This window comes from Erinaceus europaeus, chromosome 15, assembly GCF_950295315.1.
Source record: "Erinaceus europaeus chromosome 15, mEriEur2.1, whole genome shotgun sequence".
Classification (NCBI taxonomy): Eukaryota; Metazoa; Chordata; class Mammalia; order Eulipotyphla; family Erinaceidae; genus Erinaceus; species Erinaceus europaeus.
Window position 1 is genome coordinate 35,541,427 of NC_080176.1, and position 72,089 is coordinate 35,613,515.

A 72,089-nucleotide genomic window follows, 5' to 3' on the forward strand; every position below is an offset into this window, starting at 1 on the left:
ATGTAGTCACATAATTAAGTCACACTTAATTTCAATACTATATAGAATAAATTGTAAAGATTAACAAGACACAGTGTGTCTTACTCTATTCTTGAATTATGAATATATAGAGAATAAAGTAATAAGAAAAATGTAAAACAAACCATATTAATTCATTTTCTAGAAATTTCATTTGAGGTGTATACTCTAAATAGATACACTCAAAAAATAAAAGGCACTACATTTCTTTCTCTCTCTCTTTTTTTTTTTCTGCCACCAGGGTTATTGCTGTGTCTCAGTGCTAGCACTACAAATCCACTGTTCCTGGCTGCCATATGTTTCCTTTCCTTTCTATTTTATTGAATAGGACCGAGAGAAATTGAGAGTAAAGTGGGAGTTAGAGAGGGAGAGTGAAAGATAGACACCTGCAACCCTACTCCACTGCTAGTTAATGACCTCCAACTTGAGAAAAGAAACTCAGATAAATGGAATATTATCTATTCTTCAATGGGAATGAGCTGTGTTTTACCCCACTGACTGTATCTCACAAACATAATGTAGACTGAAACAGAACAATACGAGTGGGTATATGTATGTAAACATTGTTAAAGAATAATTGAGAATAAAATTACTCTATGTCGTTGAGAGGATACTTTTCAGTTCATCTTTCAGTGGAAAGGATAATTACCCTTACTCTCCTCTAATGTGATAGTTAATAGCAGGGAAATTAAGGGGTTGGTTTCTGAGAGATGATGCTGATGCTTCTTGATGTGGGTGTTTGGTCAGTTGTCGCTTTTAAAAACTAATATGCATACTTTTCTATACAAGTGTGATACCTTAATAACAGCTTTTTAAAAAAGAGGACAATAATGGATAAAATATGGAATGCTTTGCATTTTCTTTTCAAAGTGGCATATACTTAATCTTGCAAAGATGACACTTTTTTTAAACTAAGTTTACTTAGGAATACAAATATAAAACACTAGTAAATCTAATATGGCATTTAAGTAAAAGGATAATGGCTTAGGAAACCAGGAATGAGTCAGTATTCAAAAATCTAAAAATATCTTTGGTAATATCCATAAGTTAAAAGAGATAAACTTTCATGTTCATCTTGAGAAATTTCAGAAGACAAATAAAATTTAATACTCATTTATGATAAAACTTAAATAAATTACATACAAACTACTCAGTCAAGATGAATAAAAAATTTATCTCAATCCAGTAGCTTACATCATACTTAAAAGCAAAACAGTAGAGCAGGTTAATCCAGATTTATGTTGTCAAGGGACATGATTTTAATCATAATATGTTGTACAACTTCCAATAGGAGTCTATGGCATATGTATAACACAATGACAACATGAGACTTTTCTTGTTGACTCAGAGTTTCAGCTGAGTTTCTAAAATAAGAAAGCAAATATAACAATGGTTGAATATGTCCACATAATATAACTCGTGGAAGATGTGAGGCTATACATGTAGGATGGACAACAAAATTGTGAAGTTTTCTGCCAGACTCATCACATCACTCCCCTTGAGGGTATAAGAAGAAGACAAAGAATTAATTGTTGTTGAATAAGCCTGGATTTTTAAAAATTTATTTATTTATTTATTTTAGTTGGACATGTTTTATCATGTGGAAAAGGGAGTTTAGTCTTCAGCCAAGAAGTAGGGTTTCAAGAGGATAACTCAAAAGTTTGGTATAGAACCAATTGGTTAAAAAGAGACAAGAACTGACCCCTGAAAAGTTAATGGGAAACAACTATCAGTACCTCTAAGATAGCAAAACCAGATGAAAAAGTTACTTTGAAAATAACCCCATTTTCTAAGTTAATCAAGACAAAGAATGTATGAGTTCACTCATGGCCAAATTAAATGGAGAAAGAGTATATAATTCTGAGATATATTCTGACCAATGTGGCTCCAGAGAAGAGGTGACTTTTCAGAAATCATTGTGCTGGTTTTAGCAGTGAAAGACCTTTGTAGGTGAGAAATTCTAGCAATACTTATGGTGGGTCCAAAGGAGGGAGTCCTGAAGAACTCACAGGAAGACAGAAAAAAATTAAATCATTTTAATTTAATATTTATTTATTTAATAAATTTTGCCAGCACATTGTCCAGCTCTGGCTTATGGTAAATGGGGGACTGAACCTAGGACTTTGGGGCCTCTGGCATAAGGGTCTCTTAGATAGTAATAGCAGAACCATTATGCTATTTCCCCCACCTGAAAAATTTATCATTTAAAGAGTCAACTGTGGAAAGAAGGCATTTGCTTTAGCTTTCAACCACACAAATTAATTAAGAGTTTTCTGCCTCCTGATTACTCCCTTATCCTACCTTCCTGCCAAACTCCTAGTTCTTGCCTAATTCTGTGGAGGTTTAAAATGGTAGTGTACGAATATATGAGGTGATAAAGCCAGACAAGGCAAAAGAAACCAACAGAAGTTCCCACCCAGCACTTCAAGCTTCCAGCTTATGGAGGTGGGGGGGAAGGGAGGCACTTTTACTCAGACGATAACATGGGAAATATGCACTTGGTACACTGGACTGAACTGATTTTTTTTTATTCAAGTGTCATTGATTTTCAAAGTAAAAGTTTTAGGAATGTGATTTCACACCTCCTCATGATGTGTGCTATCCCATTATACTCACCACCAAAGGACCAATACCCTTTAATAAAGTCTTTGTACCTCCTGTATTTTCATAATTTTCTTCCCTCTTCCTTTTTAGTGACCTCAGTTATGTGTTCAGAATATATGAACTTGCTTTTGTTTGGCTTTGTCTAGTCTCTTGTGTTGTTTCTTTTCTTCTTCTTTTTAAGTTATCTTTATTTATTTATTGCATAGAGACAGCCATAAAATGAGAGGGAAGAGGGTGATAGAGGGCAAGAGAGAGAGATACCTGCAACACTACATCACCACTTGCAAAGCTTTCCCCTTGCTGGTGGGGACCAGGTACTCGAACCTGAGTCCTTGAGCACTGTAACATGTGTGCTCAACAAGATGTGCCACCAGCTGACCACTTGTGTTGTTTCTTTATATACCAAGCACAAATAAAGTAATAAAATATGTTGGATTAAACTGTTATTATCTGAATATGATCAGATAAAGTATGGACATACTTGAGTTTTAAGCTATGAGTGGAAGAAAACAGTCAAAAACAGATTAGGAGGATTATGGTGAAGGAAAAACATTCTTCATGTCCATGCCAAGAGTTCTTGGCTTACGTTAATCTGAAAGGTGTAAGATAACTCAATGTGTTTTTTAATGTACATTTTCCTAATAATGAGTGAATGATGTGCATCTCTTCATATAACTGCTAACCATTTGTATGTCTTCTTTGAAAAATGTGTATTTAAATTCTTAGCCACGTTTTCACTTGGTTTAGTAGACTGGATTGGTTATATTTTCCAATTTAATTGTAGGAGCCCCTTTTATGGAAATTAGTCTTTTGTTAGATTTTACCCTATTTCTTAAGTTGCAATTTAACTCCATTTTTTGTTGCTTGGTATAAGAAAATCTGCAATTTGTTGTAATTTTTATTATTTTTTCTTTTTTCCCCCTCATAATAATTAAATAGTGATTTATATGACTAGAAATTAATAAGCATGTACACAAACACCATTCCCACCACCAAAAGACTGTGTCTCATCCCATCCCCCTCAGCCCCATGATTTGTATTTTTCATGTCATATTCAAGAAATTTCCAAAACTGGTGTCATGAGGTTTACTTCCTAATTTTTCTAGATGTTTTAAAGTGCCAAGTCTTATATTTTTTATTCTAAATATTTATTTACTTATTCTCTTATGATGTACTTGTTTTTTTATTATTGGAGTTATTATTGTTGTTGTTATTGATGTCACTGTTGTTGGATAGGACAGAGAGAAATGGATAGAGGGGAAGACAGAGGGGAAGAGAAAGATAGACACCTGCAGACCTGCTTCACCACTTGTGAAGTGACCCCCTGCAGGAAGGGAGCCAGGGCTCAACTCGGGATCCTTACGTTGGTCCTTGTGCTTTGCCCCACCTGCGCTTAACCCACTGTGCTACCACCCAACTTCTGAAGTCTTACATTTTTTTAAACAAAGTTTTTTATTAGTGATTTAATAATGATCAACTTTGGGATAAGAGGGGTACATTAACACACAATTCCCACCATCAGATTTCTGAATCCCATCTCCTCTATTGAAAAGGTTCCCTATTTTTTTTTTAGAAAACATTTTAAATGTTTTTTATTATCTTTATTTATTTATTGGATGAAGACAGTCATAAGTAGAGAAGGAAAGGGAACAAAGCAAGGAAGAGATACAGAGAGACACCCACAACACTGCTTCACCACGTGCAAAGCATTCCCCTGCAGGTGAGGACTGGGGGCTCTAACCTGGGTCCTTATATATTGTCATATATGCATTCAACCAGGTACACCACCACGTGACCACTAGGTTCCCTATTCTTTTTTAAAATTTTTTATTTATAAAAAGGAAACATTGACAATAGCATAGGAAAATAGGGGTACAACTTCGCACAATTCCCACCTCCTTATACCAACCCCTCTCCTGATAGCTTTCCTACTCTTTAACTCTCTGGGAGTATGGACCCAAGATCATTGTGGGATGCAGAAGGTGGAAGGTCTGGCTTCTGTAATTGCTTCCCTGCTGAACATGGGCACTGACAGGTCGATCCATACTCCCATCCTGTCTCTCTCTTTCCATAGCGGGGAAAGGCTCTAGGAAAGCAGAGCTCCAAGGCATATTGGTGGGATTGTCTGTCCAGGGAAGTCTGGTCGCATCCTGCTAGCATCTGGAAACTGGTGGCTGAAAAGAGACTTAATATACGAAGGCTGGAATAGTGCAGGTGAATCCTAATTATTGTCTGGGGGAGATGATGTCATGACTCAGAAAAGGACCAGAAAGCTGGATCAGGGAAGAGAGCAGCTCCCTAATATGGGAAAGGGGTATAAACATTACTGTAAACCCCAATAATTTGATGTGATCTTTGGCTCATAATTAGCTTAGAGGCCTGTCTGACCTCTGCATCCCTCTAGATCTGAGCTCACATTCAGTGGTCATGAACAGGTACATTCCATGCTACCCCAGTATTGACCCATCTTCCTTCGGAGGATGGAACATTCTTTACCATTGTTGATCCAGGTCCAGGGCAAGGTTCTATGGGGGCCCACAAAGGGGTCTATTTTGTTTTTCCTGACAGAGATGACCAGTAACAATGGAGAGAGGGATTTATTTGAGTTCTAGGCCCATCTTGTCTGTTTGGGAAACTCAGGACTCCCCAATTAGGGTCCCAGCTGATGGAATGGCCTGATAGTGACTAAAAAGTCATGGTTAAAGTATGCCAGTTTCTTGCCCTTATTCAGCTTTTGCAGTCCTTGCTTTGATAACGTTAGCTTTGGAGTGAGAGAACTGTAATAGGAAGTAGGTGAGTTCTATTTCATTATGAACTTGATACTGACTCACTAAAGACTATTGTGTATTTTTGCTTTCAGGTATATATTTTGCCCTAATTTATATATACATGTGAACATATGCTCTGTCTTACAGGTCCTGGCCTATATCTAGCTTTTGGGACTTTGTTAGGAAGTGAACCTCCTGGAATGGAATTAGAGATTACCATGAAAGGAAAGGTCTCAACCAAGTGATGAGGGTGAAAAGTTGGCAATCCGTGCCTGATGTCTCTGTACACAGTCTGAGGTGAAGCATGCTGAGATGATACTTGTTGCATTGATTAGGTTGGAATCAGAGGATGCAATATCATTTGGCCTGACTTGAGAGAAGCATTCAGCGATGTGACCCCCAACCCAGAGGAAAAACATAGGCTTTATAAACAAAGTGAGAGATTCTTGTTGTCTTAGGGTTTAAGAGGACAATAGATAGTTATTGCAATAATCACATTGTTTTGACAATTGGGTTAACTTTGAAGAATCCCTTTGTTAGGATTTGCTGTATCATACACACCATTACCATATTTCATGTCCCTTGACATTGTTTGCATATAGATATGCCACCAGTTCCTTTTGTTCTCCCTGGACTAAGCTTTTAAGAGAGTCAACATATCAAAGACTCAGCCTATGTATTGAAAAGACTCTGTTATTTAAAAAGTTTGAGATATTCAATCAATTCCTCCTCTCATATTAATTAAATAGTGATTTATATGACTACAAATTGATATGAGTGTACATAAACACCATTCCCACCACCAAAAGAGTGTGTCCCATCCCCTCCCCCCAACCCCTACCACTACCCCTTGAAGTTGAACATTCACCCTCACACTCCACCCAGGGTTTTTTCTTTGATGCCCTACTCCAAATTCAGTCAACTCTTGCTTTGAATTTCCCTTTCTGTTCTTCTTTCTCAACTTCTGTTGATGAGTGGGATAATCCATACTCATCTTTATCATTCTGACTTAGCTCACTTAACATAATTTCTTCTAGCTCCATCCAAGATGGGTCAGAGAAGGTGGGGGTCATTGTTCCTAATAGCTTCATAGTACTCCATTCTGTATATATGTCAAAGCTTTCTCAGCCACTCATCTGTTGTTGGGCACCTGGTTGCTTCCAGGTTTTATCTATTCCGAATTGTGCTGCTAAGAACATAGGTGTGCACATATCTTTTTGGTTGGGTGTTATGGAGTCCTTGGGGTATATCCCCAGTAGAGGAATTACTGGGTCATATGGAAGGTCCATGTCTAGCCTTGTGAGAGTTATCCAGAATGCTCTCCAGAGAGACTGGACCAATTTACATTCCCACCAGCAGTGCAGAAGGGTTCCTCTGTCCCCACAGCCTCTCCAGCATTTTTTTTTGATGTATGCCATTCTCACAGTAGTAAGGTGGTATCTCAGTGTTGTCTTTATTTGAATTTCTCTGAAAATCAGCAACCTGGAGAAATATTTCATATGTTTGTTAGTCTTTTGGATCTCCACTGTAGTGAATGCTTTGTTCATATCCTTTGCCCATTTGTGAATGGAGTCATTTGCTTTTTTTGTTGCTAAGTTTGCTGATCTCTTTGTATATTTTGGTGATTAATCTCTTGTCTGATGTATGGCATGTGAATATCTTCTCTGTTGGGTAGTATGCCAGCTCTCCCAGCTTAAAGCTTCTGTCTCTAATCCTGCTTAACTAAGCACCGGCATGCCTGCATGGCATTGGTTTGATCCCACTTAAAGCTGCAGTTTATTTACATAAACCACTGTTAACTAAGCACCACCCTCCCTCCAGGACATTGGTGGTTCAGTGGTAGAATTCTCACCTGCTCTGCCCCCTCTCCTTGTCACACCCTGATTTTCACCAATCTCTTTTTTCACTCCACCCTCTCTATGTCACACCCCGTTTACACACTAGTATAATACAGGTATATAATGGCTAGTATATATACAAGCTGCTTTTCTGAGTAAAAACATTTGGAATTGCTTTCTGACTCTGAGAGTTCCAGAGTGTATCTCCTGCGATGTTAGTGTGGCATAAGTTCCTGATACCTCTCCCATACAGCAGCCTAGATTGACTACAGTTGAGTTCTCTCCAACCCAGAGAGCACTTTCTTGGAAGGAAGCACCCTCAGGCTATCCCGGCATTTGACACCCAGTACAGGGACACATAAGCAGCAGATTTACAAGAAGATGTCCTAGATAAGTATACATCATTTGGGTATCTGCAACCTCATGATAAGGCACTGTGATTTTTTTTCTCTTTTCTTTCTTATTGTTTTTCTGAGACCTCTCCACCATGGACGATCTTTTCCAAATTCTGTGTTCTTTTTCTGTATATAATTTTTATATATCTGGGACATTTTTCTCGGGGCTGCACCTTATATCCTGTTGATCACCATTGCAGCTTTTAAGGGATATATAGGGCAACCTCTCAAAAGGCTAAGGGACTTAGAGGCTTAGGTCCAAGAGATAAAGGAAGTGATCATAGAACTTAACCAGCACCTTAAAAACAAGAAGAAGCCTGTCCTGATCCTGACCCACCCTAAGCCCTCTGCATCTTGCCCTGAGGCCCCCATTTTGTCCAGAACCTCCTGCAGCCTCCACAGCCACTTCTTTGCCCACCCCTGTTTTGGTAGACACATGTCGGGATTCTCCTGTAGTCTCCAAAACCACTTCTTCGGCCATCACTTATACAGAAGCTTCCATATCTGTGACTCCTCTCCCTGCTGCTACACAGTTATCAGAGCAAGTCCACACATTTCTGGTCAATGTCACCCACAATAGACAAAAACCTCAGGCCTGGTATCCGTATTCCACCACAGACCTGAAGGAACTGTGCCAGGCTATTAAGGATGATGGTATTCATGCCCCATGGACAATCTTAAGACAAGCAGAGGTTCCCCAGAGTTGGGAACTCCTCCCAGGACCATGCTTACATGGTGTTGAAGGATTGACTCTGGCATTCCTCACATGTGATTCCCTTGTGTTGCAAGATCCAGAAGGGACTACCGAATGCTTTTGGCCTTCAATAGCTGATATAAGCACCAATTTATTGGGAAGAGACTTGCTGGAATCTTTGGATGTAGTGATATCCTCAGACACCTCTGAAGGACACCACACTCACTCCTGTGAAAATGCTAGACCCACCCAGAACCTCCAATACTAAAACAGGATATTTTTTTCTCTATTCCCTTACACCCACAAGATTGTAAACATTTTGCCTTCTCTGTTCCTTCTATTGATAATGCCAGCCCTGCCAATAGATATGAATGGTTGGTACTGCCCCAGGGCATGGCCAATAGTCCTATTATTTGTCAAGAGGCTGTTAAATATGCCCTTTTCTCATATATTCATAAGGGCCTTAAGGTTTTTCATTATATGGATGATGTGTTAATATGGGGAGAATTAGATTCAAATCTCTCCACCCTACGTGATTTTCTAATCCCTGCCTTAAAGAGAAGTGGACTCAAGTCATCTTTCTTAGGCTAAGAGATTTCCCTAACACGGATTTGTCCTTTAAAACCTTGTGTTACTTTTCCTTCAAATCTCACTCTTGCTTCTTTACAAAGTTTTCTTGGAAATTTGAATTGGCTTAGGCAGTATCTTTATCTGCCTACTAGCTGCCTGCAACTGCTGTTTGATCTGTTAAACGGAAACAAACAGCCCTCCTCAAAGCGTATGTTAACCCCCCGAAGCCTCCTTGGCACTGGAAATAGTTAACCAGGCTCTCCAGGACGTGACCCTCATTTGGTTCTCCCCCTCCTCTCCGGTAAATCTTCTTGTCTTTAACTCCACCCCCACGATAGTGGGAACATTGTGGCAAAAGCATAGCATTCTTGAATGGCTTAATACACCAGTAGGAGGAACTCGAAGACTTCTTACAGAGATTGATGCCTTAGCATTCATGGTTCGCAAAGGAAGAAATAGATCAGTACAGGTCTTAGGAAGAGAACCAGATTCAATCATTCTTCCCTTTTCTCTCACAGATACAGAATGGCTCATACGCCAGCATTCTCATTTTGCCATAAGTTTAATGGGTTTTCCAGGACAATTAGATAATCATTTTCCCTCTAATAATTTGATAGCTTCTTTACCTCTTGCCTCTACTAGTACCTAAACTTTTCTCTCAAGATCACATCCCCTCTGCTCCTACAGTGTTCACTGATGGCAGAAAAAAGGAGCTGCTGCCCTTGTATATTATCCAGACCAGCAATACCCCAAACCTCTCTTTACTGAGCTTCCTGATAATTCCCCTCAGTACAAAGAACTTTATGCTGTTTTCCTCGCATTAAAAAACTTCAGCCTTTTTTCTGAAAGTGTGTATACTGTTAACTTACTTCCATGGCTTGCTCAACCTTATGTGAGAATTGATGACAACCCACTTTCTCCTCTTTTAATTCAAATTGCATCTATGCTCTGTTCTTGAACCCAACCACTGTATGTTCAGCACCTATGTTCCCACAGCCCTCTTCCTGGTCCCCTGTCTGAAGGGAATGCTGCAGCTGACTGCCTTACCTCCATGGGAATTATCCTAGCGTCTGTCTCTAATCCTGCTGACTTTCATTCCCTAACCCATGTTAATCTTAAAGGACTTCAAGCTTGACTTCCTGATATTCCTCTGGCACAGTTGAAATGCATTCTTGCTACATGCTCCTCTTGTGCAGGTCTAATCAAAACACCTGCTATTCAAACTCTTGGGGTTAACCCCTGAGGCTTAAAAGCCAATGCTCTTTGGTAAATTGATTTCACCCACATACCCAACTCTGGCAAACCAAAATATGTGTTCATCTCAATTGATACTTTCTCTAAGTTTATGTGGGCTACAGCTCAGATGGGAGAAAACTCTAAAAAGCTTATAAGCCATATGCTCTCCTGTTTTGCTATAATGGGGGTACCTCTTCAACATAAAACTGACAATGGTATTTACTGTTGAATGTAAAACGTTAATTCCCCAATAAAGAAATAAATTATTAAAAAAAAACAGAAACAGTAATGTGCATAGAAAAAAAACTGACAATGGGACTGCTTTTACCAGCCAACAATTTAAAGATTTTTGTTCCCCCTGGAACATTACTCATACTACAGGCATTCCGTATAATCCACAGGGACAAGACATTGTTGAGAAGGCCCATCAAACTCTTAAGGCTCAACTAAATAAAGAAAAAGGGGAAATGTACCCCCCAAATATCCAGCTGGCAAAAGCCTTAACTACATAAAATCTCTTTAATATTTACAAAAACTCAGACAAACCTCCTATTATTCTTCATTGGCAAACACCACCCACCCTCCCAGCTATTAAAGTCAAATGGAAAGACCCACTTGATAAAATTTGGAAAGGACCTGACCCCCTGTTGACTATGGGGAGGGTTTTTTCCACAAAATTACTCCAAACCTGTTTGGGTTCCTGCCCTCCATGTCCAGCAATACCCACATAATGGCACTGATATCCCTGAGGAACAAGAAACACTGCAAGAGGACTGGCTGCAAGAGGACTGGCTGCAGGACACACCCCAGGATCCATAATACAACATGGCAGAATCTAAAAGATCTGATTCACAGATCTCTTCCTCACCCTCCCCTGAATGTCTTATGCTATGACTGGCCAGTTGTGTTTTGTGAGTGAGTTGAAAAAAAATTTGAGTGAGTTGAGTGACCAAATCTTTTTGTCCAACCCATTGTACTCAGAGTACTCTGAAATTTAATTGACTTTATATAAAATGGCTGGACACAGCCATGGTTTCTGGAGATATCCAGAAATAGTGCAAAAATTGTCTTTTCCTCTTTTTGATTTCTTTTTTAAGTCTTGGTATGAATATGAAAGTTTTAGTCTTACACTGTGTGAGTAAAAATGGTTCAACTATGACAGTAGATCTAAATTCGTGTTTGAAATGATATGTCTTAGTTACAAAAGTTTTTATCCTCCTGTGTGTTATAAACTACATGTTTAATATGTGTGTTTCAAGTTTGGTAAACATTAACTTAACAGTTAAAGTGTAATTTTGAAGCTACATTCTTACCAAGAGAGGTAAAATTAATTCGCTAAAGTAACTGAGTGTTTAAGATAAAAGTCTAAATATTCAATGTGACAACTCATCATCTCCTAAGTTAAAATACAAATTCTCTATACAGGACATTTTTGGTGGGCCCCCAAAAATGTCCTGTAAGCTATCTTGTGGAAATTAATCCACAACAAATCTGGCATCAATCTGACATTGTAAATGTTAAAAAAAATTGTCACTAGCATGTGTTAACTCTCTAGTAACCTGAGTTTGCTAAAAATTCTAATGTAAAAAAATTTAAGAATCAATATATATGTATTTTACTTAAATTTGGTTTGAAAATTTTGCTGTACAGAGACTGCTACATGAGGTCACATAAGATGAATTTTAAACAAATTATAAAGATACCTAAACCAATTATAATAATCGAATTATCAATTATAGTAAACTTCTAATTTGTTACAAATTTTTTTCATAAGTAATTGACTACAGCTATGTTAAGCCTTCGCATGAAGAAGCATCTGTTCATACAGAATCCCCAGAAATCCATCTTGGACCCCTGACCTCTGACATCACCCAAAATTACAGCCATCCCCCCAAAACCCATGATGTGACCTGACACGATCTGGAGAACCTGATTCACGGACTCCAAAGGACAAGACTTTTCTACTGCCTTTCTTTCACCCATTGCTGTCTGCTTCACCTGTCATGTTTTGGCAGTTCCAGATCACTCTCTACAGAGAAGAAAAGTTCCAGTGGCTGTCCTCCTCCATCAAGATAGACATGTGGCATTTTTTCCTGGCCATTGACATTGGACTGATGCTTCTATCAGACTTGCTGGTACACCTGTGGACACTCCCTTTATACTGCTGGACTTCTCGAGGACTGACTGTAGCAGTCCATGGAACTTTCTGCCAGCTGAGTCAGGACTTTGCAATGCCAGATCATCCCTCTAGCCCCTTGGCTTATCAGGCCCCCTCTCCTCCACCCATCAGGCAGCCCTCCTCTCCACCTACCAGACTTCTCTTCAGTCTCACTCTGTCCCTTGCTACTCTTACTTATCCCTCCCTGTCTTGTGCTAGTTCTTTTTGAAGACACTTACACGCTATCATTCTGGTTTCTTCTCAACAGGTTTCTGTTCATCCCTAAACTGCAATTCCCCTGACAGAGATGAAGCCTTTTACAGACATTGACCCAGTTGGGGAATGGTGAGGATGTGGTTGAGCTTGGAAGGGCTTGAGGGGTGTGTCAGTCCTGTTAGTCTCTCTTTCTACTGAGAGGTTGAGCAAGGAGGGATAGTAGAATCCCAAAAGGTATGCCTCTTATCAGTCTCCCTGCCTCACAAAGTGCCCCGCACTCCTGATACTATGGCTATTAGTTTAAAAAAAAAGGGGGGGGGTGTTGGGTAGTATTCCAGCTCCTCTGGATTAATGCTTCTGTCTCTAATCCTGATTAACTAAGCACCAGCATGCCTGCAGGGCATTGATTTGATCCCACTTAAAGCTGCGGTCTATTTACATAAAACACTGTTAACTAAGCACCACCCTCCCTCCAGGGCATTGGTGGTTCAGTGGTAGAATTCTCACCTGCTCCACCCCCTCTCCTTGTCACACCCTGATTTTCACCAATCTCTTTTTTGCTCCACCCTCTCTAGGTCACAACCCCGTTTACACCCTACTTGGCTAGTATATATACAAGTTGCTTTTCTGAGTAAAAACACTTGGAATTGCTTTCCGGCTCCGAGAGTTCCAGAGTGTATCTCCTGTGATGTTAGTGAAGCATGAGTTCCTGATCCCTCTCCCACACAGTAGCCTAGATTGGCTCCAGTTGAGTTCTCTCCAAACCAGAGAGCACTTGCTTGGGAAGAAGCACCCTCTGGCTATCCCAGCACTTCTCCCATTCTGTGAGGGGTTTTCTTGTTTGTGTGATAGTTTTTTTGGCTGTGTAGAAGCTTTTCAATTTGATGTAGTCCCACTGGTTTGTTTCTGCTTTAGTCTTCCTTGCAATTGGGTTTGTTTCATCAGAGGTGCCCTTAAGGTTTAGGTGGGAAAGTGTTACACCAATGTTTTCTTCTAGCTACCTGATAGTTTCCAGTCTAACATCTAAGTCCTTGATCCGTTTGAAGCTGATTTTTGTTTCTGGTGAGATAAGGTTGTTCAATTTCATTCTTCTGCATCTTTCAACCCAGTTTTCCAAGCACCATTAAATGAAGAGAGCTTCTTTCCTCCATTTAATACTTTTGGGGCCCCTTACCAAAGATTATATGTCCATAGGTGTGGGGGTTTAGTTCTGGGCTTTCAATTCTGTTCCACTGGTCTGTATGCCTATTTTTGTTCCAGTACCAGGATGTTTTGATGATGATGGCCTTATAATATAGTTTGAGATCTGGCAGGGTGATTTCTGTTTTTTTTTCCTCAAGAAGGATTTGGCAATTCTAGGTGTTTTCTGGTTTCAAATAAATGATTGTAGTTTTTGTTTTATTCTCTTAAGGGAGCTTGGTGGAACTTTGATGAGTATCATGTTAAATTTGTATATGGCTCTGGGGAGAATATTCATTTTGATGATATTTAGTCTTCCTATCCATGAGCATGGGATGTATTTCCATTTCTTGGTATCAATTTTTATTCCTTGAATAGTGACTCATATTTTTCAGTATATAAGTCTTTCACATTTTTGGTCAGTTTTATTCCTAGGTATTTTATTGATTTTGCTGCAACAGTGAAAGAGAGTGATTTCTGGATGTCTTCTTCTTCAGATTTAGTGTTTGCATAAAGAAATGCCTCTGATTTTTGAACACTGATTTTGTAACCTGACACCTTGCTATATTGCCTAATAACTTCTAGTAGTTTTCTGCTGGGTTCTTTAGGTTTTCTATGTATACTATCATATCATTTGCAAATAGTCAGAGTTTGACTTCTTCCCATCCAATCTGTATTCCTTAGATTTCTTTCTCTTGCCTGATTGCTATGGCAATTGTTTCCAATATTATGTTGAAGAGTAATGGTGATAGTGGCAGCCCAGTCTAGTCCCAATGTGAGGGGGAATGCTTTCAGCTTCTGACCATTGAGTATGATGTTGGCTGTAGGTTTGCTGTATATGGACTCCACTATCTTGAGGAATTTCCCATCTATTCCAATTATTTATAATGTTTTGTCCATGAATGAGTGTTGGATTTTGTCAAAGGCTTTCTCGGCATCTATTGAGATAATCCTGTGGTTTTTGGTTTTGCTTTTATTGATATGGTGAATGACATTGATTGACTTACATATGTTGAACCAGCCTTGCATTCCTGGGTTAAATACCATTTGGTTGTGATGAACAATCTTTTTGATATACTGCTGTATCCGCTTGGCCAGGATCTTGTTTAATATTTGACATCTATGTTCATCAGAGATATTGGTCTATAGCTTTCCTCTTTTGTTATGTCCCTATCTGCTTTTGTTATCAGGGTGATGTTGGCTTCATAGAAGGTGGAAGGGAAGGTTCCTGTTTCTTTGATCTTATGGAAGAGCTTTAGAAGTATGGGTATTAACTGTTTCCTGAAGGTTTTGTAGAATTCGTTTGTGAAGCCATCTGGTACAGGACTTTTGTTGTTGGGGAGATTCTTAATAACAGTTTTGATTTCTTTGTCTATGATTGGTGCAATTAGGTGTTGTAGCTCTACTTGGTTCAGTTTTGAAAGGGCATATGTTTCTAGGAATTCTTCCATTTCTTCCAGATTCTCTAGCTTAGTGGTGTGTAGTTCTTTATAGAAATTTCACATGATTTTCTGGATTTCTGTGGTGTCAGGTGTGATATCTCCTCTATTGTTGGGTAGTATGCCAGCTCCCCCTGGCTTCTGCTTAACCAAGCACCGGTATGCCTATATAGGGATTGGTTTGATCTCATTCAAAGCAGTCTATTTACATAAATCACTTTTACATTTACATAAAGCACCACACTCCCTCCAGGGCATTGGTGGTTTAGTGGTAGAATTCTCACCTGCTCCACGCCCTGTCCTTGTCACACCCTGATCTTCCACCAGTCACTTTTCGCTCCACCCTCTCTACATCACATCCTGTTTACACCTTACTTGGCAAGTATATTAGTTGTAGTTTGGTCTAGCTTGGCTTAGATTGTGCTGCGTCCTGCATGAATAAAGAGATACTGCATACAACCCAGCCATGAGTCCCAGGTCGTCTGTTACCCGCCCTTGAAGCCAGCCTGGTGAAAACAACATATGGCGCCTACAATGTGGGACCGGACCTGCACAACTCCCACATAAGTGAAGACTTTGCTTACCTATGCACTATGATCTTCTCTTCTACTTATGAAGAGGTTTGCCAAAGCCTCTACTGTTTCATCATGAGATAGTTACTCTGTCTCTGGAACATTTTTCTCTGGGCCACACTTTGCTCTGGGCCACACTTTGTTTCCCTGACCGGGAACTTTGGTTTGGGTGGGGCAGATACTGCAATCATTATGTTAATTATTCTCATGCCTGAGGCTTCTACCGTGGTTCTTCTGTTTACCTTTCCACATTTTATTGAGTTTAAACAACCTTAAAATCATACTAGAAAGGACTTCCAATTATAATGGAGTTATCAATTATAGTAAACTTCTAATCTGCTACAAGTTTTGTTTGACAAGTAAGTGAATTTCAGCTGTCAAGTCTTCACATGTAAAAGCATCTACTCAAAATGGAATTCCCAGAAATCCATTTGGACCCCTGTTCTCTGACATCACCCACAAGATGGAATGACTACAACGCACCACCGGAAACCAATGATGTGACCTGGCATGACCTGAAGAACCTGATTCACAGACTCCAAAGGACAAGACTTTCCTACTGCCTTTCTCTCACCCATCGGTGTCTGCTCTTCCTGCTTCTGTTTCGCCCATCATGTTTTGGCAGTTCCAGGTCACTCACTACAGAGAAGAAAAGTTCCAGTGACTGTCCTCCTCCATCAAGATAGACGTGTGGCATTTATTTCCTGGCCATTGACATTGGACTGATGCTTCTATAGAACTTGCTGGACACTCCCTTTATACTGCTGGACTTCTTGAAGAATGACTGTAGCAGTTCACAGAACTTTCCGCCAGCTGACTCGGGATTTTGCAATGCCAGATCACCCACCCCTCTAGCCCCTCGGCTTATCAGGCTCCCACTCCTCCACCCATCAGTCTCACTCTGTCCCTTGCTACTCTTACTTATCCCTCCCTGTCTTGTGCTAGTTCTTTTTGAAGACATTTACATGCTATCATTCTGCTTTCTTCCCAACAGGTTTCTGTTCACCCCTACACTGCTATTCCCCTGTCAGAAATGAAGCCTTTTATAGACATTGACCCAGTTATATATGGCCATTAAGAGGGAGATGTTGGGGAATTGTGAGGATATGGTTGAGCTTGGAAGGGCTTGAGCCTGAGGGGTGTGTCAATCCTGTTAGTCTCTCTCTCTACAAAGAGGTTAAGCAAGGAGGGACAGTAGAACCCCAAAAGGTGTGCCTTTTATCAGTCTCCCTGCCTCACAAAGTGCCCTGCACTCCTGATACTATGGAAAATAGTTAAAAAGAAAGGGGGATATGTTGGGTAGTATGCCAGCTCCCCTTGGCTTCTGCTTAACCAAGCACTGGTATGCCTATATAGGGATTGATTTGATCCCATTCAAAGAGGTCTATTTACATAAATCACTTTTACATTTACATAAAGCATCACACTCCCTCCACGGCATTGGTGGTTTAGTGGTAGAATTCTCACCTGCTCCGCCCCCTCTCCTTGTCAGACCCTGATCTTCCACCAGTCACTTTTCTCTCCACCCTCTCTATGTCACATCCTGTTTCCACCCTACTTGTAGAGTATAAAAACAGCTGCTTTTCTGATTAAAGACACTTGGAAATTGCTTTCCAGCTCCGAGGGTTCTAGAGTGTATCTCCTGCGAAGTTAGTGCGGCATGAGTTCCTGATCCCTCCTCTCCCATGCAGCAGCCTAGATCAGCTCCAGTTGAGTTCTCTCCAACCCAGAGAACACTAGCTAGGGAAGAAGCACCCTCAGGCTATCCCGGCACTCTATCATTTACAATTCTATTTATTTGAGTCTTCTCCCTTTTTTTTTTTTTTAGTGAGTCTGGCTAGGGATTTGTCAATCTTGTTTAATTTTTCAAGTAACTAACATTTGGCTTCATTGATCTTTTATATGTTTCTCTTATTTTTGATGTTGTTTATTTCTGCTCTAATTTTAATGTTTTCTGTCCCTCTGGATGCTTTAGGGTTACATTGTTCCTCTTTCTCTAAGTCCTTAAAGTGTGCAGTAAGGTCATTTATTTGGGATTTTTCTTGTTGTCTAATATGTGACTCTATGGCTACGAGTTTCCCTCTCAGTACTGTTTTAGATGTGTCCCAAATATTTTGATAGCTTGTGTCTTCATTTTAATTTGTTCCCAGGAACATTTGAATTTCTTGCTTGAGTTACTTTCTGAGCCAGTGGTTCTTAAGCAGTATGTTGTTTAGTTTCCAAATTCTGTGTCTTTAAGTAATATTCTGTTTGTTGTTAAATGTTAGCTTTACTCCACTGTGGTCTGAGAAGATACTTGGGATGATTTCAATGCTCTTGAATTTGTTGATGCTGTCTTTGAGGTCTAACATGTGATCTATTCTTGAGTATGTTTTGTGTGGATTTGAAAAGAATGTTTATGTGTATTCCAGTTTTTTGGGGTAAAAAACTCTGAAAATGTCCAGGAGGTCTTGTCTGTCCATCTCTTCATTTAATTCTCTTGTTTCTTTGTTGATTCTCTGCTTTATTGATCTGTCTAAGTCTGAGAGTGGGGTGCTAATGTCTCCCAATATTATTGTATTACCATTGATGCATTTTTGTAGTTCTTTCAGCAGGTGTTTAATGCATTTAGATGGTCCCTTATTGGGTGCATAGGTGTTAATAATTGTTAAATCTTCTTGGTTTATTCATCATCTAATCATTATGTAATGGTCTTGACTATCTTTTATTACTTTATTTAATTTAAAGTCTATTGTGTCAAAGATGAGAATGGCTATTTTACCTTTGTTTTTGGTCCATTAGTCTGTATGATAGTTTTCCATCCTTTCACTTTAATTCTGTGTTTATTTTGTTGGGTCAGGTGGGATTCTTGGAAGCAGCATATGGTTGGGTTGTGTTTTCTGATCCATCCTCCCACTCTGTGCCTTTTAATGGATGAGTTTAAGCCATAGACATTTATTGATATTATGGATTTATTGTATTGTAATGCCATTATTCAACAATCTTTTTTATTTTCTCTCATATATGTTAAGTATTATGGTGATGTTCTTGTTTACAAGAGGTATTTTAGAACCTCTTTCAGAGCAGGTTTGGTAATGGTTGCCTTCTTTAACTGTTGTTTGTCTGAGAAGATTATGATGATTCCATCCAGTTTGAATGAAAGTCTAGCAGAATATATTATCCTTGGTTGAAACACTTTCATTCAGGGCTCGACAGATGTCTTGCCATTCTCTTCTGGCTTTTGTAGTTTGAGTGGAGAAGTCTGCTGATAATCTTATGGGTTTTCCCCTGTATGTAACTTTTTGTTTTTCTCTTGCAGCCTTTAGGATCCTTTCTTTATCCTTACTTCTTCTCATTATAACTATGATGTGTCTTGGTGTCTTTAGGTCTGGGTTGATTCTGTTTGGGACTCTCTGGGCCTCTTTAAACTAAATGTCCTTTCTGTTGTTCAGGTATGTAAAATTTTCTTCTATAATTTCCTCTAGAATGTTTACTTTCCCTTCTTCTCTTTCTTCCTCTCAGAATCAATTATACAAATGTTACTCCTTTTTGAGATCATCCCGTATGTTGTTGTTTTCAGTGTCTCTAAATCTTTTTTTTTTTTTTTTTGGACTCTTTTACCTCTTTATTTTTTTTTCTGTAGCTCATCCTCTGTCTGGCTAATTCTTTTTTTCTGCTTCTGTTAGCTTGATTTCCCTTCCCTCAGCTTCTTTATTCAGTTCAGTTATAGTATTAGCTTGTTCTGCTAATTGACCTTTTAGTTCAGCTATTTCAGCTTTCTGTTCTCTGATTAACTCGAGTGTTTCCTTGAGTGTCTCATCTGTTGTTTCCCTACTTCTAATAGCCCTTTCCTCCATAGTTTTCTTCATTTCTGCAATTATTAACTTTATTATTACTTGCATACTTTTCTTATCTATGGTTACTTCTGACTGATTTGGAATTTCTTCTGAGATCCTGTCTTTATTCATTGCGGTTGCAGTTTTACTTGCTCTTGATTTTACCATTTTGTTTTCATTGGTGTGTTTTTTATTTTTCTGTTCTGTCGTTCTTCAGCTGTTGTGTTTTGAGTACAAGCCACACTATGCTAAACACCTTTATGACAAATTCAGTCACCAATCTCAGAAATTACAACAACAGTAACTGAAGCAAGGATTGATGCAGTTTAACCAATACCAGTTGGACAAACAACACCTCTGGTCCAAGGAAATATAGCAACCAAATCTAAATGAATGAGAAATAGAAAGGAAAAAAGGGAAAGTAAGAATAGCCAATTACGCAAATCTACTGTCCACTCTAAATTCTAGGGCTAGCAGGAGGAGAAAGGGAAGTAGAGAAGAAAGACACACACACAGAGTCTACTCTGAGTCAGATTTCTTCCTCAAAATAATTCACAAATGAATATCAGTGAATTCAGAAAGCAGAAGGAGGAGGAGGAGGGAAGAAAAGAAGATAAGATCCAGAAAATAAAAAGAGCAGTGAAAGAAAAGATTTTTTTTTAAATTAGCTAGGAGGAGGAAAAAAGGGGAGAGTGGATGAAAGAGGTGGAATGAGATAAGTTCCTTTCAGAATGGACAGGACAGTCGGTCACCTAGCAATGGAAAAAACAATAACAGTTAATTTTGGTCAACCTGAAGAAGGAGTTGGGAGAGGAACACATGTATATATAATAGTAATAGTAAAATAAAAGAGTAAAAAAACCTAACAGTCAGTCTTCAGCTTGGCAGGCTCAGGATTAGCTCAGGTAGCCTGAGCAAAGACTGCCAATTGTATAAAAAAAAACCTCTAGGTAGTCTTTCCCAGGCAGGAGTGAGGCTCTGATTGGTGAGATATTTTGTTACTCAACTAGAGCTCCTTCCACTTAGGAGAGAGAGAGAGAGAGAGAGAGAGAGAGAGAGAGAGAGAGAAGGAAATCAAATAGGAAAAGAGTTGAAATGACACCACTGTTGAGCCAGGAATCTTGGTAAAGAAAAAATCTCAGTGGGGAGCCTGCTAGTAGCAGCTCTCTAGCCCCTGGGGTCTGGTTCTGTGGTGGGGGAGAGGGGTGCACATCAGGAAAACTCAGAAGATTTCCTTTCTTTTTCCTCCATTTTCTAACCCAAGATTGAGGTATAGTCACCTCCTTGGTGTCACACTTAGGACCCCTTATTCACCATCCTGCTGGCAGTGTAATATCCTACCCTATCTGGCTGCTGTTGTTGGAGCTCACTCCAGCAGCTTCCTCCAAGTTTTCATCTTGGCTCTATCCCTGGTTCCCTATTCTTTATCGCTCTGAGAGTATGGGATACAGAAGGGGAAGTTCTAGCTTCTGTAATTGCTTCTCCACTGTACATGTGCATTGACAGGTCAATCCATACACACAGACTTAAATAAGCAATTTTTAAATTTTAATTTCATATTCAATTTAGTTACTAAAATGTAGATTTCTTTGAGAGCAGACTTTGTTTTGTTCACTGCAGTATCTTCAGAACTTATAACAGAATATGATATAGAACAGGAATTTAAAAAACATGATTTGAGTGAATTAGTGAATGACTACTATATTTCATTTAAAAACCAGAGATTTTTCTTGAGTTTTTCTAAAAATGCAGTAAATAAGGTCTTTTCTGTACAAGTCTAAATATGGTTGGTTTATTAGGTGCCTAGAACAAAGGTCCTTCTCTATATACACAGCTCATGTACCGATTATTTTTGGACTAGTCATGGTTTAAAGCTTTTATCATTAATTTCAGAATTGGCCTTTTTCCCCAAAAGTTCTCACCCTTAGTTAAATCCATACTTACTAGTATCCCTGAACCAAATTTTCCTACTTTTACAGATTCTAGGTCTTACATTAAAGCCCTCAATTGATTCTGAATTATTTTTTGTGTAAAATGAAAGTTAAGAGTCCAAATTTCATAATTTCGCATGTAAATGTCCAATTTTCCCATTATCATATATTGGAGATTTTGCCCTTTTTCTATTGTGTATTCTTTTTTTTTTTTTTTAAATATTTTATTTTATTTATTTATTCCCTTTTGTTGTCCTTGTTGTTTTATTGTTGTAGTTGCTATTGATGTTGTTGTTGGATAGGACAGAGAGAAATGGAGAGAGGAGGGGAAGACAGAGAGGGGGAATGAAAGACAGACACCTGCAGACCTGCTTCACCGCCTGTGAAGCGACTCCCCTGCAGGTGGGGAGCCGGGGCTCAAACCGGGATCCTTATGCCGGTCCTTGTGCTTTGCGCCACTTGCGCTTAACCCGCTGCGCTACAGCCCGACTCCCTCTATTGTGTATTCTTAATACCCTTGAAGATAACAGTTGACCATGTAAGTATGGATTTATTTCTCTGTTTCCCTATTATATACTATTTTGATGTAAATGTCTGTCTTATTTCCAGTACTCTACTGTTTTAAATACTTTAGCTTTGTTTATCATATATACAATATAGTATATAACATTAGGAAGTGTGATACTATCATTCTTGTTCTTTTTTATGATTGATTTGGCTATTTGTGATCTTTTGCAGTCTCACAACAACTGTAAAATTGCTTTTCTATTTCTGTAAAAATTGCCTCTTTCCTGAGAATCAGATTTTTCCAGTTTTCTCTATCTCAATGACTCACACTAACTTTTAAATGTCTCAGAAGGAAAAAAAATCAAAGCTGTCTTTAATACCTTATCTTCTGCATCTTTATGTTGTTTGCATCACTAGGTCTGTCACTTTACTCATTGAATTTCAAGCTGACATCAACATAAATCGTTTCTGAGATGTCTGTATCTAGCAACAAAATTAACTTTTCACATATATAGAGCTTGGGTCTTGTGCACATACAATGACACTGCTCCAGAATCATTTTTAAATTTAGATAGAGAGCAGAGACACCAGAGCACTGGAACATCCTCCGTCCATGTGTTGGCAGGGTTCAAGCCAGGGTGGCATATATGGTAATGTATAAGCCATACCCAGTGAGAAATTTCTCTGACACCCAAATAAACTCTTTGTGAAGCTAATCTTATCATGTAAACCCCTGTTTAACATTTCGCAGTCTTTATCATTCTATGCTAACACCATAAATCTACAAACATACAACTAATTTGTAAATGATTAAGCTTTCTTTTTTATGTTCATTTTATCACATTTTCAAGTTCTGCACTGTAGTTAGTGTAGGAGATCACGTCAGAAGACAAGTGGTGGAAAACCTCTTAAAACAGCATTCTTTTTTTTTTGAATATTTATTTACTCCCTTTTGTTGCCCTTGTTGTTTTATTGTTGTAGTTATTCTTGTTGCCATCTTTGTTGGATAGGACAGAGAGAAATAGAGAGAGGAGGGGAAGACAGAGAGGGGAAGAGAAAGATAGACACCTGCAGACCTGCTTCACCGCCTGTGAGGCAACCCCCCTACAGGTGGGGAGCTGGGGGCTTGAACCAGGATCCTTATTCTGGTCCTTGCACTTTGCACCATGTGTGCTTAACCCGCTGCGCTATAGCCCAAGTCCCTTAAAACAGCATTCTGAGACAAACCTCAGTGTACAACTTTCAGAGGAAGACCTCTGTGTCACATGCTGCGAATCAGCTTTTAGAGGCAGACCTCCATGGAGGAGAAAAAAAATCTCATTATATGCGATCTGTAAAGACCACCACTAGCTGCTCCTGACCTTCTCCCAGACTAGATTAGAGAAAGTGAAGGTCTCATTCCGATAAGACAAATAATTACATAATTGAGTGGACGATCCAAATTCATGGGGAAGTTTGCCGTAAATTGCTATATAAATATGCCCCAATAAATGTTCTATTCTATTCTGTTCTATTCCCTGAACAATTCCAAGTCTAGAGTGTTTCATTTCACTCCCCCTTGTTAAGCCTAAGTAAATGTGCCAATAAGGGAGAATTACTGATCTTTATTTTTTACAAAATAAAAGAAACACTTAGATACAAGTCTAACAGAATATATTCACAATATATATGAAGAAAATTACAATACTATGGCAAAGGAAATAAAATAACTCAATTATTCAAAGGACACTGTGTTCATCAATAGGAAGACTCAATATCAAAATATCACTTATCTTAATTTTTATCTATAAGATCAATGAACACCAAATCAAATTCTCAGGAAGTTTTCTTGGATATTAAAAAGACAGATTGAAAAAAAGTTTATATGGAAGGGTAAAACACCTAGATTAGTTAATGCAATATTGAAGAACAAATATTACTTGACTTCAAGAATAACTATAAAACTAGAATAATCAAGACTAGACTTATAGAGAAATAGGATAGAAAGGGAGTCCAAGACAGCTGGGAGGCACGGCTATGGAGTAACAGCAAACAATACACCCCTCCCCGACAATAATGAGATAGAATGAGATAGAAAGGCTGAAGGTCAAAGGCAGCTTCTTGACTGAGGACTAAATCCTTCAGCTGCTCCTAGGTATCTGCAGAGGCCTTGAGGCCATTCATTCCAAGGGTTATGCCCACAGGGAACTGAAACCCACCAACATCTTGCCTGGAGATGAAAGACAGTTGGTCCTGATGGACTTGGGCTCAACAGCTATCACACTTAAAAAGCCTCATCAATCTATAGCTGAGATATCTGCAGAAGCACTGCAACCTCAGGTGGGTGCTTGCTAACATGAAGGAGAGAAGGGGTATGAGATTGAAGCCAAACACAGAGAAATTAAGAGCTCCAACAGAGGAAGCCACCATTTTCCCTCTATGCAGCACTAGTCAAAGCAATACACATTACTGATGATGAGAGAGTTCAGGAGTGTTAACCTACTGAACACCTGGCTAGAACATACCACAATAGCAGGGAATATTTTTGATTAAAATGTCTGCTAAGGCAAACATACATAAAGGTAATATGCTGTACCTGGCATCTAAATGGTAAGTTGAACTCTACTTCTCTGAACACAGCTGCTATGTAATAGCAAATCCCTGAGGGTCAGATTCAGGCTGGAATCCTACAGAGAAGCCACATATATACACACCACATGGAGTATAGAACAGTTCAAGGGAATAACAAGAAACACAACCATACCCCCAACATATAAACAAAGTGGAGCCCAGTGATTACAAGAATAACACCACCTGCTGGCCAACAATAACCAGCACAATAAGTTCATAAACAGAAAATGCAAAAGCAAACTTCAAGCTATGACTAACCAGATACATAGAAATGAAATAGGAGGACTCCAGGAAACTATAGGCATAGAGGAACTACCAGAGAAATATTACATAAATCTCACTATGAGTTCTCTCCAAGAATCTAAGCATAGCATGGAGAAGCATATTCAGACCTTGTGGGACACATCCCAGAGAGGGAAATTCATAGCCTTCATTAAAAAGAGGAGAAATCTCTAATAAACAACCTAACAATCCAACTGAGTCAACTAGAAACAGATCAACAAAGAGATCCAACGTTCAGCAGGAGACCAGAAATAGTTAAAATCAGAGCAGAAACCAATAAAGTAGAAAACAAAAAGATCATCAAGAAGATAAAAAACCAAGATCTTGTTATTAAAAGGATAAATAGAATAAACAAGCCACTAACTACACTCATGAAGAGAAATCTGTGGTAAAAATCACTTAAAAAAGAGAAAGGAGCTATTACAACAGACAAGGCAGATGTGCAAAGGGTCATGCAAAACCAGTATGGACATCTACATGGAAATACATTTAACAACTTATAAGAAATGGACAAAAACAACAAGGGCAACAAAAGGGAAAATAAATAAATATAAAAATATTGAAAAAAGAAAAATAAATGGACACATTCTTAGAGTCATACCAACTGCCAAGCTTGACACAAACTAAACCAGCCAATCACTAATAAAGAAATTGAAATAGTAATCAAAAGCCTATCCAAGAACAAAAGCCTAGGTCCAGATGGCTATACTAATGGGTTTTATAAAATATTCAAAAAACGGGAGTCAGGCAGTAGTACAGGGGGTTAAGTGCACATGGCACAAAGTGCAAGGACTGGCATGAGGCTCCTGGTTCAAGCCCCCGGCTCCCCTCTGGCAGGGACATCCCTTCACAGGCGGTGAAGCAGGTCTGCAGGTGTCTTTCTCTCATCTCTCTGTCTTCCCCTACTCTCTCCATTTCTCTTTGTCCTATCCAACAATGGCGACATCAATAACAACAAAAATACTATAACAATAAAACACTAAGGGCAACAAAAGGAAATAAATATTTAAAAAATATTCAAAAACAACTAACACCCATTCTCCTCAAACTCTTCCAGAAAATAGAAGAGGGAACACTCCCGAACATACTCTATGAGGCTAACATTACTGTGAAGTTAGCAGGAAAGGATTCCACGAGAAGAACAAACAAACAAAAAACTATAAACCTATATCTTTGATGAATACTGATTCAAAGATCCTCAACAAAATCTTGGCTAATTGAATACAATATTAAGAGAATAATCCACCAAGACCAAATGGGATTCGTCCCTGAGAATGGGATTCGTCCCTGAGAAAATAGGACTGTTCAACAACACAAGTCAATCAGTGTGATCCACCATATCAACAAAAAACCAAGACAAAAAAAAAAATCACATAATCTTATCAAATGATGCAGAAAAAGTATTTTTAAGGTCCAACACCCATTTATGATAATGGCCCTCATGAAATTTGGAGTGGAATAAAAATTCCTCAACATGACAAATCAATGGCTAATATCATACTAAATGGGGAAAACTGAAAACTTTCCACTTAAAATCAGGTACCAAGGATGTCTACTCTTATCACTTCTATTCAACATATCCTAAAAATTCTTACCATTATACTCAGGCAAGAAAGAGATATCAAAGGAATTCAAATCAGAAAGGATGAAATTAAATTATCATTATTTACAGATGATATATATTATTTTATAATATATACATATCATATATTATATATTATTTACAGATATATATATATATGTGGGTATCCACAGGACCCCCCAAAACTATAAAAAATGTACTGGTTATTGTTATAACCAGTTATAACAATAACTATCATGGTTATAACAATAGCTATCACTGGATAGTTATAACAATAACTATCCATTGTCTTCTTGAACCCTAAGATAGCAAGAACCTCACATTTCCACTATAGAGCCTATATTTCCCCCAGTCCTACATCCTTAGGGTGGGGCCCACATTCCTGCATGCTTCTCTCAATCTAAATCAAATAATATTGCATCCGCAGATCGCAACCCAATCAACGCAACGAGTGCCACCGCAGCATGCTTCACTTCAGACTGTGTCCAGAGACTTCAGGTGTGGAATGACAACCCTTCAGCTTCATCACTCGGGTGAGACCTTTCCTTTCATAGTATTCTCTACTTACATTCCAGGTATTCCACTCCCCAATAAAGTCCCCAAACCTAGATATAGTCCAGGTCTCCTGAGACAGAGCATATGTTCACACGTGCCCATAAGCAAGGGAAAAATATATACCTTAAAGCTGAAGTACACAATAGCCTGCAGGAATACCTCCCAACACTTCATCTGTACTATTCCAGTCTTTAGGTCCATGGTTGTTCAACCACTTGTTTGGCTTTTATGTTAACTCTCTTTTCAGCCACCATGTTTGGGATGCCAGCAAGATGCAGACCAGACTTCCCTGGACAGACGACTCCACCAATGTGTACTGGGGACAAAACCAGGGACAAACCAGGGACAAACCAGGGACAAACCCTACTAGGGAAAGAGAGAGACAGACTGGGAGTATGAATCGACCAGTCAATGCCCATGTTCAGTGGGGAAGCAATTACAGAAGCCAGACCTTCCACCTTCTGCAACCCACAAGACCGTGGGTCCATACTCCCAGAGAGAAAGCTACCAGGGGAGGGGATGGGATGTGGAGTCAGGTGGTAGCAATTGTGTGGAACTGTACCCCTCTTATCCTATGGTTTTGTTAATGTCTCCTTTCTTAAATAAATAAATAAATAAATGTACCGGAAATAAATAAATAAATGTACTGGAAATCATCAATAAATTCAGTAAAATACCATGTTACAAAATAAATACTCATGAATCTGTTGCATTTCTTTCTTTTTAAAATTTATTTACTGGGGGGGAGTCGGGCTGTAGCGCAGCAGGTTAAGCGCAGGTGGCGCAAAGCACAAGGACTGTCATAAGGATCCCGGTTCGAACCCCGGCTCCCCACCTGCAGGGGCGTTGCTTCACAGGCAGTGAAGCAGGTCTGCAGGTGTTTATCTTTCTCTCCTCCTCTCTGTCTTCCCCTCCTCTCTCCATTTCTCTCTGTCCTATCCAACAACGACAACAACAATATTAACTACAACAATAAAACAACAAGGGCAACAAAAGGGAATAAATAAATAAAATAAATATTAAAAAAATTATTTACTGGGGGGTTAATGGTTTACAGTTGACAGCAAAATACAGTAGTTTGTACATGCATAACATTTCCAGTTTTCCACAAACAATTCAACCCCCACCAGGCCACCCTCTGCTATGGCATGTCTTTATATATATATAAAAAATCAGAGGAAAGGGAACTGAAAGAAGCAATCTCACTTACAATTGAACCCCAAAAGATTAAAATACCTAGGGAAAAATTTGACAGAGGATGTGAAGGACTTTTTCAATGAAAACTGTAAGGCATTGTTAAAAAAAAAAAAAAAGAGGAAGACACAAAGAAATGGAAGAATATCCCCTGCCCATGGACTGGAAGAATAAATATCATTAAAATTGCAGTCCTTCCCAAAGCAATGTAATTCAATCCCTATTAAAGTTCCAATGACATATTTCATGTAAAAATCCATGCAGATTTATATATATATATATATATATATATATATATATATATATATATATATATATATATATATATATCATAAGCACTCCTGAAGAAAAAGGAGAAAAATGGAGGCATCAAAATTTCTGACTTCAGTTTATATTATAAAGCAATAGTACTTAAAACAGTGTGGTACTGGGACAACAATGGACATACAGGCCAATGGAATAAGACAGAAAGTCCAGGACTACACCCATAAATGCGTAGGCACCTTATATACAACAAAGGGGCCAAAGCTATCCAATGGGTAAAGGAAGGTCTCTAACGATTGGTGCAGGGAGACCTGGAAAACCAGCCATATGTAGAAAATTGAAACTGGAGAAAGCTCTACATAAACATCTCAACAAAGAAGGTCTGGCAGCAAATAAACATATGAAAAGATGCCCAGCACCATATGTCATCAAAACATTCCACATTGAAACAATGGTTAAATATTTCTATATAACAGCTAGAATGGTAAAAATCTATAGCATTAGTATACTAAATCCTGGCAAAGTTGTAGAGTAAAAAGAATTCTCAATCACTGCAAAAATAATACAACAACCATGGTAAGCAGTTGAACAGATTCTTGCAAAATTTAGAATGTTTTTACCATGTTATCCAGCAATCATGTTCCATGACGTTCACCTAAACAAGCCAAAACATTTGCCTGCACTAAAATCTACACGTAGATATTTATGTCAAATTTATTCATAGTTGCCCAAATTTGGAAACAATCAAGATTTCTTTTAATAGGTGACTGGATGAGTAAGTTATGAAGAATCCAGATAAAGGGAATTTTAGCCAGCACTATAAAGAAATGAGCAATCAGATCATAAAAAGAATTAGAAGAACTTCATTGCATACTATTAAATTAAATATATATATACATATATTTCCAACTATGTGACATTCAAAAAGAGATAACACTGTGGAAAGAGTAAAAAATCAGTGGTTTTCAGAGGTGAGGGTGGGGTGCGAAGAATGGACAGCACTTAGATGATTTTTAGGCAGTAAAGTTTTTATTCATGATTCAGTAATTGCGGCTACAAATTATTATACCTTGACTCAAATATTTAGAGTTCTCAGAGCAATGAAAGAAGCATAATGTACAATAGGAAATTTGAATAGTAAGACTGATCATAACGAATGTGACATTCTACTATTGGAGGTGGACTATGAGGAGATCAGCATATAGCAGGAAAGGGGCATATGTCAGCTCTGCACCTTCTGTTCACATTTCTGTGAAATTGAAAACTCCACTCAAAATAGTCTGTTCAAAGTTCTATATTGGGAAATGCTTTTTTTAATTTTTTGATTTGGTTTGCTTAATTTTCAGTAGCAACCAATCGTAATCTTGATGAAATACATGCTATTTTTGATATATGTTAGAAGACCAGTGTACAAATCTTGGTATTTATTTTCTCTTGGCAGCATCATATCATTACTTGTAAGGAATACCTAATGTTGTCTGAGTATCTTTACTCTTTATAAACTGAGATCATAAGGTGCAATTAAATAAGATATTTTTAATTATATTTATTTACATATTTTTTTCCTCCAGAGTTATTGCTGGGGCTCAGCGCCTGCACTATGAATCCAGTGCTCTCCCCCCTTTTGTTGCCCTTGTTCTGTCATTGTTGTGGTTATTATTATTGTTGTTATAGATGTTGTTGTTGTTGGATAGGACAGAGAGAAATCAAGAGAGGAGGGGGACACAGAGGAGGAGAGAAAGACAGACACCTGCAGACCTGCTTCACCACCTGTGAAGCGACTCCCCTGCAGATGGGGAGCCAGGAGCTCGAACCTGGATCATTACACCTGTCCTTGTGCTTCGCACCATGTGCATTTAAACTCCCCATCTTTTCAGGTGGGGAGTCTGTGGCTCTAACTAGGATCCTTAAGCCGGTCCTTGTGTTTGTCGCCACTTGTGCTTAACCAGCTGCACTACAGCATGACCCCCTATAAAATGTTTTATAGTGAGGTTGTTGACACATGGTTACAGGTCATCTCCCTTGTGCATCATACAACAGAATCTCAAGGTCTTTACAAGCCCCTCTCTCCCCCTTCTCCAGAGCCATTTGCTTTGGGGCAATACACCACACCCAGTCCAAGCTTCGATTTGTGATTTCCTCTCTCTCTATTTCATTCTTTTCTTCCTTTCCTTTCCTTTCCTTTCCTTTCCTTTCCTTTCCTTTCCTTTCCTTTCCTTTCCTTTCCTTTCCTTTCCTTTTTCCTTTCCTTTCCTTTCCTTTTTCCTTTCCTTCTTTCCTTTTTTTAGAATATGAATTTTATTTATTTTTATATATTTTATATTTATTTATTTTCTCTTTTGTTGCCCTGGTTTTTTTATTGTTGTAATAGTTATTATTATTGTGGATATTGATGTTGTTGTTGTTAGAACAGAGAGAAATGGAGCGAGGAGGGGGACACAGAGGAGGAGAGAAAGATAGACACCTGCAGACCTGCTTCACCACCTGTGAAGCATCTCCCCTGCAGATGGGGAGCCAGGAGCTCGAACCTGGATCATTACACCTGTCCTTGTGCTTCGCGCCATGTGCATTTAACCTGCTGTGCTACTGCCGGACTCCCTTTTATTTATTTTTTAAATATTTATTTATTTATTATTGGTTATATACAGAGAGAAATTGAGCAGCGAGGAAGAGGTAGAGAGGGAGACAGAGAAATACCTACAGCCCTGCTTCACTACTCATGAAGCTTTTCCACTGTGGGTGGAGACCAGGGGCTTGAACCTGGATCTTTGTGCATCAGGTTTCATCCAAGGTAAGACAAGGAACATGGCTTCATCATTTTTAACAGCTGATCAGTATTCTGTCATGACTATATATCATAATTTTCTGACCTTGGACACCTGGATTACTTCAAATTTTGGTTATTACAAATTTTGTTGCTATGAGCATAAGTGTACATAGATCTCTTCTGATAGGTATTTTTGTTTGGATAAATCCACAGGAAAGGAATTACAGGGTTATAGTGTAGATTCATTTCTGGTGTTCTGATAAATCTCCAGACAGTTTCCCACAAGGGTTGACCAATTTATAGTCTCATAAAAAGTGCAGATGTGTATGATTTCCCCCCTGTATCCTCTCCAACATTTGTTGTTTCTGTTCTTTCAAATGTATGGCATCCTCATGAGTATAAAGAAGTATCTCATTGGGGTTGGGCGATGGTGCAGTGGCTGAAGCACATGTGACGTAAAGCGCAGGGACCCGCGTAAGGAACCCGGTTCGAGTCCCCTGCTCCCCACCTGCAGGAGAGTCGCTTCACAGGCACTGAAGCAGGTCTGCAGGTGTCTATTTTTCTCTCCCCCTCTCTGTCTTCCCCTCCTCTCTCCATTTCTCTCTGTCCTATCCAACAACGAACAACATCAACATTGGCAATAATAATGACCACAGCGAGGCTACAACAACAAGGGCAATAAAAAGGGGGAAAAATGGCCTCCAGGAGCGGTGGATTCATGGTGCAGGCACCGAGCCCAGCAATAACCCTGGAGGTAAAAAAAAAAAAAAAAAAAAAAAAGAAATATCTCATTGTTATCTTGATTTGCAGTTTTTTTTTTTTTTTTGAGCAATTCCTTAGTGAAAATTTTGTCCATGTCCTTGCTCCATTTTATAAAAGTTTTGTTTGTTTGGTTGGTTTAGTGGTAAGTTTACCGAATCACACTGTATTTTAGCTACTAGCCCTTTATTTGAGGTATGCGGAACAAAGATATTCTTCCATTCTGTTTGGGTACACTTTGCTGTGCAGATGTTCCAGTTTGATGTAGTCCCATTGGTTTACTTATTTTTTATTTTACCTCTTGCAGTTGGATTTAACTCTTTGGAGATATTTCTGAAGTATTGATCATGAAGTGTTCTGCCAATGTTTTTGACTGTTTCTGGTATCATATACATGCCTTTGACATACTTGGAGTTGACTTTTGTGCACAGTAATATGTGGTGTGGCAATTTCACTTGCATGTTTCAACCAGTTTCTCCAACATCACTTATTGAAGATACTCTTATGTTTATGCTTTGGACACTTTGTCAGAAACTAATAGTCCCTAGGTGTGTGCGTGGAGGGGGGCCTTATTTCTGGGATTTCAATTCTATTCCACTGGTCTGTGTGCCTACTTTGATTCCAGTACCAGCTGACTTTGACTATAGTGGATTTGTAATGATGTTTGTGGTCAGGAAGTGTGATGTCTCCAATCTTGTTCTCTTTTCTCAGGATTACTTTGGTAATGAGAGGAATTTTCTGGTTTCAGATAAATTTTTGTTCTATTCCTTTAAAGAAATTTCATGGTACCTTAATGGTGATGCCATTAAATCTGTAGATGGTTCTAGGCAGAATGATCATTTTGACAATGTTAATTCTTCTAATCCAATAGCATGGAGTATCTTTCTACTTCTTCATATTTCTTACTGTTTCCTTGAATAATGTATCAGTCTTCATTGTATGGGAGCTGTGTGTCAGAAAGAGAAACAAAGGGACTCTATAAACTTTCCAATTATTGTTTTTGCAAATTTAAAACTATACTAAAGATAAAAATAATTGCTTTCTTGTTAATTCTTGAAATCTACTAAATTAAATTCCATGATTAATAGATTTATTTTAAAATCTTCAATGCTGACTGTGAAGAATAAAATAAATAAAAGATTCATAGAAAATTCAAAATACATACTTACATGTATTATATATACATCTAAGTATATTGATACATATGTTTTACTTAATACCAGCAAAAACTAATTGAAATATTGTGAAACTGGAGGATAAATGTGAGAAAGTAATTTAAAATCTAACCTTTAAAAAAACAAGATGAGGGGCCAGGTGGTGGTGCACCTGGTTGAGCGCACATGTTACAATGCACAAGGACCCAGGATCGAGCCCCTGGTCCTCATATGCAGGGGGAAAGCTTCACAAGTGGTGAAGTAGGGCTGCAGGTGTCTCTCTGTCTTTCTCCCTCTCTATCTCTTCCTTCCCTCTCTATTTCTGGCTGTCTCTATCCAATAAGTAAATAAAGATAATAAAAAATTAAAAAAAAAACAAGATGAATTTGAAGAGCAAGTATGCAGTAATGCTAAATATTAAAAATAAGTACAAAGTATTAATAGTACAGAATAAAAAGTGCCATATACAAGTACATATATTTAATATATAATAAAGCTGTCATCATAAATCACTGAAGAAAGAAAAGTTTATTCAATAAATAGTGTTAGGATATTTGACTATCCATTTGGCTGGAAAAAGATTTAATCTCTTTCTCAAATCATGCACCAAAATAAGTTCCAGATGAGTTATCATTTAAATGTAAAAAATGTGAACCATAAAAATTCTAGAAGAAAACATAAATGAATGGGCAGGGCATCAAAGGCAGAAGTCATATATTTAAAATATGACAAAATTAGTATATTTCAGAAACATTGTAAATAATAATAAGTCACAAAAACTCAAGGTATAATCTTTGTATTAGGGAAAGGATCAATATCTTTAATATAAAATAAGCTTCATAAAGATCACAGTAGATGGTTTTTAGTAATAAATCATGCAAAGAAAACGAACAAGTATATTGGAAAAGGGTAAGACATCAAAAGATAGTTTATTTCCAACTGTGAAAACCAGGAAATAGATAAGTAATGTCTCAGCCAGGATCTGAGGAGTCAGAAGACTGGAGATAGAGATGGGCGTTGTTTTTAGGAAGAAGTAACTATAGACAGATTAAAGGCAAATCATTCCTGACTTGGTTGGACTATGATAAGTACTATAGGGAGTGGGCTCTTTGAGTGCGAGAAGAAACTAGAAAGATAGGACAGAAGTTTACTTCGGTATGTTTTATTATTTTCTTGAGATGATTTACTGGTTTTCAAAGCCACGGATAAAAATAAGAACTATAGTACTACTATATTAAAAAATTAAAATAAAAAGTAAATCAATTTTTACAGGAAATTTATGATGAGAAGTGTTTGTTATCTAGTTGACACTAAATCATGAAAAATCTCACTTGCTTTTAAGGATTTTTTTCTGAACCAAAATCCAGTGGGTAAAGTAGACACCCCACAATTTGAGCTGTTTCTAAACCCAGAACACCTGATACCCAGATGCTCAACTACTGCTCTCCCAGAGCAGGGAATCTTTGGATTCCACTGTATATCATGTTCCTTTATTGTAGTGTTTGAGAGCTATGACAGCTCAAAAGAATGAATGCCATTTATGAAAGAAAGGACATCCTTAAGGTCCTTTAAAAGCTTCTATCCAAGCTATTATTTTAGAGGGCTACTTCATATTTGCAGTTATCTATAAGGAAACGGTACCTTCTAAAATTTATCTAAAGGTTGATGTGTGTGTGTGTGTGTGTGTGTGTGTGTGTGTGTGTGTGTGTATGGGGGAAAGTGGGGGGGGAGAAAGAACTCATCAGAATGAAGAAAATCAATATAAATCACTACAGAAATGTCAGTCCCAGGAAATCTCTCTTTCAGACTGGATTCATAGGAGTCTGTTACATGGATCTGGATGAATATGCCCTCAGGCTAGATCTGCTAGAGTTTAAAATGTAGTCCATCCCCAGGTCAGGTTTCTATGTGTGGCCACTAACAGTTCTGCATAGGCTTGATTCATTCACTGCTGTCTTTACCACTAAATGCTTTACAATAACTTAACTAGCCTACTAGTATTTGTATCACTGAAGATGAATCTTATCCAACTCTTACAACAATTATTTTAAAGTTCCTCAAAATTAAGATGTACCCCATTTCATCACAGCAGCTTTTAACATTCACAATTCTGTCTCATCTAGGAAATTAACTGCAGGCTTGCAAATTTTTTTCTTTCTTTTATTAATTTTTTAATAAGGAGCCATGTTAGATTGATAGTAATTTACGCTAATAGTTTACAAGCAAATTGGTCCATAGAAATGATTGTCAGTAGTTTATCAAAGTTTTAGTATATGATTAGCAAGTAGTTTATTATAATATTACCACCTCCACAGGGAGTAGGGCGGTAGCGCAGCGGGTTAAGCACACATGGCGCAAAGAGAAAGGACCAGCATAAGGATCCCTGTTTGAGGCTGGTGAAGCAGGACTGGAGGTGTCTGTCTTTCTCTCCCCTTCTTTGTCTCCCCCTCCTTTCTCCATTTCTCTCTGTCCTATCCAACAATGACGACATCAGTAACAACAACAATAATAACTACAACAATAAAACAACAAGGGCAACAAAAGGAGACAAATATTTAAAAAAAATTACCACCTCCATTACCAAATGTCTTAACAAAATTCTAACAAGATTTCCTCTCCAAACATACCATGACAATACTGAATGACTGCTGAGTATATTTTTGCTGAAGTGTCCTTGTTTCTATAACATCTCTATAGCCACCTTAAAGGTTAGAAGCAAATCTCTGTGACTTTACTTGACAAGACTGTTGAGATTCTTAGTGCTTTCTCAAATCATAAAATGTTCCAACACAGGAGTATTAGAAGTGTTTCTTTGCTGGGGAAAATCTCAAGCCCTTTAATGCTACTTGATGAATTGGTAGGACATTTTTGCAACGTTTGCAATCTGGTATTGATTTACTATCGTCACCTCAAACTCTGCCAAATTATTATTTTATCAGGGAGGAAAATAAGGATATCGCAGAGTCACACATATTCCTAGGAAACTTTGGCAGGCAGCCTTTTCCAACCAGGAGATTGCACTGGCCCCCCACCTGCCTCTCCCAGAGGGACAACATGTACCAGGATTTCCTTGTGGAAAAATATCAAGGTCAAAGAAATTATTGTTTTCCCCTACGTTCATTAAAAGTAGTTGATACAATTTTGCCTGTGACCTAGGGGTGTGACCTATCTGTGCAGTTTCCCTACTACCTGTTCTGTAGTGAGTGACATGGGCCTATTCTGACACACTACATGACAACTATCCAGGTGAGAGTGACCTATGGCAGCAAAGTGAACTCTGACACTAGGTTTTAATGATGAGTAGAGGCAAATAAGATGGTGAAGCAGTGAGAAATTTTAAAAGTAGACAGGTCTAGGGGTCAGGTGGTGGTGCATCTGGTTAAGCTCTCACTTTACCTTGTGCAAGGATACAGATTCAAGTCCCTGATCCCCAACAGAGTGGTGAAGCAAGACTGCAGGTGTCTCTCTGTCTCTTTCCCTCTCTATCTCCTTATCCCCTCTCAATTTCTCCCTGTTTCTATCCAATAATAAATTAATTAAAAAATTTAAAAAGACAGGTTTATGACTCCCATTCTGATTATTATTGATAAAATGAGTAGTGACCAGCACATATTAGACGGGAGGAAGAATTAAAGATAGTGATGATGTAAGAAGTTATTTGGTGTTTCCTAGTGGAGATATTCACAATATCCCCTGTAGCTATTGAAGTTCTACTGACAAGTATATGAGGTGACATTGCACGTGGTGAAGAAAAAGCATCACTAAGTAGACACTCTTTTGACAGATAAATTCAATGCTGCTTTGGGAATGCAAGGCTTCAAAAGAAAATATTACCTCAATATGAGTATGAACATAAGGATACTGTGAATAAGATTTTGAAATTCGGGGCCAGGTAGTGGCTCCTGACACAAAGTCCATAGTACCAAGCATATAGAACCCACACAAACATCCAGCTTGGAGCCTCCAGCTCCCCACCTGCAGAGGGTCTCCTTCATGAGCAGTGATGCAGGTCTGCAGCAGGCTTCTATCTTTATCTTTCTCTCTCTGTGTCCCCTCCTCTCTCAGTTTCTCTCTGTCCTATCAAACAAAATGGAAACAAATGGCTGCCAGGAGCAGTGGATTCATAATGCTGGCACTGAGCCCCAGCGGTAACTATGGAGGAAAAAAAAGATTTTGAAATTAGAATCACATTTCAATTACTGATATTAGCTCCCACTCTGCTTTTAACTGACTGCCTTTTGGCAAGTCTTATCCACCTTATGAGTCCCACTCACAACTAGAGGAAGTTGACAGACCTAAAGATCTTTCTTTTTTCAGGTAATTTTTTTTCCTCCAGGGTTATTGTTGGGCTCCGTGCCTGCACCATGAATCCACTGCTCCTTGAGGCCATTTTTTCCCGAGGCCATTTTTCCCCCTTTTTGTTGTCCTTGTTATTGTAGCCTCACTGTGGTCATTACTATTGCCATTGTTGATGTTGTTCGTTGTTGGATAGGACAGAGAGAAATGGAGAGAGGAGGGGAAGACAGAGGGGGGGGGAGAGAAAGATAGACACCTGCAGACCTGCTTCAGCGCCTGTGAAGCGACTCTCCTGCAGGTGGGGAGCCGGGGCTCGAACCGGGATCCTTACCCCTGCGCTTTGTGCCACATACGCTTAACCCACTGAGGCACCGCCCGACCCCCTTTCAGGTAATTTTTATGTTATGTAATATTGATTTACAAAATTATGAGATAACAGGGGTATATACCACTCTGTTCCCATCACTAGAGTTCTGTGTCCCCATTGTTTTCACTGGAAACTGCAGTAGTTCTCCCAAGATCACAGATATGGGCTATTATTCTCATAACTATCTATATTTATGTGTATTTCCCCCCCCCCTTTTTTAGTCCTACCTTCTCTTCCTTTCTAAGTCACACCTATACTTATTGCTACTTCTGAATGACCTTCCTTTTTTTCTCATCTCTTTCCAGGTCTGGAATTAGAGTTCAGAGCCCTCTGCTCACCTTTCCCTAACATTTTCTCCCCTCTGGGAGTATGGACCAAAATTTGAGATCTCTTTTGAGAATGATGATGCTACAGTGTCACAGCAGCTGACAAGCTCTTAGTGCAAGATTATGATGGAGATGGGGTGATCAAAGAGGTTCTGACTGCTTGCAGACTCTACAAAGTTTGTCAGAGAAATGCAAAGAAAGACAACAATGAGATACCACTTTGAGAATGTCATGCATCAGAAAAGGTGGAGAGGTTGTGGGGACACAGGAACCCTCCTGCACTGCTGATGGGAATGTCAATGGGTCCAACCCCTGTGGATAGCAGTCTGGAGAACTCTCAGAAGGCTAGAAGTGGACCTACCCTATGACCCTGCAATTCCTCTCCTGGGGATATATTCTAAGGAACCAAGCATACTCATCCAAAAAGATCTGTGTATAACTATGTTCATAGCAGCATATTTTGTAGTAGACAAAACCTGAAAGCAACTGTCTAACAAGAGATGAGTGACTAAGTAAGCTGTGGTCTATGTACACAATGGAATACTACTCGGCTATTAAAAATGGTGAATTCATTTCTTTACCCTATCTTGGATGGAGATTGAAGGAATTACGTTAAGTGAGATAAAGCAGAAATAGAAGGATGAATATGAGATGATATCACTCATAGGCAGAAGTTGAAAAGCAGGATCAGAAGAAGCAACACTAAGCAGAACTTGGACTGGATTTGGTGTATTGCACCAAAGTAAAAGACTCTGGGTTGGGGGGAGGGTTCAAGTCCTGGAACATGATGGCAGAGGAGGACCTAGTGGGAGTTGTATTGTTATATGGAAAACAGGGAAATGTTATGCATGTATAAACTATTGTATTTTACTGTCTACTGTAAACCATTAATTCCCCAATAAAAAAATTTTTAAAAAAGAATACCATCTCTCCTAGGTCTGAATCTGGCTAACTTATTATTCAAATTTCAGTTTAAATGTCACTATCTCAGGTTAGATTTGATGCACCATCATATGTTTCCAGAGCACTGAGAACTCTGCTTTAATAGTGGTTATCAATTTATCATTTCATCCTTATTTGTGCCATGGTTAGAGTTCCCTGTGGACAGCAGCCATTTTATGACTTATTTTATATAATTAATTTCAATAGTCATCTCCTTGACAAGCATATATTAAGCAAGCCATAAACATTTATTATAGAGTGAACCAGTGGGAACAATAATCACTTTTCTTGAGTACCTACATATTTCAAGCCAAGTAAAGTAATGAATTTATTCACTCTTTTCCAAAAGAAACATCTACTGTGGTAAGATATTTGGATTAATAACATCATTTGATATTTTAGTTTGCATAGCATTTCTATTTCATCTGTGTGCTTTGCAATAAATGTTCCTTATAATGTTTTCCAGGAGTCTAACATTTTCAAACATAAGAATAAGTCTACCTTCTGCAACCCTCAATGACCCTGGGTCCATGCTCCCAGAGGGCTAGAGAATGGGAAAGCTATCATGGGAGGGGGTGGGTTATGGAGATTGGGTGGTGGGAATTGTGTGGAGTTGTACCCCTCCTACCTTATGTTTTTGTTCATTAATCCTTTCTTAAATAAAAAATTTTAAAAAAAGAATAAGTCTAATTAATGGTAATCTACTCCCCAAAAGTAGTTAGAATTTTGTGCAATGTCATCATTAATAGTATCAAATCCATTCTCAGTCAACTCAAATATGCATTACCCTCCTCCCCAGAAGAACCATCAACAGATTATTCAATAGGCCTGAAATAATCTAGCATACATCCCATAGAAATTAGGTATAAAAGAGGCAACACAGTTTTAACTGAAGCTATTTGCTTGTAGAATGTTTAGATTTCAATGTTTAGGCTTAAAAGATTATATTTATGCAAGATTGACATCTAAAGTTTATTTTCTTCACTTTAGCAAAATGCTATTGCGCAAACCTTCTCTTGACTAAATTCATGATTTCCAAAGGTAACCAATTAGGTTGAGAAGTCTTCTGAATTTTTGGTATTAAGATAAAGGAACAAAAAAGGAGGCAGAAGTAAATTTGTTTTGAATGGAAAAAGAGCAAGTAGGAAGACAATTTAACAGGAATTTGGGAGCTGAAGATATAACAGGATTCAATGGGTACACAGGCTTCTGTGCTAAATATGAATCTATATGGGCCCTGTGTCAGATCAATGGGGTAAACAGTTAATTGTATTTATATACTTTCTTCAAGTTTGGGATAAACTCTCTGCCCTAATCCAACTTTTTTAGCCCTATTCTCACCACTGACTCCATCTTTCTAAACAATATATTTGGTCCACCTCCATGTTAGCTATCAAGCTCAAGCAAAAATTACTAAAGTCATGGGGCCCTAGGAACATACTTAAAATAGGCTCCTAGCTTCTATCCACCCTAAAATCCTTATTCTCATCTGCTCTCTTCCAACTTTTTGGTTCCTGCTTATTACATAAACATTTTGTCCTGTTATATATCCTACTGCCTTTCAACCACCAAGTTGCAGTTGCTACCATGATTCTACTCTGACTTCCCTGGACAGATGACCCTAACAATGTGTCCTGGTTCTTCACCTCTCCAGAGACTTATCCTATTAGGGAAAGACAGAAAGAGCCTGGTGGTATGGACTGACCCGCTAATGCCCATGTCTATCGGAGAATAAATTACAGAAGACAGAACTCCCACTTTATGCACTCCATAAAGAATTTTGGTCCATACTCTCAAAGGGGTAAGTGATAGAAGAGGAAGACCACCATTTTATCCAGAACTGAAGCATTTGTCATGAGGAATCTTGTTTTTACACTGTCACTGAAAGGAGGCAAATCTGGAAAATACCAGAGAAAGTGAGGCATTGTCTCTCTTACCTGAGAGAGAAGAGGGGAAAAAGGAAAGACACTTCGAAGTACTAATAATTATAGGTATAGATGTAACATAGAAAGGAAGTGAAGGCAGGACAATAGAAAAAATGGGCAAAAATTTAAATATAGATATGCATTTATAAATATAAATTCAACTTATATCTGTGACCTTGGGAGAACTACTACAATTTCCCATGGAGAGGATGGAGACACAAACTCTGGTGGTAGGAACTGTGTGTAGTTATACCCTTATAATCTTATAATTTTATAAATCAATATTAAATCAGTAATAAGAAAATAATGAATCTCTAAATTAAAACCTATTGACTAATGAAGCCTTTAAAGAAAATTTTTTTTACTATTTACAATACCTCAGAAGTAGAAACAAACTAAATGTCTGCTGACTGACAAGAGGACCAAGTTATATATATTGATATAGGTACATTATATATATATATTTATATAGGGATACATATATATTGACATAGGGATATATATTGATTATTGATACAGGGATATGTATATATATTGATATAGGTATATATATTGATATAGGGATATATATTGATATAGGGGTATATATATTGACAGGGATATATATATATAGGGATATATATATTGATACAGGGATATGTGTATATATATATACTGATATAGGGATATATATTGATATAGGGATATATATAGATATAGGGATATATATATTTTGATATAGGCATATATTGATATAGGGATATATATTGATATAGGGATATATATATATATTGATATAGGGATATATATTGATATAAGGATATATATATTGATATAGGGATATATATATATTCATAAATAAGGATGAAGCCCTGCTCGTTGCAATAACATGGATATAACCTTAGAGGTTGTCTTACCTAGTGACAAATTAGGTGGTGAAAGATAAACACCTTGTGATTTCACTCATATGTGGTATATAATAGTGAAAAAGATGAACTATATAAAACAGTAATGAGATTTTGACTAACTACAAGCTGGATTAGTTTTTAGTCCAAGGGAAGAGAGTAGCACAGGGTGAGTAGAGGTGGTGGCATAAACCGGGACAAAGAGCAGACATTGATCTTCAGTGATGCACACCTGAAATAATACAACAGTTCTTTGATTTAAAAAAAGTTTTATTAAAGGGGCCAGGTGGGGCTGGATGGTGGCGCACCTGGTTGAGTGCACATGTTACAGTGCCAGTGACCCAGGTTCGAGCCCTCAGTCCCCGCCTGCAGGGAGAATGCTTTGCAAGAGGTGAAGCAGTGTGGCAGTTGTCTCTCTGTCTCTCCCTCTCTATAACCCCCTTCCCTCTCGACTTCTGTCTCTATCCAGTAAGTCAAATAAAAATAATAGGAAAAAATAAATGAAGGAACCAGGCACATGCAGGGGGACATCTCCATAAGTGATGAAGTAGTTCTGCAGGTGTCTCTTTGTCTCTTTCCCTGTCTGTCTTCTTCATTCCCTCTCATTTTTTCTCTGTCTCTATCCCATAAACAAAGAAGTTACACAAATCTCTGTTTTTATTTAGGGTACAGGTTTACTAACAGGAATTGGCAGGCAGGAGTGGAGAGGAGCTCCAGAATAGTCACACAGAAAGTACTGAGCCCACAGATGGATACATCATTGTGTCAGGCCCAAAGGCTAGATTTGTTTCATTTAATCTTCAGCAAGCCATACAAAATATATTGTTTATTATCCTGTTTTACAAAAGGGGAAACTTTTTGTTGTTGTTGTTACTAAGTAAATTGACCAAGTTCATACAAGATTGGATTCATACTCTAACACAAGGATTCTGAGATTCTGGCCTTAACCACTGTGCAATCTAGCAGAAGGACTTTAGCAATTTATAAAGAGAATCAGAGCTGAATTGACATGAGCTTGGGTAATAGTTACCTAGGTTCCATCATAGGTTCATACATAACAGTTTTTATTAAAGTGAATCTCTGGCTCCAGCAGGACCAAGTGAAAAGTTGGGTGTTCCAGAATTTTCCTTAGAAAGTGGATAGAGACTTGATGAGGGAAGCAGTGTGGGCCAGCAACACATAGACACATATCCATATTTTCCTATTCACCTGTTCACAGAAGTCCCAGGCAAGTCCAAGTGGTGGTCTTGCCTCATGTTATGCACATGTCTTTCCTTTTTACCAGTTTCACCAGCCTGATTCTTCAGAAGATACTCTCATCTTCCCTTGCCATTCTCACTCCACCTAACTGTTCCTTGACAATGTAACTATCATGACTCTATTTCTATTACCTGCATATCCAGATGTTTAGTCGTAACTTTGTATATAGGGATATAAATATTGATATAGGGGTATATATATTGATATAGGGATATATATATATATATCCCTTAGAGACTTATGTTGTATCCTCAAAATCTCCACTGAAGCAAATAGTACTGAAATAAAACAGTATATAAAAAGAATTTAAATCATTTTTAAATAAAAAATGTTCTTTAAAAATTATGAGCTTCCATGCCATTCTGACTCGGAGAACTTATTTTCCAGTAAAACTTGCATATTTTATGAATTTAAAATGTAATCATTATGATTTATTTACATTTTTAATTTTACCAGTGGAGTTTTTGCAACTCAGAAATCAAGTTCTAAATAGCAATATTAATAGCTAATTTAACTACTCTCTATTATTTCTTGGTGAAGCTAAGTACTTAAGCAATTAGGGGGGTAATTTTGTGATGTTGAGCTCTGCTTGAGAATAATATCAAAATCACATGCCAAAGCTATGATTCTTCTAAGGGAATAGTACCTGAGATCCACCCCACATGGAGTGGATGCATAAGCTCTTTTCTCAAACTCTTTAAACCAACTTCTGAATTTTTCTAGATTTCAATTTTTTTGAAAAATGTACATATATTGTATATTATACAACATCTTCCATTGGGCTCTAATGTGGAGCTCCCTTATCAAAAAAAATTCTATAGATAAACATAAGAACATTAACACTATTAGAGGTAAACATAAAATGTAAGTAGTCTAGCTTCAGCTCATGTTAGCTATGACTGCCAGATGACTTCAGATCAAGCTAGTTTTTGTTGCCAAACAAGTTACCAAAACACTATTGTTTTTGAGTTATTTGGATTTGGGATTTTCAGGAAAGATTTTGGGCCTGTGATTACAAATAACTGCCATTTATCCAGAATTCCTAAACTCTTGTGTAATTCCAACAAGAATCTGCCCAAGAAGGCGCTAGCTGTACATAGCTTTGTGTTACAGACTGAGAGGCTTGACCTGAGATTTCAGAACTGGTAAGAGAATTCACATCTGGTATAGCCAAACCAATACAACTGACTCCTGTCACTGTGAGCCTGACGGCTTTTACCTTAGGATGACAGCTTTCTGTATCTCACCTGTGTGACAAGCAGGCTGCTTCCCTCTCCTGGCTGTGCACACTTATGTCAGCTCTTACAGTTGTCAGGTTGATGCTGATCCCCCTTAAGCAGCCCCTCTACAGTTTTCTAGCTAAAGAGATTTTAAAAATAGTTTAGTGCCCCAGACATTCTTGAAATGGTCATTTCCTTCCCTTCCCATTTATTAATGGGCTTATTCTTTTTTACTCCCCCTTGTTGCTCTGAGGCACTTGTGGAAAGTCTGTTTATTGCCTTTGGCTGACATTACCTTTCTCCTTCTCCACCCCCAGCCTTATCTTCTCCTAGCCAGCAGGATTAACCTTTGTGCCTTTCCTCCATGGGCTTCCCTCTCCTGCTTTGCCTTTTCCTGGGGGACTTTTTACTTGGGATTTCTGATTGCTGGTTTTGTAGCCTGTTGAGCTGTACAGAAACCTGCCCCTATTCCACAAGGACTAGCATGATGCTCTAAGGAAATTATACTCTGGATTGTAAATGTTCAAACTACATTAGATATATTTTTATCTTTTGTCTTTATATAGGGCTTTCTGAGAGATGTGCACCCTTAGGAGTTAGTGCCTGGGGCCCTCCTCCACTTCTTCCTCCATTTTCTTCACCTCCCCCTCCTCCACCTTTTTCTCCACCTTCTCATCAAGGTTATCACTAGGGCTTAGTGTCACCAAGACTGTTTTTCCCAGTAGCCACATTTTGTATTAAGGGTGAGAGAGAGAGACAAAGAGACAGAGGAAAGACACCTACAGTATTGCTCTATAGCTCATGAAGCTTCCTCCCTGCAGGTGGGGGTGGGAGGCTTGAATCTTAAGTCCTCACACATACTAACATATACCCTCTACCAGGTAAGCCATAACCTGACCCCTGAGGTTCTTATGGAGACCCACCATAGTCTACTGTACCCCAAAGCATCTACTTGCTGTTTTGTGAGGATGGTGTTTGTAACAAATGGACACCCTCAGAATTTGTAACAGATATGACTTCTGTTTTCTCAACTCTTTCTGAAGCAGTCCATGACTATTAAAATATTTATTTATTCCCTTTAAAAGTATTTATAAAAAGGAGACACTGGCAAAACCATAGCATAAGAGGGGTACAAATCAACACGATTTCCACCACCAGAACTCTGTATCCCATCACCTCCTTTGATAGCTTTGCTGTTCTTTAACCCTCTGGGAGTATGGACCAAAAGTCATTGTGGGATGCAGAAGGTGGAAGGTCTGGCTTCTGTAATTGCTTCCCCACTGAACATGGGCATTGACAGGTCGATCCATACTCCCAGCTTGCCTTTCTTTCCCTAGTGGGGCGGGGCTCTAGGGAATCTGAGCTCCAGGATACTTTGGTGGGATTCTGTCCAGGAAAGTCTAGTTGGCATCATACTAACATCTGAAACCTGGTGGCTGAAAAGAGAGTTAATATACAAAGTCAAACAAATTGTTGGACAATCATGAACCTAAAGGCTGGAGTAGTGCAGGTGAAGAGTTAAGGAAGGTCTCTGCTTTGTTGATAGCTAGTAGGCATATTTTAGTTATATTCCAAAGGGTCTGTGGCTATACTAGTTTTTTTTTTTTTTCCTGGTGCTTGAAGTCTTATATGCAGGGGGATGCAAGTTATTGTGTAGTGAGATGATGTCATGACTGGAAAAAGGACCAGAAAGCTGGATCAGGGGAGAGAATAGCTCCCAAATATGGGAAAGGTGTATAAATATTGGTGACTGTAAACTCCACTGATTTGATCTGGGGTCCATATTCAGTTTAGGAGCCTATGTGACCTCTGCATCCCTGTGGATTCGAGCTCACATTCTGTGGTCATGAGTAGGAATGTTCCAAGCTGCCCCAATATCAGGATCCATCTTCCTCAAGTATAGAATAGAGTATGTTATCCAGCCTTCCTTCAGATGATGGAACATTCTCTACCATTGTTGATCCAAGTTGAGGGCAAGGTCCTATGGAGGCCCACAAAGTGGTCTGTTATGTTGTTCCTGAAAGAGATAACCGGTAACAATGGAGAGAGGGATTTATTCAAGGTCTAGACCCATCATGTCTGTTTGGGAATCTCACAACTCCCTGACTAAGGCCCCAGATGATGGAGTGGCCTGATAGTGACTAAAGAGTCATCATTAAAGTATGCCAGTCTCTTGCTCTTATTCAGTTTTTGCAGTCCTTGCCTTGAAAAGGATTGCTTTTGAGTGAATGAGGGAAGTATAATAGGAAATAGGTGAGGAGGGTACCTAAGTCTAGGTAGATACTATTTCATCAGGAACTTCATACTGAGTCACTGCAGACTATTGTGTGCTTTTGCTTTCAGGTATATATTTTGTCCTAATTTATAGATACATGTGAACATATGCCCTATCTCATGGGACCTGGTCTATATCTAGGTTTTGGGACTTTGTTAAGAAGTGAGTCACCTGGAATGGAATTAGAGAATCCTATGAAAGGAAAAGTCTCACTTGAGTAATGAGGCTGAAGGGTTGACATTCCATGTCTGACGTCTCTGGACATAGTTTGAATTGAAAGATGCTGAAGTAGTACTCGTTGCGTTGACTAAGTTGGGATAAGCAGATGCGATATCATTTGGTATGAATTGAGAGACGCATGCAGGGAGTGAGCCCCACTCTAGAGGTTCCAGGACCGGGGAAATAAATATAGGCTAAATAGAGGAAGTGGGAGTTTCCTGCTCTTTTAGGGTTTAAGAAGGCAATAGATAGTTATTGCTATAATTAACATTATTTGGCAATTGGGTTAACTTTGAAAAATCCCTTTGATAGGATGTGCTGTATCATATACAACATCACCATAATTTATGTCCTCTGACATTATCTGTATATAGCTGTGCCACCAGTTGCTTCTGTTCTCCCTGGTCTAAGCTTTTAAGAGAGTCAACATACCAAAGACTCAGCCTATGGTCTGTGCATTAAAAAGTTTGAGGCATCAATCAATTTTTCCCTCTCATATTAACTAAATAGTGATTTATACGACTTCAAATTAATAGGAATATACATAAACACCATCATAATTTTAAGTGAATGTTGACCAAGAGAGGATTTAGTATTGTATATTAGCTCACTGCCCACCCATTAGGTGAACAACCAAATATGCTTTTACTTGACCTCTTTTCCCTTATCTTCACCTTATGAATTATTAGACAACCACTGTGATTCTGACACTAATATCTTGTAGTATTTGTTTTATACCAACCAGTTTTCTGATACCTTCTAATTTATCTTTCTATAATTCTATTAACTTTTGTTACTTTATGCCTGGAGATAATATAAGATTCTATGGTTTAGAAATTATTTCCACAAGACTACCCCCTCCTTCTGACTGAAGGCTATGAATCAGAGCTTTCCACAACCCATGGCTTAGAGGTAAATTATTTTTCCAGAATTCCTTAGAAGACTCAGAGCAACATCTACTTTTATTTATTAGCTCACACAAGGAGGAAATAAATGCAGGATGAAACTTTAATTGCAAAAGATCCAAGTACTGTTAAGGTAGAAGGCAAGAGGTGATTGAAAAGAGATTGGGGACTTAGTGTCATATGGTCAAGGAAGATGACAAATTTTTGGAGGTGTGATTTGTTGACACCTAATAGGGGAAACATGTAATTTGAGTTCACAGGTTACTGTGTGCCAAGACCTAGGCTCAAGTTCCTGGTTCCCACCAGAAGATGGGAAGGCTTCACAAGTATTAAAGCAGTGTTGCAAGTATCTCTTTCTCTCCCTCCCTCTTTCATCTCCTCTCAGTTTCTATCTGTCCTAGTAAATAAAGAGAAATAAAAAAGGGACAATAAATTCTGAGAGTGGCAGATTAATTTTTCTGGCACAAATCCCCAGTGGGGCTTTGTACCTTTGTAGTAAAAAAAGAAAGAAGAGAAAATAAACTGTATAGATGTGACAACAATAGTCTTGTAAATCTACATTTTCACCAAAGAAATTACCTAAAAAAATACTAATTCTGTTTAGCACAGGAGCCTGTGTAATCTCTGCATCCCTGTCAGTCCAAGCTCATAGTCCATGATCACAGCTAGGAGCATTCTAGACTGTACTCATTACAAGACCAGTTTTCCTCAAGCGGCAGAGTATATTGACCCAGCCCATCTTCAGGGAGTGGGGGCAGTCCTACCATGCTGCTCTACAGTGAGGGCAAGGTCTTGTAGAGGCCCAGAAGAGGCCTTCTAATGTTGTTCCTGATGGAGATGACCAGGGATGATAGAGAGAGGGATTTGTTAGAGGTCTAGGCTCATCATATCTATGTTGGAATCCCAGGATTCCTTGACTAGGGCCCCAGATGATGGGTGGCCTGGTAGTAATGAGACTGACAGGGATGCAGAGGTTGCACAGGCTCCAATGATAAATATGAATAGATATGGGCTCTATGTCAGATTGATGGTATTTAACAATTAATTATATTTATATACTTTCCTCATATTTGTAAGTTATTATTTGTCCTAATCCAGTTTTCTATTCCTAATTTCAACTCATATATCATCTTCCCAGACAATATCTTTAGTCTACATGCATGTAGACTATCAGACTTGGGCAAAAATTACTAAAGTCATAGACTCCTTGACTTTATACCTAAAATAAATTTATTAGCTTCTACCCACAAGAATACCATTAGTTTAATCTGTTCTATTCTAACCTTTAGGTTCCTTTTTATTAAATATTTTATCCTGCTTTATATCTTACAGCCTTTTACCACCAAGTTACATGCCAATCTTACTACCTAACCTTACTACCCTGGGCAGACAACCTACAGTCTCACCTCTCCAGAGCCCTGTTCCACTAGGGAAAGATAGAAATAGGCTGAGGGGATGGATCCAACTGCCAATGTCCATGCTCAACAGAGAAGCAATTATAGAACCTAGACTTTCCACCTTCTACACCCCATAGTGAGTTTTGATCCATACTCCCAGAGGAATAGAGAATAGGGATATTTCCAATGGAGGGGATGAGATACAGAGCTCTGGTGGTGGGAATCATACCTCTGTTATCCTACAATCTTGTTTATTATTAAATCACTAATAAACAATTTAAAATGCTATTTAAGGAGCAACCAGATGACAGCGATGGATGGGGAAATGAATATGGCAAGGGCACAGAGCTTCCATAACCTCTGAATTTCCACAGAGTCAAGAATGAGGAAGTTCCCCAAATCCTATCTTTTTAGAGGCTTTGTTACCTTGGTATGACTTTCACCACTGATTGAATTGATTAAATCTTCACTGGAACTCGTCAGCAAGACAATTCCTCTACTCCTTGCTGTCATTATATTTTCTTTCTCTCCCTCTTTCTTTCATTCTTTTTTTTTTTGTTTGTTTGTGATAGAAGAAAAGCTAGAGAGGGGAAGAGAGCCAAAAAGAAAGAGAAACACCTACAGCACTGCAGATAGGCTCTGGGGTCTTGAACTCATGTCCTTAAGCAGGGTAACATGTATGCCCTACTAGGCATGCCACTACCGACCAAACTCCCTTTTAAATATTTACATACATTTCTCATACTTGTTTCTTTGTTTTGACCACAGTATCACTCATCTCAGGCTATTGATGGTGATACAGGAGATCAAACTTGTGACCTCTTAAATGTAAGTCCTGCACACTTTTGCTGTAGTTTCCCCAAATCTCCCCTATTTCCTATTCAGGAATTTATAATTACTATTATGATATGATTCTTCCAACAACTGTTGGATAACTCTCTTTTAAAATAACACAAGGAAAGATAGTAATATAAAATAACTGGAAAGGAGTATGGCAGGGGAAGCTCTGTCCAAGCTCAGTTTGAGGTCAGTTAAGACACAGTGAAAGGATTACTTTTCAGGTGTTTTTCTCCCCTAGAAAGTATTATTATTATATCATAATTCTGAAAAAACTACTGAAATTTCTTCAGTACAAGAAACACCAAGGTTTAAAATACAAGAGATAAGAATTAGGAGATGGAAGGAATATCTCCAAGGAACATAGATTGTGTATTTAACAAAAATAAGAAATGTCTTTACTTTCACATGTGCTACCAAGTAATACAGAGGTAAGGAAAGCATCTATTAATTGTGTCATACACAGTGCCCAGTACAACTTTATTCTACTGTGAATCTGGTGAGGTGAGTTTATAGATATTATGACCTCATCGTACATAAGAGACAGCTGAGTCTCATAGATGGTAGGATTTAGAGTTAGGATAGTCTGTCTTTAAAACAAGCATCCCCTCTTTCTCAGCCAGTCTACTCTTACAGATTGATTTTTCTGTTAGTCATAATACATCAGTGGTGATAATATGGCTAAATTTCCTTATTCTTCAAAACTAGACAGTTAGGGATTGGATATAGCACACCAGGTTGAATGTACAAGTTACTCTGTATAAGGATCTAATAGGGAAAAGCTTTAGGAGCAGTGAAGGAGTTCTGCAGGTATCTCTCACTCACTCATTTTTGATGTCTCTCAATTTATCTCTGTCCTATGTAATAAAAATAAATAGTCTGGGGGAATGGCTGCCAGGAGCAGTGGACTCATCATGTAGGCACCAAGCACCAACAATAAACCTGACGGTAATATAAAAAGAAAAAGAAAAAACAAAAACAAGCAGACAAAAGTAACTTTACTATCTTATATTTCCTGATAATTAGCTTTTGCAATTTCTATTATTTTATTTACTGATTTATTCCCAAACTTATTAATTTGGATCTTTCTCTCACATACAATGCACAACACTAACACATGTATACACACATTTACCATTATTGTGCCCCTGAATTGAGTACCAGCCATTGTTCAGAAATATTTAAGGTGTAAATCAAGGCTTGGCCACTTTAAAGCATCTTTAGTTTACTGAATGAGTCTAATGAGGTGTTTCTGTGCCTCCTATCTCTACCCTCAAACCCTGGAAACTGTATTCAGACCTGGAGATATAATCGAGCAGAAAGGGGGGCATGGTGTTACAGGAAAGGGTCTTTGAGGTTTGTACCAATGAGGAGAAGACAAAGCCATGGAAGGTGCTGATCTCACTAATGGACTCCATAAAAACTTCATGGCAATATAATGGCTTTCCAGAATAGTGGAAAGTACTCATGAAGAGTTCACTGAGGAGAGAGCAAAAGAACTTTCAGTTTTAGCAAGAACATCAAGGAGGGGACTCAGTTCAGGGAAGTGGAGGTTTGACTGCCATTTTTGAAGATGAGAGACTTCATCTGCTCTATTTTCCTCTTACTGTACCTTTCCTCTATATGCTTGTTTTTTGGTACCTTGATGGTGAAATGTGGGGTGAGAACAAATAAAGACTCTCAAAGTAGTTAAAGTATGTTCCTTTTTGGCAACTTCAGTGGAAGAATATAAATTAATTTGGAACTAATTAGAGGTAATTAAGATTAAAGTTCCTTAGAATACTCAAAAATACCATTTATGCAAAGACCAGGTCCCAAGTTTATATAATTGACTATTAGAGATACACAGTCCAATTAAGAGTTGGTATGGGGGTGTTACTGCCTAGCTAAATGGAAACCCACTGAAAGTGATCTTATTATAAGAAACTGTCTGAGGTGAAGGCCATGGAGACATAGGACTGCATTTTAATGACCTGTAAATGCCCTCCGAGAAATGGTGAACTGATGATGACGTAACAGCATTGCATAATTAAGTGATTATTTGTCCTAGACACAGGCAGCTACATGGCATTTAGAGCAGACCAACGCTCTCCACCCCCAGCAGATGATGATAACTTCCTTCTTGTCATGTTTAAGAGGTAATTAATGATTTCTTTGCAAATATTAAAAACGCAAATTCTAAACAAGAGGCAAAATGTTCTAGTTTCAGCGAAATGCTATAAATGAAGTTAAATAGGAACATAAGCTTACTTAACATTGCCATTGGACTGTTTGCCAAAAGATTTATAATCATTTGTTCCTTAATATTCAGAACATCTCCCTCCAAAGTACTGTTTTCTATTCTGGTACTGTGAGTCTACAGTGATGGTGGAATAATTCCAAGAGGGTCATGGGGATTAAAGCTGTATTTCAAACAGCTGTCTGGTGGTGATGAGAAATTTGGGGCTAGAGAAGGAAGGTTCCCAGTCCCTGAGACTGGGCTTCCTTTTCAGGGCCAGGCTGCCTCCCTCAGTTCTCCTTAGTTCTGCTCTCTAGTTGCATTGCCTCTGCTCATGACTGTCTCTGGGGATTATGATATAGAGAGGCTGTGGGGGTAGGGGGGCTGTGTTTGAACCATAGTTTTGTCTTTGCTCATTGGGTGGTTATAGCAGGTTTCTCTCTCTTTTTCTCTTTCTCTGGGGCTTCAATAATATATTTGTAAAATGTTGGTAAATATATATGAAAAATAAAAGTAAATAAACAGACTGAGGAGGACATCACATGAAACATACAGAAGCAAATTAGGAAGTCAATTAATGTGTGTGCTATCAGAATAGTAAAAGTAGAAGAGACATAGAGGTCTGAAAATATTGTAAATAGACTTACTAGTACAGTGAAGCAAAAGAAAAAAACTAGACAGTATGCAAATATGTAATCTCAATATGTTTGAAATCACAATAGACTGGATATTAAAGAAAGTAAATCTCTTCTAAAACACGTTTTTTAATTTCTTTATTGGGGAATTAATGTTTTACATTCAACAGTAAATACAATAGTTTGTACATGCATAACATTCCCCAGTTTTCCATATAACAATACAACCCCCACTAAGTCCTCTGTCATCCTTTTTGGACCTGTATTCTCCCCCCTTCCCAGAGTCTTTTACTTTGGTGCAACATGCCAATTCTAGTTCAGGTTCTACTTGTGATAAAACAAAATCTTAGATGTGTAAATGGTATTTCATAAGATGAGAAAATATGGGTGGTGTGAATCTTATTAGAAGATCAACATTGAAATATATTACAAAGAAACTAGAATATTATAAACAAAGAGATTATAAAATCAATCAAAGTCGAGGTATGATGCAGTGTGATGTAATGATAAATGAAAATCATCTAATTCTACCATAAATCACAAACATTTGTAAAGTGTTGCAAATTAATGTCTTGTGGCATTAGTGCATAAATAAAAAGATCTACAGAACAGAGTAAGTAGAAATAAATCAAATATATATGGAAATATAGTATATATGACAAATGTTGGCAGCTAAAATCAATAGGAGAACAGGAAGATGTTTTCAATAACTGAAACTGAAATATATAAACCTCTGGAGAGAAAGATACACTTGGGTTCCATCTCACACATTATTATAAATTCTACGGGAACCCAAAATTTAGAAGGTAAACACTCTCCAAAAAATGCTAGATGAAAAAAGTAAATAAAAGTAAACAGAGTAGTAAAGATTTTTTCTATGCATTAAAATAAAGCCCTAGAAACTATATAACAAAATGATTTTATTACCAGAAAAATTTAAGTATATTTTACACAGTAATAGCATACATGAATGAAACATGGTAAAATGTGAAAAACATGTGTGACTCATATTTTCAGATAGACAAAATTATCTTTAGTTATGAAAGATTTCACAAAATAGCACTAACAAAATTAATGTTGTTTCTAATAATATAGAAACTTCTTTCATTAAAATAAAAGTGAAAATGAAATAAAAGTGTACTATTACGTCCCTACTGCTGAACAAAAATGCAAGCATTTAATGGTACATCATGTTGAGTAGAATACAAAGAAGATGGTTATCTTGTACACAGCTGGTGAGAGTGTAACTTGGCATATTGTCCTCTAGCAGACTATTTGGTTCTATCAAGATTTTAAGGGAGTCAGGAGGTGGTGCAACGGGTTAAGTGCACGTGACACAAAGCACAAGGACTGGTATAAGTATCCTGGTTCGAGCCCCTGACCCCCCACCTGCATGGGAGTTGCTTCACAGGTGGTGAAGCAGATCTGCTGGTGTCAAAAAAAAAAAAAAAGATTTTAAGTCAGATGCCCACTGGCCCATCAGCTTTATTCCTAGGTATTTCTTCAGATAAAGTTTTAAATATATGAAATGGAGTGTTTCGGAATATTCACTACAACACTGTGAAAACAAAAGATTGAGAATAACTTAAATATTTATCTATGGGGAATACTTTTTGTCTTATGACTAAAAAAAATCATTCTGGCCTTAAAGAATATATTTGTAAAATATATACAAAATAAATAGAACATTTTTTTTACTTAATCAAATATATATATTTTTTTGATTATCTTTATTTGGGACTCAGGTGGAAGTGCAGAGGGTTAAGCGCACATGGCACAAAGCGCAAGGACCATTGGAAGGATCCTGGTTCGAGCCCCTGGCTCCCCACCTGCAGGGGAGTCCCTTCACAGATGGTGAAGCAGGTCTGCAGGTGTCTGCCTTTCTCTTCCCCTCTCTGTCTTCACCTCCTCTCTCCATTTTTCTCTGTCCTACCCAACAAAAATAACTACTACAATAAAACAACAAGGGCAACAAAAAGGAAAATAAATTAATAAAAATTTTAAAAAATTATCTTTATTTATTGGATAGAGACAGCCAGAAATTGAGAGGGAAGAGGATGATAGAGAGGGAAAGAGACAGAGAGATACCTGCAGTCCTGCTTTACCACTGGCAAAGTTTTCTCCTTGCAAGTGGAGTCCAGGGGCTTGAACCAAAGTCCTTGCTCATTATAACATGCATGTTTAACCAGCTGTACTAACACCCAACCCTAAATCTTTTCTACATAGACCTAGACACTCTCCTCACCCATTTCCCATTTCAATTCCCTCAATCACTCCAATTCTAACCCTTTCAGATAAAGTAAGGTCTAAAAAAGCTAGACAAGGGCAAGAGACCAGCACACTTCAGTGATGGCCCTTTTGATCACTACCAGGCCACCCCATCATCTGAGGCCTAGTCAGGGAATCTTGGGATTTCCACACAGACATGATGGGCCCAGACCTCCAACAGATCCTTCTTGCTACCATTTCTGGTCATTTCCATCAAGAACATCATAAACCCTCTTGTGGGCCTCTACAGGATCTTGCCCTCAATGCAGAACACTGATGGTAGAAACTGCCCCACTAAAAGGGAGGATGGGTCAGCATACTCTGCCACTCTAGGAAAAGTGGTCCTTAAATGAGTGCAGCCTAGAATGTTCCTAGCTATGACCATGAAATGTGAGCTCAGACCTACAGTAGGGATGCAGAGGTTACACAGGCTCCTGTGCTAAATATGACTAGACATGGGCTCTAGGTTAGATTGATGGGGTTTACAGTTAATAGAATCCATATATTTCCCCCATATTTGGGAGCTACTCTCTTCCCTAATCCGGCTTTCCAGTCCTATTCCCAGCTCTGACACCATCTTACGAGACAATACTTTTAAACCACCCTCAAGCTAGCTGTTGAGCTTAGACAAAAATTAGTAAACTCATGGGACCTTCGGAATACACCCAAAATAGACTTCCCAGTTCCTTCCAACGTGAAGACCCCAAATTTCATCTGCTATACTCTTTTACTTCTAGGTTCCTGATGATTAATCAATTTGTTCTGATTTATATCTGGCCTTTTTTTCCTTGTTAAACCAAATTTTAAAAATACTACCAAGAACTTGTAGAAATGAAATATACAGAAGCAAAAAAAATATATCAATCACTATAGACATAGTAGAGACCTAGCTGAAAATATTGTAAGTAGACTTACTAGTACAGTGAAGAAAAAAAAAAAGCCCATAGCTTCATTTTCATTTTGTATTGTAAAATCCTTAAATTCACAGAGACATTGTGGGTTCATTTCCTGTCTACAACAGTAAAGCAAGAATCCTAGGGAAACATGCCACAGCATGTTGTTAATTCCCCAGTTCATATAAAAGTTACATGTAGGCCTGTTTTTCTTTGCCTTTGAAAAACAGTGAAACCACAAGACACATGGAAAACCTTGTAGAGAGACAGGCTTGGATCTCACACAAGCTTCTGCAGCAAGTGATCTCACTTCAGTGAGGAGGACACAGAGACTCACATTCACCTAATAGTTCTGTCAAAGGACACAGAAAAACTATATTTAGCCCAACTTCTAAACTCAACAAAAATGCCCCACTGTGTGAAGAGAGTGGAGGAGATATCCAGGTAAGTGGCTGTTACCTGAAGGAGTCTTGTGATAAGAGAAACCCTGCGATTGTTGAAGCCCTGAAGCAGGATTTAACAGATAAATCAACAAGCAAATACAGTGTGGATCTGATAGACGGAGAAACCAAGGGAGATGAATGTGAGGTGATACTATGAATAGCCAACAAGGGGGAGCTGGAAAAACGTATGATACAAGGAATTACCATCCTAATGTGAAGGGGGATTGCGTACTACCCTTGCTATCACATTAACTCACCACTGACCTAGTTTGTTTGCCCTTACTTTTTTTCCTTGTCATGCTGATTAAAATATAGATTTAGGAGTTTTTTTCTATGACAAAAAGAAAAAAGAAAAGAAATAATTCTAGCAAAAATAGATCATCTATGCTCAGCACCTTCTAGAAATACTCCAGTTGTTTTATGTGTTATTTTGAGAGGTCAGCATCTTTCACAAATGACTAACAGCCTTGCAAAGTATGAGTTTCAGAAAAATGATCTCAGTGCCTGTGCTTAGGTGAAATAGTCTCAAACTGAGAAAGAACATTTCCTTCTACCTGAAACTCCGGGGTCAAGTGTCAGTTACGTGGAACAAAGAAAATATGGAAACAATATGCTTAGTTCCACAATTCACTCACTCACTCACTCACTCACTCACTCACTCACTCACTCACTCACTCACTTACTCATTCACTCACAGTAGTCTTGTCCCACAGCCTCTGTGAATGGCTATCATGTCCTGTAGTGCATGCTTGGGGACACTGGAGACTCCATGGTGCTCTTCATACTTGAGTGTTACAAATGCAGGAAGGGCTGGAACTGAGTGAATTTGTTATAGCAAGTCCACTCCATCTTCACGGACTCATGGATTTAAGGCTATGGACAAAAATGACTCCACAAAGAAGCTGCATAGAAGACTATGACCTGAAAGAAAAGACTTAACGATCATAGTGCTGTTCCACGGATAAATGGAGCTAGAGGCTGGTTTTGTGTCACACTTGCCTGCTTTTGCTGAAATTGTCACTTAAAGTCGAATATGAAATGACTGAGGCATAAAGCTGGCTGGCTTTTACAGAGAGAGCCAAACCTTGAGGTGACTCCACTCTTTAGGGAGGTGTAGCAGCTGTTCATTGAATAGGGGAAATTCAAGGTAAAAAAGCTGACATTCTCTAACTAGATCCCCATATTTTCCTTTCCTTTTTTTTCCCCAATAGCTTCAATTTCAAATAAATGAAAAAAAAATGACATGACAGTGTTTACTGGCAATCCATTTGTTAATGCTACAGCAGTGCTCAGATTCTAGTCTTTGTTTTCTTTCTGTTCCCTTCAACTGTTCCATACATATCCTTCGTGGGATCAGGGACTTGACTTGTCCTGTTTCCATGTTCTGTCCTCTATGGCTAGCACAGAGTAGGAGTTAAATAAATATTTGCTTAAGAAAAAACGGAAGGAATGTATCTAGCTCAACCCTCTCAGTTTGCAGACAAGAAAACTGGGCACAGAAACTTGTCTAGGGCTGTAGCTAGAAGTGGCAGTAAAATCATATCTCAGCTCCTTACCCAGTGCTCCTTCTGGTCCAATGTGCTGTTCACAGGACTCAGCTTGGCTACAGTTGTTCTGTTGAGGGGAAGGATAGCAAACAGGAGGTCTCTGAACACTACACAGGAGAAGATTAAAGGGGAAAGGATTCTAAAATGCCAGAAGATCCTGGAGACAGGGGAAGGCCTTGACGGCTGCCAGGCAGAGCTCCTAATATATGGAGTCACCCCTTTCTTGGTTTTCTTAGGTGCTGTATTGAGTTTGTTTTGTAAGAATCCTTAGAGAAGGTATAATTACCTGCTGCAGGGCAGGCTGATGGCGTGTTTGCTTCCAGCCATAGGCAGACAGTTCTACAATCATTAGCACCGATGGAGTGTGCTTTATTTTAATAATCAGACAATAGTTTACATCTGCACGTTGGCAAGGAGCCATAAAGAAGAGCAAGCAAACAGAGAGGAGAAAAGCCAGACTGGCAAGTGGACTTGCTGGGAAAGAAAATCCAGATACTTTGTCTTCAGTCCCTGTGGATGAAAGGATTTAAAGTTCACTGTGGGGGAAGGGCCTTTAAGGAATCACCAGTAGATAAAAAATAGCCATTTTTGAAGCTGGGTTGCATTTAATCCCCAGTGCTTTGTCCTAGAAAAATCTCTACATTGAAAAACTTCTGAGGAGTGAGGGGCTATTGTCAGAGTAGCAAAGAGAGGCTTTTGGTTAGGGATTGGAATAGAAGAAGAGAAAGGAAGGGCAGTCACTTCTAGAATCTTCTGTCTCTCCCCACCCTCATTGCTCTGTCTCTTTCATTCATCTCATAGCCCACCTCTCCAGCCCCAGAGGCACAGGTAGCTTGGGGGAGCAAAGTCCTGTCTGCCTTGCCGCCAAGGCCCCAGGTAGATCACCTTCTGTTTATCAGGGAGTAGGGAGAGTTTGATAAAGTGGAATCAGCAGAGAGCCTAAGTTCACACATTGGTGGACAGCTCTGAAGTTTAGCTGAGACAGGGTTTATCACTCTCTGAGAACAGCCCCAGACATTCCATTACAGATCTTCGACAGCTGTGTGCATTTGGGCAAAGAAGGCTTCCTTGAAACTGATTATTGTTGTTGTTGTTGTTGTTGTTGTTGTTGTTGTTAGGCAATAGAATGGGAAAACTCACAAATATAATCCCTCTGAATGTTATATCTAGAGCAGGTTTTGGAAACTGGTCCTCAAGCAGCTTGTAGGGTTTCAGTTTAAAGGCAGTGGAAACCTAGCACCTGAAGTCAAATGAGGCTGATTAAGGACTAGTCATAAAACAGAAGTAATTTGATTATTATTGTTTTTATATTGATTTAAAAATAAATCTTCTGGTTGTTAGGACATTACTTGAAGAAATATAAGAAGAGTTATTTCAGCCTTAGATTGCAAAGCATAGAAATCCAAACAACAGAACTGCTACAGACTTAGGGAAGCTAGTTTTTATTTTCGCTATTTTAAAAACATTTTAATCATAAGAACATATTGGGGGCCAGGTGGTGGAACACCTGATTGAGCTCACATGTTATAAAGACCTTGGTTTGAGCCCCCGGTCCCCACCTGCAGGGACAAAGTTTTGTAAGCAGTAGAGCAGGTCTGCAGATGTCTCTCTGTTTCTTCCTCTCTATCACCCCCTCCTCTCTCAATTTCTGGCTGTTTCTAGCCAAAAAATAAATAGATAATAAAAAAATGAAAAAATAAGAACAACATATTGTAAACATATAATGAGTAAGAGTGCACTCAATAGTACCAGTAATGATGATAATGGCAGAGAAAAAGAAATAAGTTAAAAAACTAAACTGACAGCTACTCAGATGGCAACTCACATAAACTAGTTAGTTTCCTTATCAGAGATTTACATGTTAAAAACCCTTGATATAACCCAGCAGGAAATTGAACAAGTGATTCTGTGTCCAGACTTGGAAACAAAAATAACCACTCAGGGCCTCCACACATTAGTTTGTTCAAACTTGTGCTGATAAAAGTCTTTTTGGCCAGAGCTGTAGTGTGTAGCTAGGAGAAGGGAGGGTCTGGTTGGCAGATGATTGGCAGTAAAACAATTGCAAATGCTTAATACAGGAAAACATGTTTGATGAAAGTTTTAGCCAGCCTGTGATAGCCACAGAGACGATGCAGACCATGAGATACTGCATAGGATTTAGCAGCCTTTGTGGTAGTAGTAGCAGTAGGAGGAGGAGGAGGAAGAGGAGGAAGACAAGAAGTAATAACAATAATAATTATAATATAGAGACAATCAACTTCTTCTACTAAAAGATATGTTCAAATTAAGTTTATTGGCATTTTACATCCAACAAATGTTCTCTTTACTAGCACACAGAGATAACTGACACTCTTTTCTTACCTTTGTATCCAGTCCAGTGTGTTTTAGTGTTTCCCCTATGAATGAGAACAGTAATAAAATTTCTGATTTGCAATATGAGGAACAAATAGATATCTGTCTTTTGAACTGTGTGGACCAAAACCCATAGGTCCTCCTGACAGCCCTCAGATGTCTTTCTATGCAATCTATCTGGTCTTCAAGAATTCTTACATACAATATGCATGTTCTATTTATATATCACTTTGTCCTGAACAAAATTTAACCCCATTGTGTGGAAGCCACACCAGAAAGGGAAAACAAAATCCATCCACTGAGAGAAACTGGATATTGTGAGTGCTTGAAGAAATTTACATATATTTTGCTCATTCTATTTTTCTGGTGATGTCTGAGTCAAAGCATATGCCTTTTTAAAAATATCACATAGACAAACACACACACACACACACACACACACACTTAAAAAAAATTGAGACTCACAGCTCTGTCTAGTGGACTGTCATTAGGGGAGAAATGTAAATACTCCTTTACCTGCCCCTCCTTCTCCCATTTCCCTCATCACTTCCTCTAAAGAACTGAACAAATTAGTCCAGACTCCATTTGGTTGGAAAAATTAGTCCAGACTCCATTTGGATGGAATTAAGGGCCTGTCTGCAAATGGGTGAGGGGTATTAATGAAGACAGTTGGGGTTGGAATAGAAGTAGGAGGCGGGAATGTGGTGCTTGAGTCTGTATGACTGGCTCCAGCATTTTATGGAGGCACAGGAAGAGTTGGCTGACACTTTACAGATTGGGTGTAATGTTCTGAGAATTTGGCACTTCTGCCACAAGGCTCAGGCTGCCCTGCTAACCACTTTCTTTCTCCCTGCTGGTAAAAGTGCAGGAGAAAAGGGTTAAATAAATGTTTGTGATATGATAAGGTGCTTGTTTATTCAAGGAATGACAGATTATTGGCTCCAGAGGCAGTCCTGAAAAATAGTACAAAGGAACTGGCTCTCCCCTCTCAGATGATGTGACTTCCTCCTAAGATTCTGCTCTTTCCTAGGAACAATTTGCTCTGGAAATAAAGAGGGATAGTTTCCCTTCTGTTGGAGACAGGCAGCTCTGGTAGAGTGTTAGGGTCCCCAGAAGTCTGGCCGGGGGCTGGGGGAGTCACACTTCTCTTGTCTTCATGCAAGTCAAGCACAGAGCTCTGGTCCAGCATCCCCAAGACCCTGCTCACCATCCAATGAAGCTTCCAGGCAGGCAACAATCCACCACTCCTTTGGGGAAGGGAAAGGAATGCACTGTTTAGGAGGGGAATTTCTTCCACAGGAAATCCTGTGTGCAAGGTTTTCCACCAGACACAAACTCCCACCTCCATTCCACGACCATCCTGTCACTCTGTGGACACAAGGACGCATGACTACATAAACATTTGTTTACTGATATGCAAACACTCTGTTACCCCATGAGCTTCATGAGTTTTTTCCTGTTAGATTCAAGTGGATTCATAACTGGGCTTGGTGAAGAATTCAGCTCAAGGCCTCCTACCCCACCCCCCACATGAGACCGTTCACCTTATGTCTGGGAGCACCATTGACGGTGAACCCTGAAAAACCAGAGTCCTGACTCGGACTGAGCAGGTATACATCTCACTGTGCACTTCTGTCTGCTCAGTCTACATGCTCTTTCTGGGTGCCATTGAGAACTGGCTCCTGCCTGCAGAAATAGGACAGCCTGTGCTTCCCACCAGAACTCTCCCTTCCTCTCTTTGCTCTTCCCCTGGCATGTTACAGAGAAAGCATTCACAGACTTGCTCATTAGAAGGGTCAGACAAGATGCTTAACATATTTCTTATTTGAAAAGAGCTAAGTGCCAAAGCCAAACACCAAGGGAGAAAGAAAGAAAAAAAAAGTTGTGACTGAACTGATGTTTTTCCAGGATCTTGGAGTGATTGTGTGGTTAGCACAATAGTCCCCTCAGCAGCCAAGGTGCTTGGTTGCAAGACACAAGGCACCAGCCTGGGTAACCCAGTGCCCTTTGAACATGATGACTAAGGCTGACTAAAGAGACGTTATCAAATATCCACGTTTGGACTATTTTTATGATTGCATTCAGTACTAATAGAGCTTGTTGAGTGTACCCAGTCATGTGCTCATTCTTGAACTACACAAGATAAGATCCCTGTCCCAGGGAGTTACTGCCTGACTTTTGCAAAAACCAGATGGCAGAAAATGGTTTCCCTCTGCCCATCAGCAATGATTGAGGGGGTGGAGATGAGAAGGGGTGCAGTCAATCCATAACTCTCCCAGGGTGGGACCTCTGCTTTGGCATTTATCCCATGTGATGTTTTAATCATGAGCTGTCTTTCCTTCATCGTCTGCTACTCTATAAGCTGCATCTCCTGAGGGCTCAGAGAATTAAAGCTGATTTGAATATCTGTTTCATTAAAAAATTATTTGCTATATAAAAATGCCTCCCACCTTATGCAGACTCATACAATATGGTCCTATACATGCAAGTGTATTCAAAATTAGTCATAAGTGGTGTTTGAGCTGCCTGTCAGATCATGTAAATGATCCATCATCATTGGCCATGTCTGAATTATGTGCTGTAATATTGTACTAGAAAGGACTCCTATGGCAGCTACCATGTCAGCTGAGTTTCTACGACAGTCTTCCTGGGTCCACCGTTGACTGTGAATAGGCCACCTGATCTGTCCACCAGCTGTATCACTCCCAAGCTCCCTGCATGTGAGTATATACACGACTTTATGCTTCAAGATAATCCCCGAGCTCTTTAAGCCACTTACAACTCACTTTTTGTTTTATTTCTGTAAAAATAAAAATTTAGACTAGAGAGATAACTTACAGGGTAAGGCACATACCTTGCCATGCACAAGGCTCACGTTCAAGTTCCTTCACCACATGAAAGGTGCTGTGGCTATGAGAGAGGATCTGTTGCTGTAATGTTTCTCCCTCTCAGTGTCCCTAATTAAAAAAAAAACACGTTTCTTGAATCCTCAAAAATAAAGAATGAAAGCTGCTTATTTTGATGATGTGGGAACAGCCTTGACAAAATCACACACTTTGATTGAACTCCAGGAATGACAAGTGTGTATTTGGTCTTTACTTGGAAAGCGACTCAGACTGGGACTTGAGGGGAAGACAAGGATTGGTAACATGTGTGCTCATCCAGGTGCAATACTGCCAGGACCCTCAGAAAAAAGGATTTGGGATGTGATCTTGGGGGGGGTTAAAAAAAACTGGATTTGTTGATGGCTGGACACTGCTGTGGGAAGCTAGGCCTCAATGCCATTAGGGAGATATGGAGAACAGCATAGGATGCATGCAGAACTGTCACTCCTAGGAGCAATGAAGCTGGGATACTGGTCTACTAACTCCTTTCTCCATTGGCTGAGGGTTGTTCCAGGGCTTTCTGTTTCTTGGCAGTTACAGTCTGGCTCTTCATATAAGGCCAGAAGATCACCTTGACCTAAAAAGACTCCAAGGCAGAGAGTTGCAGGTAGTGGCGCTAACAGTAATTAGTAATTTCTCTCTGTCTGTCTCTCTCTAATAAAATACAAGTACTTTTAAAAAATATTCTTTTAATAAGGAACTTCTTTGAGGGGAGTTGGTGAAAGGTATACATTTGCTTGAGGAAGGAAACCTTTTTGAGAATTTTGAGGAGAGGGTTGGAAGAAGGGGGGAGAAATAAGTATTTTCTTTTTGGAACACGAAGATACTAGTCATCATTTCACAAAGAGAGCAAGTTAAACATTGCAACAGCATGTGCTCTTCACAGTTCAGAGAATGCTGAATTTGTTTTGTGGTATAAAAGTCAAGTCCATGTGCTGCTAATGAGTCTGTAACTTCTGAGATCTAACACAGAAGTTTATTTCTTGCCAAGGCATAATCTAAATGGCTGTAGGAGTAGAGCAATTGTGACTCAAACAGTCTTTCAGGAACCTGAGCTGAGTGTGGCCAGGAACTATTCAGCAGGTAACTAACTATTCAAATGATCATGAATGTCATAGTCCTGCTGGAAGACAGAATAAGAGAGAGAACTGTGGAGGAAGCTTTGAAATGGTGTTCCTTGCATTCACTTTCATATCATTTTCCAGAACTCAGTCACATGCCACACCTAACTGCAAAGAAAACTGGGTAATGTAGTCCAACTATGGGTCCCAGAACAAGGAGAAATGGGTTCTGGTAAACACATAGCTGTCTTTTTCAGCAGAGAAAACTTTGGGTAAAACTATATTTGAATTGATGCTTCATTGATGATAAAGAGACTTGATGTCAGCATGGGAAAAATGAATATTTTTTAATAGTGAACTATTAAAAAAAATAAATAAAACTTGATTGTTTATGGTACACCTCAGAACTGCCTATAGAATCCTGATGCCAGCCAACTCTATGACAAGGGTAGATTAGTTCTCTGGACATTGAGTGTGTCTTTAATCAAATGAAGTTTCTTTATTCGTCTCTAGAGTCTATGAACTCATACTCAGAATCTAAGGACAGAGGGACTGTGGTAAGAGCAGGAAGAGACTCCTATGATAACAACATTCTAATAACAAAAGATTTTGATCTGTTGTCAGACACTGCTTTCCATTAGATACATCAAGGGCTGTCTTGGGAGGAGATTGGGACAATTTGATCCCCGTATAAGCAACTGCATGAGAATGTTATGGAAAAGCTCTACAACATCCAACAGAGAAATCCTACTCACGCCAGGATAAGCAAAGATGAATGACACAAATGATTCATTGGTTGGGAGGGAGAGACAGAATTTAAGTTCAGTAGAATAAGACTTAAGGGGCTGAGGAGATTACACAACATTATGCAAACGGCTCATGCCAGAAGCTTCAGCTGAAGGCCCAGGTTCAATTCTTGGTACCTCCAAAGATCTAGAGCTGAACAGTACCCTGGTAAAAAGCTAATTATTATAATACTAATAGGATAGTGACTAAAAGTGTTATGCTTGGACACTGAACTGGAGGGATCCAGGCAAACTTTCTAGAGAAGAGGGTATTCTCTAGTATTTAGAAAGAAAGGCTGGAAAAAAAAAAGAACACAGCAAAAAAAAATTTTTTCAAGTGTCAGAGAGTGTTTAAGAGTGCTGTATATTTAAAAAGTTTTGGAGAGTCTGTTATACAAAAAAGGCAAAGTGAGAATGGAAGAGATGGTGTAGCTATAGGTCAGAAAAAGTATTATAATTCACACTATAAAACTTATTCTAAACGCATTGAAATTTACAAAAGTTTTTATTTTTTATTTTTTCAGGAATAGTCTGGTAAATTTTGAATAGATCATTCTTATTTATTATGATAGGATAATGCTAGGATTATCTATATGGAAAACTGTTTTCCAACTCATTTAAATCATAAAACATGTCACATTGTAAAACATAGGAAAGGTACATGAAACATAATCAACCACATGAATTATTTATGCACACATAAGCATGGAAAAATTTTGAAATATTTTCTTTCAGGTTTTTATATCCACATGTTAAGATAGCTGAGATTAAAAGTACGTGGTACTTTGTCATCATTTTAAAATGTATTTTATATCCATTTCCCATGTCTCTGAAAATGGAGCCAATAAGAATCTTCTTTACCAGTTTCCTGCCTTCACCCTTTCTCCCTTCAAACCTCACATTCTATTCCCAACATAATCCAAAATAAGACTGTTAAAATGAAAAAAACTAGATAAGCACAAACTCAAATGCTTTGTGCATAATGACATATGCTCTCAATCAGGTGCACCACCACCTGGTACTGGAAGTCTAACTTCTAATGAGATGATCAGTGACCAGTATTAGAAAAGAACCAGGAAGATAACAACAACAGGGAAAACCAGACACAGGAAAGGGGAAAGCAAACTAGAACTACATAGTCCAGTGTTGGTGAACCAAGGTCAACCTGGAAAAGACTTGCTGATATTGTAAGTTAGAACACAATATTCATGATAACCACAAACAATATATAGCATAAGACAAATAGGAAACATACACAGTAGACAAGACCATTATAGAAAGCCATCCACATAAAATAACAAACAGAAGCAAACAGGAAAAGAGCCAGCAACCTCAAAACAAAATTCAAAATAGCTATAAGTAAATAACATTTATCAATAATCACCCTAAATGTGAATGGCTTAAATTCTCCAGTCAAAAGTTTGAGAGTGACTGAATGGATTAAAAAGAACAGCCCAGCTATTCTGTGTCTCCAGGAAACATACATCCAAAATAAAGACAAACAGAAGCTCAGGGTGACAAGCTGGAACAAGGTATTCCAAGCCAATAATGCAAACAAACAGGCAGGAACAGCTATTCTAATATCAGATAAATTAGACTTTCATGCAAAGAACATGAAAAGTGATAGACAGTGTCTGGGCGGTAGTGCAGCCTGTTAAGCGCACATAGCACGAACAGCAAGGACTGTAAGGATCCCAGTTTGAGTCCCCAGCTCCCCACCTGCAGGGGAGTCGCTTCACAGGAGTAGAAGCAGGTCTGCAATTGTCTATCTTTCTCTCCCCCTCTTTGCCTTCCCCTCCTCTTTCCATTTCTCTCTGTCCTATCCAACAACAATGACATTAATAACAACATTAATAATAGATTGAAGACCCCACCAATGTGTCCTGGAGCTCAGCTTCCCCAGAGACACACACTACTAGGGAAAGATAGAGGCAGACTGGGAGTATGGACCGACCAGTCAACGCCCATGTTCAGCGGGAAGCAATTACAGAAGCCAGACCTTCTACCTTCTGCAACCCTCAATGACCCTGGGTCCATGCTCCCAGAGGGATAGAGAATGGGAAAGCTATCAGGGGAGGGGGTGGGTTATGGAGATTGGGTGGTGGGAATTGTGTGGAGTTGTACCCCTCCTACCTTATGGTTTTGTTAATTAATCCTTTCTTGAATAAAAAAAAGAAAAAAAAATAACCACAACAATGATAAAACAACAAGGGCAACAAAAAGGGGGGGGGGGAAGAAAAATAAGTTATAGACATGGACACGACATATTGATTTATTGATTAGAGGATCAGTTTAACAGGAAGACATAGCCATCATCAGTATGCATGCACCCAATGTGTAAAAAAGGTATTTACTGACCTTGAAGGAGACATAAATATCAGCACAGTATTGTTGTAGACCTCAACACACCATTCACAGCAAGAGAATCATCAGTACAAAAAAATCAACAAGGAAATAGAAGTTTTAGATGAAGGCATAAGTGAGACGAGCTACATAAATATATTCAGAAATTTTTATTCCCCCAAGTAAAGAATATACATTCCTTTTAAGTGCACATGGAATATGTCAAGTGTTAACCACATGCTGGGACACACAGACAGACTTAGTAAATAAGTGAATATTGAAATCATAAAAAATATAAACCCTTCTGAATATGAGGCAGAGAGGTTAGAAGTAAACTACAAAAAAAGACAAAGAAATGCATCCAAACTATGGAGACTGAACAATACATTTCTGAGTAACACCTGTTTCATAGAAGAAATCAAAAGAGAAATTGAAAATTACTTGGAGAGCAATGAAAAAAGAGAGCAACTGCCATACCCTGTGGGATGCAGCAAAATCTGCCCTACAAGCTAAGTCTATAGCAACACAAGCCTGTATTAAGAGTGAAGCTATCAAGTAAGCTACCTAACATTGCAACTGATCCAACTAGAAAAAGAGAAACAAAGAAACTCAAAAGTGAGCAGAAAAAGAAAATAGCCCAACTTGAAATAGAAATTTGTGAAATAGAATCCAAGAAAGATTATTTAAAAGATTAATGGAAACAGGAATGGTCACATATCCACTAACCTATCAATGTAATTCACCATATCAACAAAAAGAAAGATAAAAATCACATAATCATATTGATTGATGCTGAAAAGGCATTTGACAAGACCCAACACCCATTTATTATAAAGGCCCTCTAGAAAGTGGAATAGAAGCACCATTACTCAACATACTTTAGTCCATTTATGATAAACTCACAACTAACATTATTCTCAATGGGGAAAGCTGAAAGCTCTAGCCCTAAAATCAGGAACCGGACAAAGATATCCATCATCTCCACTGTGTCTCATCATTACAATCAGACAAGAGATATCAAAGGCATACAGACTGGAAAAGAAACCAAACCATCACTCTTTGCTGATGACATGATATTATACTTAAAAAACTCTAAAGAGTCTGCCAAAAGAACTACTAGAAATAATTTATAAATTCAATAGAGTAGCAGGATACAAAATCAATACACATAAGTCTGTGGTATTTTGTATACAAAGAAAAAATCAGATGAGATGGAAATAAAAGATTAATTTAGCCCAAAGAAATAAAATGCCTTGTAGTGAATGTTACAAAGGAGGTGAAGGACATTTACAAAGAAAACTATAGGACATTTCTAAAGGGGGAGAGAGAGAGAGAGAGAGAGAGAGAGAGAGAGAGAGAGAGAGAGAAGTGGAAGAACATTCCAGGATTGGGTAAATAAACTTTATTAAAAAGGCTATTATACCAAAAGTAATCTATAATTTCAATGAAATTCCTATCAAAATTCCAGTGGCATTTTTTTTTCAAGCAAATTGAACAACTTACCCCAAAATTTGTGTGGAAGCACAAAAGGCACTTCTGAGAAAAAAAATATGCAGGTATCACACTACCCAACTTCAGTTTATACTACAAAGCCATAGTAATCAAAACAGCATGGTACTAGAATAAAAATGGACACTTGGATCAACAAAGCAGAATTGAATGCTCAATGAAATGAGCACAGGCATATACAACAGCTTAATAAATGACAAAGGGGCCAAAGCCATTCAATGGAATAAACAAGGCCTGTGCAACAGGTGGTGCTGGAAAAATTGGACAGTCACATGTAGAAAAGTAAAACTAGGCCACCACCTAACATTATCAATTGAGGTTGAATCAAAATGGATTAAAGATCTATATATTGGACTAGGAACTCAAAAGTTTATAAAAGAAAATGTCAGTGAAACTTGCAAGGCCTTCACATCAAAGATGTATTTGGAGACTAAATCCCCTGGGCATGGACATTAAAACAAGAGTAAATAATTTGGATGACATGAAACTAAAGAGCTTCTACACAGTGAAAGCAAACTACACATGGATAACAAGGCAACCCAGTCAGTTGGAGAACATATTTACACAACACACATCAGTCAAGTGAGTGATATGAATCATCTATACAGAATTGGTATAGATCTACAAAAAATGGAAAAAAAATTGCCACTAGAAGCAGTAGATTAGTAGTGCTGGCATCAAGTTCTAGCAATAACTCTACAGGCAAAAACAGCAATAAAAATAACAACAACAACAAAAATAGCTAAACAAACAAACAAAAGAAAACTGAGGTCTTGACATATCTCAAACCTGCCCACAGAGTTGACTAGAAAAGTGGTGGTGTCAGCTGGGGCCCTAATCGGGGAGTCCTGAGATTCCCAAACAACACATGTTCATAGCAGCACAATTCTTAATAGCTAATACCTGGAAGCAACCCAGGTGCCCAACAACAGATGAGTGGCTGAGAAAGCTGTAATATATATACACAATGGAGTACTATGCAGCTATTAAGAACAATGAACCCACCTTCTCTGACCGATCTTGGATGGAGGTAGAAAAAATTATGTTAAGTGAGCTAAGTCAGAAAGATAAAGACGAGTATGGGATGATCTCACTCATAAACAGAAGTTTAGAAAGAAGAACAGAAAGGAAAATTCAAAACAGGAGTTGACTGAATTTGGAGTAGGGCACCGGAGTAAAAACCCTGGGTGGAGGGTAAGGGTGAATGTTCAATTTCATGGGGTTGGGGTAGGGAGTTGGGGGGAGGGGATGGAGCACATTCTTTTGGTGGTGGGAATGGTGTTTATGTACACTCCTATCAATCTGTAGTCATATGAATCACTAATTAATATGAGAGGGGAAAATTGAATTAATATCTCAAACTTTTTAAAGCGTAGACTGAGTCTTTTTAATACATAGGTTGAGTCAATGTCAAAGGACATAAAATATGGTGAGAGTGTGTATGATACAGCAAATTCTAACAAAGGGATTCTTCAAAGTTAACCCAATTGCCAAACAATATGATTATTGCAATAACTATCTATTGTCTTCTTAAACTGGGACAACAGGAATCACCCGCTTCATCTATAGAGCCTACGTTTCTCCCAATCCTGGAACCTCAGGGGTGGGGCTCACTTCCCAGCATGCTCTCTCAAGTCAGGTCAAATGATATTGCATCCACTGATTCCAGCCTAATCAATGCAACAAGTATCATCTCAGCATGCTTCACCTCAGACTGTGTACAAAGACATCAGGCATGGATTGCCAACTCTTTACCCTCATCACTCGGGTGAGACCTTTCCTTTCATGGTAGTCTCTATTTCCATTCCAGGGGGTTCACTTCCTAACAGAGTCCCAAAACCTAGATATAGGCCAGGATCCGTAAGATAGAGCATATGTTCACATGTATCTATAAATTAGGGCAAAATATAGACCTGAAAGCAAAAATACACAATAGTCTTTAGTGAGTCAGTATCACGTTCATAACGAAATAGTGTCTACTTAGACTTAGATACCCTCCTCACCTACTTCCTATTACGTTTCTCTTACTCATTCCAAAGCTAGACTTATCAAAGCAAGGACTGCAAAAGCTGAATAAGGGCAAGAGACTGGCATACTTTAACGATGACTCTTTAGTCACTATCAGGCCATTCCACCAGCTGGGGCCCTAACCGGGGAGTCCTGAGTCTCCCAAACAGACTTTATGAGCATAGAACTCAAATAAATCCCTCTCTCCATTGTTTCTGGTCATCTCTATCAGGAACAACAAAATAGACTCTTTTGTGGGCCCCCATAGGACCTTTCCCTCAACCTGGATCAACAATGGTTGAGAATGTTCCATCCTCCAAAGGGAGGATGGACAACATAATCTATGCTACACCTGAGGAAGATGGGTTGATACTGGGGCAGCATGGAATGTTCCTATTCATGTCCACAGAATGTGAGCTCAGATCTAGAAGGATGTAGAGGTCATATAGGCCTCTAAGCTAATTATGGGCCCCCAATCACATCAAATCGATGGGGTTTACAGTAATATCTATACCCCTTTCCCATATTAGGAAGCTGCTCTCTTCCCTGATTAAGCTTTCTGGTCTTTTTCCCAGCCATGACATCATCTCGCCAGACAGTAATTTGGATCCAGCTGCATATCAGATTTCAGGCTCAGGCAAAAAAAAAAAAAAAAAAAAAAAAAAAAAAAAAAAAAAAAACTAGTATAGCTACAGGACCTTTAGAATATAACTAAAATATGCCCACTAGCTATCTACAAAATGGAGGACCCCCCCCCCAACATTTCATCTGCACTATTCCAGCCTTTAGGTCCATGAATGGTCAACAATTTGTTTGGTTTTGTATGTTAACTCTCTTTTCAGCCACCAAGTTCCAGATGCTAGCAGGATGCGACCAGATTTCCCCGGACAGACAACCTCACCAATGTGACTTAGACACGCTTCCCCATAGCCCTTCCTCACTAGAGAAAGAGAGAGATAGGATGGGAGTATGGATCGACCTGTCAATGCCCATGTTCAGTGGGGAAGGAATTACAGAAGTCAGACCTTCAACCTTCTACATCCCACAATGATCTTGGGTCCATACTCCCAGAGGGTTAAAGAATAGGAAAGCTATCAGTGAATGGGATGGTATACAGAGGTCTGGTGGTAGGAACTGTGTGAAGCTGCACCCCTCTTATCCTATGGTTTTGTCAACGTTTCCT